Source organism: Octodon degus, unplaced genomic scaffold (genome assembly GCF_000260255.1).
Source record: "Octodon degus isolate 3935 unplaced genomic scaffold, OctDeg1.0 scaffold00053, whole genome shotgun sequence".
In the NCBI taxonomy this organism is placed as follows: domain Eukaryota; kingdom Metazoa; phylum Chordata; class Mammalia; order Rodentia; family Octodontidae; genus Octodon; species Octodon degus.
In genome coordinates, this window is record NW_004524629.1 from 6,755,185 (window position 1) to 6,816,248 (window position 61,064).

The 61,064-nt window shown below is 40.4% G+C and overlaps 1 protein-coding gene and 1 pseudogene across 2 annotated transcripts; both read right to left on the reverse strand.

Annotated features, from left to right (window-relative positions):
* Window positions 1-1,164: 1,164 nt before the first annotated feature.
* On the reverse strand, window positions 1,165-1,693 carry LOC101577305 (annotated as a pseudogene).
* A 9,776-nt stretch (window positions 1,694-11,469) lies between these two features.
* Drd3 (dopamine receptor D3) lies at window positions 11,470-43,320 on the reverse strand. Of its 2 annotated transcripts, XM_012515198.1 has the most exons (7): window positions 43,045-43,314; window positions 32,190-32,302; window positions 23,708-23,850; window positions 17,426-17,622; window positions 12,959-13,089; window positions 12,810-12,859; window positions 11,474-11,670 (listed from the first exon to the last, which is right to left on the reverse strand). In XM_012515198.1, exons 1-7 carry the CDS (start codon window positions 43,312-43,314, stop codon window positions 11,474-11,476), a joined length of 1,101 nt encoding a protein of 366 aa, XP_012370652.1. The 2 variants fall into 2 exon arrangements, with proteins under 2 accessions (XP_004633368.1, XP_012370652.1); XM_004633311.1 differs by having other exon boundaries at window positions 11,470-11,670; window positions 12,810-13,089; window positions 43,045-43,320.
* Between the last annotated feature and the right edge of the window lie 17,744 nt (window positions 43,321-61,064).

The window sequence follows — 61,064 nt, forward strand, 5'->3', positions numbered from 1 at the left end:
CTCTCTCTCTCTCTCTCTCTCCCTCTTCCTCTTCCTCTTCCTCTTCTTCTTTTTGCAGGAGGAGTCTGCTGAAATTCTATCTAGCCCTCAGGAAGACTGTAAATGTAAACTTTTATGCTTCTCAATTAAATGTTATTTATCTTAATATATTGAGTATTCTAATCCAGGAACATGGAAGTTAGATGACCCTATTTTTTATTTGCTAATTTATTTTTATGATTTATGTTTTTCATTGAGATAAAATTCATGCAAGGTAGATTAACAATTTTAAAGTAAAGAATTCAATGAGATTTAGTGGATTCATAATGTTGTGCAACAACTGTGTCTATCTAGTTTCAAAAGATGTTTAATTTTTATTTTTATTTTTTGGCAGACCGGGGATTGAACTCAGACCCTTGTGCTTGCTAGGCAAGCATTTATTCTACTGAGCTATCTCCCTGGACCCTCAAAAGATGTTTATTGCCATAAAAGAAACCTGTGTTCCTTGAAGCAGTTATTCCCTATTCTCCTTTCTTCTCATTCTTGGAAACCACCAATCTTCTCTCTATTATCCATGGGTTTATCTATGCTGGGTTATCCATATAAAAGAAATCATACACTATTTGATCTTTATCACTGGCTTTCTTTATTGGCCTCATGGCTTTTTTTTTTGGTGGAACCGGGGATTGAACTCAGGCCCTTGCGCTTGCCAGGCAAGTGCTTATTCCACTGAGCCATCTCCCCGGCCCGGCCTCATGTCTTTAAGGTTCATCTATGGTGTAGAATGTGTCAGTGTTGTATTCTTTTTTCTGAATGAGTGATATTCCACTGTATGGATATACCACAGTTTGTTTATCCATTCACCCACTGATGAACATTTGTATGCTTTCCATCTTTTGGATATTCTGAATAATATTGCTATAAATGTTTGTATATAAGTATTTGTTTAAATACCTGCCTTAATTCAAAGGGAACCTAAGCAGGAAATGAATTTCTGGGTAATATATTAATGTTATACTTAACTTTTTTTTGTTAAATATACTCATTCTTAAAAAAAGAAATATATCTTCTTGGAGAAAAGAATCCTATTAAGCTATAAGCTATGAATTTTTTTTAAAGGGAAACATCAAGTTTAATTTAAAGAAAAAACCACTAGACACTGTTAGCAGGAATGACAGAGCAAACCAACTCCTGAAAAAGTTCAGCACCTTTGTGAATATGTGTAGTAGAAAGCTAAAAGAAAAACAAAATGCTACTTAACTTAAAATGTTACAAGGTTTTTGCAAATCAACTCATTTCACTGGTGAATACATCCCCTGTTATCAAATATGTGTGCAGCCTTGTCCCCTGAATGTCTGGTGCAGTTAAACAGCCCAGTATTGCCACACAGGAAAAAATTTCCATTTCAGCCAACTCTTAGTGGAGGGGCAACTAGCACAACACCGTCTCCCCGGACAAACAGCATTGGGATATTTCGTTTTGTTGATTTGTATATCTCCTGATATGTCTCTTCATCAATTTCTATAGTGGTCACAGTTTCTTCCACATCTCCCAATATCATGTTTAAATGCTGATCATAAGCGTGGAATCTGCCTCGAAGCTCTCGGTCATTCCTCATTTTCACATAGATCCGCTCATCCAGGCTGAGTCTGATGAGATCCAGAGGCTCCTCTACGGTGTTGGTGGTTTGTTGCTGGTCCACATCATCCGCCATCTTTCAAACCCTCTATAAGCTATGATTTTTACTCATTTATAATTTCTCATGCCAGGAGACCAATGGGCAACTGATGAAGCAGCTTGCTAAAGTAATTGGAGAAGTAGAGAGATTGTTATACAATGAAGACATGGATACATGTAGTACTTGGTGGTCTGCTGAGGTGTTTCTTTATATTCCTTTGTCTAAACTTGATGATAAAAATGCAGTGAGTTTGTGAAAGTCACTATGCCCTTCAAGGCTATTCCATTAGGTTAGTCACTGTGATGGTTACTTTTAGGTGTTAACTTGACTGGATTGAGATATATCCAGACAGCTGGTAAAGCATTATTTCTGGTTGTATCTGTGAAGGTGTTTCTGGAAGTGAGTGACATTTGAATTAGTGGACTAAGGTATATCTGATCTCACCCAGTATAGGTGAATACTATCCAACTGGCTGATGGCCTAGATGGGACAAAAAGGCAGAAGAAACAGAAATTGGACATCAGCATTCCAGGATCACTAGTCTTCAGACTCTACAACTTGCTTCAGTGGCCTCCAATTTCTCAGACCTTTGGCCTAGAACTAAAAGTTCTAGCTTCAGTTTCTTTGATTCTCATACCTGCATATTTGAAGTGACATATGCCTCTGGCTTCCTTGTTTCTCCAATTTACAAATGGAAGATAGAATATTCAATCTTTGTTATTAGGTAAGTCAAGTCCCACAGTACTTTTCCTCTCATATATATATGTGTGTTTCTGAACAACCTTGGCTAATAGCTAATACAACCACTTAGAGCAGTAGAGTGCTAATTGTTTATGAGGGTAATCTACAATAGATAATAGAAGTGAACAATGATGAGAATTATTTTGAGACTACTACTATGGCACAGGTTATAGGTCATCCCACTAACATTCCACAGAAAGAGAGAATAGATAGATTCCTGATGAAACTATTTCTAGAATTCAGCAGACCCAAATGGCATAAAGGGTATAGTGTGGTAGATACTGTACTATGCCACTCAGATCCCATTAAGTTGCTTGCAGTATTGACAATGAAAGCTTTCAACTGAAGGTGATCTCTAAGTCTTGCCTCCTCTCTCAAAATAGCTATTATCCAATGATTGGCTGGAACCCTAACTACCTGCTCTACCTCCTCCAGATCTCTCAGTGGAATCTTCTGAGTTTTTTGTGTGACCATGTTACAATTCAAATTCTGCTGGTTCCTATTTCCTTCATTGTCCTGTAACTGTTGAGCCCTAAGTCAGAGCCCATTGAACCTCTGCATTCTGTATGCAAATCTTCTTTTCAGAGTTTTGATATGAGCCCTAAAAAGTCAATGCAATTCAATTTGGGTCATTAAAAGTTGAATATTCTAATCATGGGGAATAATGAATCTATGGCCCTCTGAACTAGTTAAACAACATTTAGAAAATTATATTCTATTTGAGAGAAACTAATAAAATGGCTACATTCATAGGAAAGCAGTCATGAGGGATAGTGTCAGAAAATTGTACTTGAAAAGGACAAGGAAAAAATTAAGCTTTATTAAAAGAAAGAGTTAAAATTTAATTGTTTGATCAATCTTGCATACCTACATCTTATAATCTAAGCAACAAATTTGATGATAACAATACATAGTATGACAAACATTGTTAATTTTCTATTCTTGTTTTGAAATTCTGTGCCATTTTTACTGTTTTATGTTGCTTTATTATTGTTATTTGTTTTTTATTTTTTCCTCTTTAAAATTTTAAAAAGAAAGTTTTACTTGAAATAAAGATAAAGAAATTAAAGCTCTGAGAACTATTTAAACCTTACAAACTCTGTCACAGGGAAGATGGAATAGAGGTCTCTGTACTGGTGGGGAGAATGCAAAACAAAAGGTGAATTTTATAAGAAGGCAGATTTTGGATAATGAGCTGCTGGTGGTGGTGGATTCCTAAGGACAACCTACCACACATCTTGAGAAGAAGTGAGCCAGATCCTAATATGGTTACATGACCACACATCATAGGTGTTTTGGAGGAAAATATCTGGAATGACTAGAGAACTAAGCTAACGTCCTATGAATTCCCACATCCCATGACCATAGGTTATGATAAATTACAAGCCTTTAATAGAGGTTTTAATATGGAAAGCTATGATATATGCTCAAGCATAGTGAGACTCAGTTACATCAACTTTTCTCAAAGATATAAACACCTTCTACCACCATTAGTCAGTTTGAAGCACAGTTACATGGAATAAGATGAATGTGTGCTATTCACACTTAGTTTTATCTAACCTCAATGAGTCTGCTGTTGAGTTCCTAGTTTGATACACAGAGAAACAAATGATTGTTTTTGAACAGCTTGGGCTTTTATTAATAAGTATATTTATAGGTTTTTAGAGCTTAGATGATTATTAACATTCTTCTCGAATTATTTTAACCTGTTTTATCAAAGCTTTACAAATCCAGACTTGACATTATTGCTAATAATAAAGTTGAACTTCAGGAAACTTACAGAGTTAACTTATACTACTAAAGGAACTACACATGATGGCTGGACTCTAATTCTGTATTCTGTTTTTTATGTATTTAGTACAGGGTCTACAGGGTCTCACTACATAGACTGGACTCATAGTGATTCTCCAGCTTTCAGCCTCCCACATGCTGGGATTACAGGCATGTGTCACCACACCCAGTCTCAATCTCCATCTCAGCATGCCCCAGGGGCGGAGCTGGCACAGCACGCTGGTGATGGAACCCGGGCCTCTGGGCTCTGCCTAAGCAGGCGCTTTAGTCTGCTGAGCTATCTGGCTGGCCCTTAAATCTGTATTCTGACTCATAATACTTCATAAATTTTCTCATTTTAGCCATGTCCTGTATTCTCTTGATTTCCAGACCACTCTCACCAGATTTTATAGTTGAATTGTGCCTCCTGCATGGTCTGCAACTCCAGAAGCTATAAATGTGGTCCTATGTTGAAACAGAGACTTTGCTTAGGTGATCAAGTTAAGATAAAGTCATACTGGAAGGTTTATATCAGGGTAGAATGTCATAGAAAATGGAAGCAGAGATTGAAGTTATGCTGTCACAAACTAAGAAACAAGAAGGATTGGCAGCAACCCCTGGCAGCTAGCACGCAGCAAAGAAAGATCCTTCCCCCAAATCTACAAGAAGCCATGCTCCTGCACTCACTTTGCTTTCAGACTTCTTGCCTCCAAAACTGCGTCAGAATAAGTTTTTGTTGTGTCAAGCCCTCTCTCCCCACCCCATTTGTGGTATGTTGTTACGGCAGCCCTGAGAAACCAACACAGAATACCTGCAGCACTTCTCCCACACAGGAAGAGATGGAGTGTGAGGAAGGAAAGTCAGGATCAGAGACAGAAGTTCTTGGAAAATAGATATGTTCTACTCCTCATTTGCTGACTAGGAGAGGAACAGAGAAATCAAGGGTAAAGGCTTACCAAGAGGGTGAAAACATAAGCTTGAATTAATGCAATGGTGAATTCAAGAATTATAATGGTAGAGTAATAAATGTTGTTAGGGCTGCTGGTGGGCTAATAGAGATTACTACTGAAGTTGCTCCACAAATTAGCTGTATAAGTAAGTGGTCTGCAGTAATATTAGTGGTGAGTTGGGCTGCTAAGGCTATGGGTTGATTAAACTGTTTCAATAATTACAGGTAGAGGACTAAGGAGAATTGGTGTGCTTTGTGGGAGGAAAGGGTCTAAAGATATTTTTATCTTATGGCAGAAACTTAGAATTACTGCTCCAGCTCAGAGAGGGATTGTGTTGTAGGGGTGAAGGACTGTAATAATAATCCTAATATGTTAGTTGTCCCAATAAATAAAATCAGTGAGATTAATATTAGAGATCAAGTCTGTCCTTTGGTACTATGCATTAGTATTATTTGTTTTAGGATTAGTTGGACTAATCATTATTGGAACGTCGTAATTCAATTACTGATTAATCTTTTAGGGTTGAGTTTGCAGCAAGCAAAATGTGCATCATCACCCTGGGCATTAGACCATAAGGCACTGAGGACATAGTGCACTGACCAGGAAGGGGTGCCCTGTCAGGTGCCACCGTTCATTCTTCTAGCAGTTAGACTACTAAGTCCATAAGGAATGCTGGACATGTTTAGGGAACAGAAGAGGAAAGAAAAATCTGATTTTCACATAAAAAATTGAAAAGACCCAGCCATATAACTATAAGGTTCTGGGTGGGCTGTGAGCCAGATTATGATAGCAACAGTTTCTTAGGGGGCAAGTACTAGCAGCATCAACGGTAACAGTAATCACTTGTATTTGTTCAGGCTTTACAGTTGACTAAACACTTCTGCTATGGTTTAAATGTTTGTGTCCCCTGCAAAATTCATGTGGAAACTTGACTCCTAGTAGAATAATACTAAAAGATGAGAATTTTAGGAGACAATTAGGCCATGAAAGCTCTGCCCTCATGCATGGGATCAGTGCTTTATAAATGGGGGAGGAAGAACTAGCTAGGTCTTTTGCCTTCCTGCCATGTGAGAGCACATCATTTTGTCTCATCTGTGAGATGCAGCCAGTCACGATGTCTTAGAAGAAGAAACCAGGCCATTGCCAGAGTTCAAGTCTGCTGAGCCTTGATTTTGGATTTTCCAGCCTACAAAACTGAGAAAATAAATCTCTGGTATTTCTAAAGTGTCCTTTCAAGGTCAGTGGAGACTCAGGACATAGGAAAACCTATACTGTAACATCATGTAACTCAGTTGTGTCCCAAATTTTCTGATCAAGGAGATTATGGGGCCACAGAGCAACGTGACTGATGTCATTGAGTGTGCCTAAGGAGAGTCACAGGGAGAGAAAACATTCTCTCAGGCTTTCACAGAGAGCAAATTGGTCAAGCAATGGCCGTAACTCATCCACATGGCTGACGCTGATAAAGAATCTGCAAACCGTGGTACAGGGTTACAGGATAAATCCTGAGGGTACTTGACTGACCTTATCAGATACAAAAGTTACATTTCTTGTTATATAGGTGTTGCTTTATCTTGGTCTTAACCATCCAGCAGAAAATTATAAAAATGAGGTATATAAAGTAAAGTCATATTAATATGCTGAGCTGTGAAAGGCTCAAGTCAGCAACTTCTGTGGATAACCCACTACTATTGCGGACTGCTGGACTGTTTTGGATTATTTTGCTGAATTCACGCACCTATAGTATTTAGATGCCAATTTAGAATACCCATCTTTAACAGGACTAAACAAAAAAAGGTGATACAAAGGAAGGACCATTTTGTATCTGTATATACAGAATAGTTAGGATAGATATACAGCTACTTTTGCTTAATTCAATGAGAAGAAAGATTTGTACTAATAGTGTTTGGACAGGATATCCTGTCTGCATCTTGTACTATGGATAACCACTAAGAAGATAACAATATACAATGTATTAATTATTGAAACTGTCCTATTAATCAGTTTTGGAACTGTCTCATTGTTATTTGTTTCTCAATAAAATAAAATAAATAAAAAAATAAATTATCCGGTCTGTGGTCTTTTGTTACAGTAACAAGAATAACTAGAGACAAAAATTTGTGATTGTATATAATCTTCAAATGCTTTAATAAGGTAGACAAGGCCTTCAATTCCCTGTTTTATGCATGAGAAAACAGTGGCTCAAAGAGATTCAACCACTTGCTCACGGTCACTTGTTTGTGTCAGCACAAGAGCTCCAGCCCTTGGCACACCTCTGTCTGTTGTCTTTACCACAAAGTGGTTTAGAGACACATTGAAGTCAGCTCAGTTCCCTCTCTGGGACAGCTATTTACAGAGATTTATACCCTGTCCTGCTAATACCCTTTGATCTCTATGCAGGCATCCCATGCACACTGATGGAGATGGGGTGATTAGTTCAGGTGAGGGTGGGTGGAACAAGAGGTCCCAGGTCTTGCGTGTGGAGTGAACTCTTGGTTTCTGCCTCTGCCAATATGTGCCCTAGATCACAGCAGATGCTGGCTTCACCTGTACTGAGTCTTTGTGTCAGGAGGTAGTCATGGAAACTCACTCCCTTCCTAAGCTGATAAGTAGACAATTAGGTAGAATGGAGGAATCAAGTTAATTGCCTGTCATCCCTCTCTGCTCTTTGTGTATTGATTCAAATTAAGCATTTTCAGTTTTCTAATGTCAGCAGATACCAAATGATCAGAGCATAGATCTGGGAGTTAAGACCTCCAGGAAGAAACCAGTTCTGAGTGAATCCCTTAATCTTTCTTCCTCTCTGTTTAGTTCTGACCCAAGCACTTACTAAAAACATATCCTTTTGCCTGACCTCCCTTGGCTTCTGACCCTGAAGTCTCTCACTTGTTCTGATGCTAGCCATCTCTGATGCTGCATACATCCAACCAGCTGTTCTCTGTCAGAGAAAAGAGATAATTCAAATTGTGTCTTGCATTTGTTGAAATCCCCATGCATCAAGAAAGAAATAGTTAAATAAACCAGCTCTGGGTGGTCTTTGGTGTGCCTTGTGGGGCAGGGGTGGCACAATCTGTATGACTCTGACACTAGCAGTTCAGCTGTCACCTGAGCAGAGCTGCAGAAGTCCTAGAAACAAAGCCCCTTCCTTTCCTATCCTGGCTCTTGGACTCTATTTTTTTTATAGCCAGTTGGAATTGTTTTGGATTCCCTACACAATCCATGCTAGTTCTTATACTTAGCTCTTCAAGCAGTATCTTTCTACCTTTTTGTTTTTATATCTCCATTCTGACAATATTTGTCTGAAAAGTCTTCTTAAACTAAATAGAGAGCTTCCAAACACCATGGTTCTTCTTTATTATAGATAGTCAGGCCATCACTATATACAAAAATTCTATCTCCATACTAGACTAAAAGCTTCTAGGAGGCAATGATCATGTCTTCCAGGATGGTATTTCTCAGCAGCAAGCACCCTGCTTGGCACATAGAAGGTGATCAATCATTATTTAGTAAATAAATCATTGATTTAGTAAATAGTTATTGCAGAGTAATCTCCTAGAAGAAGAAAATGTTAACTTAAGGTCTAGAATTGAATGTTGGTTGTAGTCTCTTTGGATTTTCATAGTTCACATTTTTTTCCAAATGTAGGCAAATATGAACTTCTTTACGTTGTAGGATAGTTGTCTCCAAGAATTCTGCTGTGCTTCATTCAGGCCAACATTTCTTCTGAGATTTTTGACCATGTTGGTTCTGACAGCAGTGAGCACCAAGGTTGAGTATGTTGGTTCATGGTGGGAAAGGTATAGAGAGAGGAGCTGGGATGAAGGGTCTCAGGATAAAGAGACTGCAGTGATGTTTGGGATCCTTCCTGGATCAGAAGAAAGTTCTTTGAAGCAGATGTTGTTTTAGGATAAAGACATGAAGTAAAAGATGTTTCTAAGTTTAAGGGTGAAAATGAAATATAATTTTCACTTTATTTCTCTTTGGAGATTTACAGGGTTCTTGGGAGTATGAGAAGGTAGAAAAAGCAATAAATTAGGATTTAGCACATTTGAGTGATTTTCTGCTATGATTAACCAAGTGGGAGACAATTGTTCTTGGCCTCAGTTCTTAATTATATAAATAGAGAAGTAGAACCAAATATACTCTAAGGACTGTTCCAAGATTCCACAAAAATAGATATGGATTTCCCTGGCTACTGTCTTAGAAATTGAGAGTGAGATTAATGTCTTGGACTGTGTTCTATGAACTGTGGGGTGTAGGTGGGTGGGGCAGGGTGAGACTTCTCCCAAGACCTTTGTTTTATCTTTTCCTTCTCCTCCTTTTCACATTTTCCTTCACCTTGGTGGTGATATGCAGTATTCTATGGTGGCTGACCATGGCTGGGAGAGTGGATGGATGTAGTTGTGAATACTAGTTCTGCCACTTATTCACTGTGGTTGTGATCTGGGGCAAGTGTCTTGATCTCACTTAACATTGGCTTCATCATCTATAAAACAAGCCACAACATATTTGCCACCTTAGCTTCATGAAGATACTAGTATTGATGTTTATAATTTCTGCCTTCACAACTCTGTTATTGATAGAGAATTCTATGGTCTTTGTCTTATTGCTTCAGTGGTTTTCTGTTTGTTTTGCATAGAAAAATCTAGGAGTCATGAATTTTTACTTCTTCAGATTTTAATTGTTCCAGGCTTCACTTTGCTTGTGCCATACATATTGAACTGGATGGTACAGTACACAATTATAGTGTGCAGAACAATTTTTTCCTGCTGATTTACAGTATAAACATTATTACAGATAATAACATTTCTTAAAATTCTGGAATTAAAAGCATTCAGAAGTAATAAAAACTAACTCACTAGTGTTATATATGTATTTCCTTGTTCTAACCATGAATAAAATGGGTCAAGAGAGGCCCAGTAAAGGATTCCGTGTAAAGTTATTGTGCACTTTAAAGTTTTAACAGTATTGCAGTAGACATCTACTGTGCCTATACACTAGCTGATTAATTGACATTCATTGATGAAAATATTTCATGATGAAATTCATGGATGAAAACAATTAATGAATTATCCATGAATTTTATCTTGATTATGCAATCAATAAAAAATAGCTTTTGTCAGTGAGAAGGAGAATGTTTAGTTCATTCTAAGTACAGTTTTGAATGGCATTTGCTAACTCTTTCTGTTATACTTTTAATCCCAGTCCTTGGAGTGGTGATGTTTAGGATTTTCATGGGATTTTACAAAGTGCCATATGATGGGACTTTGGACAGCCACACTACCTGGTGCCCTCAGCTCTGACGTCCTCAAGCAGTTTGAGTGAGTCCCTACCATGGTTAGGCTAAGTAGCGAATGGGCAAACATAGGAATGAGCCAAGGACTCCTTGACAGGAACATCCTACTCATTATCTGTTCAGAACCAAGGAGGTGCTGACACGTTGCAGACACTCTGTAGTAAGTCTCAGTCTCAAAGTACTCTGTTAATCAAAGCATGAAGATGCCCTGGCTAGAAAATATTCCTGTATTATGCAAAGCATACTTAAAGTATGTTCTGAATCACAGAGTTCAACAGTGAACTTTGAGCTGTGAGCATTGTCATTCCTCCTTAATATCTCCACCTTGAATCACTCTGGACATTGAGACTCTGAGATTGCCTTGAGAGAGTAAAGGAAACATTCAAAAGATCTCTTCAGCTAGAGTTAAAAATAGAAGGGTAGCAAAGCTGGAAAATAAAAGCACAGGTCCCAATGTGGGACAGTGTCTGTGCTGGGGTGAGGAGTCCCTTCACCAACTTAGCCAATTAGATGCTGCAGCAAGGTAGGAACACTGCCTTGCCTTTCACACTTCAGGGTGCATTGAAGGAAGAAAGCAAGTAGGAGGGAATGGGCCCACGAGAGTACAAGGTGAGTTGTGCTGATTGTTGAAAGTCAAAAGGATGAGAGACTGTCTGTTCTGCAACATGGCTTACTGGCTGAGGTTTCAAGGACCCCTGGAAAGTCGAGAATGATGAGTTCTGTTTATTTATCCTTCACTATAATGAATCATGCCTCCAGTGGTGTGTGTGTGCGGGGGGGTGAAGAGTCATGTTCAGCTTCTTTCTCAATTATTGCTTATCACTTAAGGGTTTTCAACCCTTTGATTGTCAGAATGAAGTCAGATATTAGCTGGGGAGGTAGAACATTCTGTTTTGTAGAAAGCAGTTGGCCACATCTGCCATGCAGGGACATCTGGTTCCAGCAATCTTTGTATCACATGCCAGAGGACATTGCACAGTCTTTTTGAGCAGGCTGTGGCCATTGGGCACAACAGCTCGGCAGTCAGAGGTTGGCACGGGGCTTCCTTTTCACCTTCCTTTAGCAAGACAAGATCTTGAGGAAGGCTTTGCGGAACTCTATATTGAAGGTGGTGTAGATCACGGGGTTGAGGGCACTGTTCACATAGCCCAGCCATGTAGTGGCTCTGTAAAGCTCTGGTGATACATGGCATGCTTGGCAATGAGTATTAAGAACATGGGTCAAGAAGAAGGGCAGCCAGCAGACAATGAAGGCCCCTGGGTTGCAAAGGAAGAGAGAAAGAAGGTAAGGAGTTCATTTACTCATTTGTAACAACATGGGAATGACCTACGGCTGTGACTTTATGTCGGCCATGATGCTGAAAGTTTAATATATTCATTTGCTTTTTCCAACAATCCTATCAGTAGATGCGATCAAACACATTTCTTTTTTCTGTTTAGATGAGAAAACTGCATGCTAACGTCTTTGATTTACCTTAGGCCTTTGTTACTGTATCCATTTTCTACTTTGGCATTTGGGTAGTTCTTTACAATCATTTCTTCTCAGTTCGGTTCAGGTATTTATTTGGTGCCTGACTATGCAAAACACGATCTGAGGTTCTGATAGGGACAGAGACCTTACAAACATGACTGACACAGGTCCTGCTGTTGGACAGGGACATTTTGGAGGTTCTAATAAAGTTCCTCATATAGAAGAACACTGGGGCTTTTCAATGATGCTGAACCTTCTGCGACTCTGTATGGCACCCATGACATCAAATTTTAATTTATTTATTAAAAATATGTACATTCTTTTTACTATAAATAATATCTTTGATTGTATACATAATGAGAACTTGACAGATATGGGAGATTAAAAAGATCCATAATAGCCAACCACCACTAAAGGAAAATCATTTTTGATATCTTGCTGAATTTCTATCCATGCTTTTTTTCTCTGTATTTAAAGTAATCTAGATGTTATCACATTGTATAACAGTAGTGTCTTATAGTCTCATTTTCATTTAATGTATTTTAAAATACTTAATATTTTAAAATAATTGATTAATAATTAAAAGTCCAACATTCAGACTTTTATTTACTCATTCAATTTATACAATTTAATTCCATAAGATGGTAAAATATAGCTTAATTAGTTGATTTGTTTAGCTTCATATGTTTCACCTAGGTTTTTTGAATTTCCACCAGTGTTAGTATTTATTAATAAAACCTTTCAGTTGTATTATAAACATAAATATTATAGTCATTGAATTTCTAATTTCTGTCAAATGTGGCTATTCTAACATCTACTATCAACTCCAATCGACCTAAGCTAACCTAATTTAGCCTAGCCTCTTGTAGCTTAGCCTAGTCTAACCTAACTCAACTTAACCCAACACATGCCAACTCAAACTTACCAAGTACAATGGCCACCATTTGGGTTGCCTTCTTCTCTCGCAGTGGCATTCCCCGAAGCTGTAAGGACCCCAGTTTGAGGGATGTAGATAATCTGCCATTACTAAGTTTTCGAACCTCTAAACTGAGTTTGGGTGCCATGTTGGGGCTCAGGGAGTTCCGAGTCCTATCCTCCCCTTTTAATTCTCCTTCTTCTTGGAAGCTTGGTCGCCTCAAGGTGGTACTTTGGCAGATGCTGTAGTAGCGTTTCAGCTCTGTGTGTGCTTGACCAGGAGAGAGAGGCTGTGGGTGTGAAAAGAGAGGGTTCTCACATTTCTGGGGGTATTGTTATATTCTGTGTATTTAAAGGGAAAGAAAATGTGAAGTAGGAATAGAAGGCCATGTGTGAAATCTACAGAAGAAAGAAGAGAATGGTGGAATTGTAGAAAGTTACAGGAATGAACTTTTTTAATTCTTTTTTTTTTTTTTTTTTTTGGCAGAACTGGGGATTGAACTCAGGCCCCTACACTTGCCAGGGAAGCACCTATTCCACTGAGCCATTTCCTCGGCCCCTTTAATTCTTAAAAAATATTTATTTATTTATTTATTTATTTATTTGGTACAGGGTCTTGCTACATAGTTTGGACTGTCGTGATCCTCCTGTCTCAGCTTCCTCAGCACTGGGATTACAGGTGTGCGCCACCATACCCGGTTTTGGGGCTAGCACAGTGCACTTAAGGACCCATGGCCAGCCTGGGATGTGGTACCAGGGAATCAAACTTGGGACCTTGTGCTTGCCAAGCAGGTGCATATACTCCTAAGCTATCTTCCCAGGCCCTAAAATATGTTTTTGACTCTACAACTAACTCCAAAGCACCTACCATGTATAGTATATTTGATAGTCACAGCAATCTCTTGAGGAGGGAGAAGAGGATTATAATATGGCCTTTCAGACTTAGTGACCTGATTCTATAGAGGAACATGGTAAGTGATAACACTAGGGTGCAGGAAGTAAACTTCAGAATGCAGGAAATTCCATAAATAATTCAATTATCAACAGTTAAATTCTAACAACAACAATAACCACCCTACCAGCACCTGCCAGGAGAAGCCTTACTTGAGTTTTGATTCAAGCAAACTAATCATAAAAACATATAAGACAATGGGGAAATTTGAATGTTGATTGGATATTTAATGATATTAAAGAACTATTACTAATTTTTTAGTGTGATGTAATATCATCATTATGTGCTTTATAAAAGATTTCATACTCTTTAGAGGATCTTACAGAAACATTTTCAGGAGAAATAATATATTCAAGATCTGCTTCATAATAATCTGGGGGGGGTATGTGAATGTAGGTGGGAGCAGAGATGAAATGATTAGCCCCAAGATGGTAATTGCTGAAAGTAGCTGATGGTGGCTAGACTGTTTTGTTATATTCATTTATCTATTTTTTTAATCTCTGAAATTTTCTGTAATAGAAAGTTTTAAAAAATGGAAACAAAAAAGAAGATTCAGGATTTTCATCTCAGCTTTCCTACTTAGTACATCTAGTCCTTCAGCAAGTTAATATAACATCTCTAAGCCTTATTTGTAAAACAGAAAACAGAAAAAAATGAGTTGGGGGTGGGTGAGTAACTTCTGAGAGTAGAACATGTGAATTTTCCCGCTAATTTGCTAAGGTGAGAAAGTGGTTATGTGTGGGTCCAATAGCTAAACTTCTTTCCATATTTGAAGTTCAGAATTTGTGTCAACATTGAATAGGAGGCCAGTCTCCTCAGCTCCCTATATATAAACAATAATAGCTAGCTATTCAGTCTGCACTTTCCATCTCTGCTGTCTACCCAGCTCCTACAGCTCTGGCACATGAACCCAGTCCAGGAAATTGGAGATGACATCTGAGACTCGATAATGAAAATAGAGAAGCAGACAGACTTTGGCCTGCATCTAAGTGTGGTGAAATTCAGTGTCCAGTGTCCACTGTCTTCTAACCAGATTATTCCTAAGGCATGAACAACATTTCAATAAATTTCTTCAGCCTTCTCACTCAACCTGTGAAAATGCCTGACTAGATTCCAGTAAATTCCTTTTCTGTGTAAGTTAGTTAATGTCACAGAACTCATTTCTCTTTCTTTAGCTCGAAGAATCCAGGTAACAGTGCTGATGCGCTGTGCATACTCAGAAGCATTGCTGAAGGATCAAGTGAATGCAAAAGGATTTTTATTGACTTAGTGTTTTAAAACTGTGCTCCATTGTGGTATTATTAGGGAATCTAAGAGAACATACTTGAAAAAAGCTCTGATCTTAATTTTTACGGAATTTGCTAGCAATTAATAAAGCCATTTTGTTTTGACAACTCAAAACCAAGATTATATTTATGAGTAAGCTGCACATATTGACCTAAAGATGACAATATTTCACTTTTAATGTATTATTTCTAAAAGTAGGAGAGTGAGGACAAATTCTTAGGAGTACTTATGAAATGTAAAGCTGGGGAACATTCTGTTTCTATTTGACAGATGTAGATATTCAGTCTTACGGAGGGAAAGTGACTCATCTAAGGTTGCATATTGGTGAGCATATTTTTCCACTCTCTTTGGAAGGCCTTATCACTACCCCCATAACCAACAGAAGGACATGCTGGACTTCTCTTTGTCTGGCCAAGAGAGATCTCTACTCCCAGAAGGTAGGACAGGAGTTGATTCTTAATCATTCCAGCAATGCAGCCTCTCAATTTTTTAGTCTCTCTTTTGTAGTCAAACACTGTTCCTTTAGCCTTGGAGCCTCCTCAGAACTCAGATACACCATAGGCAGCTTTAAGGTGCCCAAGAGCCTCTCATTGCTATATAAAGCCTGTGTAAACATGGTTAATTAACTATTCAGAGACTGGATAAGACTCAGACTTCATTATGGGCTTTTGCAATTTAATTCATAATGTGAAGTTCAGGGAGAAGAATATTAGTCTTCAATCCCTCCAGGCTCTATTATGCACTCCTCTAGCCAAGGAGACAGGGCTCACTTCAATTGGAAAGACAAGGCTTTGGGTGACCATGAAGTTGTCTCAGTTTTCTCTCTATTCTATGGAAAATAGGGCCTTTGAAAGCCTCCTTTCCCTGAATTTTCTTGGCTTTTCTCATGTGTATTTCATTGGTATTCTGTTTCCTCTAATGCAGGTGGCTCTGGTTGATAACGTCAAGCCAGACCCAAAAGTCCCTGGATCCAGTCACTGGCTCCAGTGATGGGAATATTGTCCAATATTCTCATGCTTTCTAAGTATTATTCAGCAGATCACATTGTGAAGTTTAATCAGGTAGAATGTCAGATATTCTTGTATATTACAAATGTTTCTAGGGTCAGACTTATGATAGATTTCATTTCAGAGAGGTAGGGTAATTAAATAAAACAAGGCAGTATCTTGAGCAAAGTTCTCTTATTCTTTGCTATGATCTACAATACAATCTACTTACCATTTTTCCTGTGGCATCTGATGCAAATCTGGTCCTTATTGAAAATTGTTTGATAGGATGCAGCCGCAGGCAGGCAGACTAAAGAGGATAAAGGAGAAAGTCAATTATGCGCTAAGCTCTACCTAGTTGAGCCATCTTTCATGTAACCACAGAGCATGGCAATGCATTGTATTCACATCCTCAGCCTTGGGACCTGGCTTTCTATTGAATGGGGACCAGTAGTTGTGTCCTACCCAAACCTTGGGACATCAACTTTGAGTTGACAACTCAGGTCATCAGGGATTGATCTTGACACCTAAACTTGTCAGCCTTGAAGATCAAACTCTATCCATGAAGTCCTTTTCTGAGCACACCTGTCTTTCTTGTCTCATAAGTTTTAGGGTGCGTCACATTTGGGTGCCTTACTGTGTTTATCCCACATAGAGCAAGCATTCTGTTAGTTCTGTGCTGCTCATTGACTTTGGGTGGAGGTAAGATTTATTTATTTGTTTAAATTTTAAGCTCCACAAAGGCAGAAGCTATATTATATTCCTATGGTCCCTTCTTAGTAGATTATACGTGATTAGTTTTCATGCTTTGAGTTCATTGCCATGTGCCAGACACTGGGATAACCAAAATCTAAAGCCCAAGAAATGGAAGCTCAGTGATGAGGAACTACTCTCCTTTTCAGAGCCTAGAAAGACTCATCCTGTTTCATCAGTAGGCTAGTGCCTTGACATAAGGGCAGATCAGGCAGTTAAAAAGGCTTCATTGGATCCCAGTGATTCCTGGAATGAATTAATGGTTTGGACAAGATGTTGATTCTTAGAATTCACCAGAAGAGCAGGATACAGCTGTCATACTAACACCCCTCCTCCAGTAAATCAAATAAAACCTCAACTTTGTGGAATTGCTGGCCATTTGGATGAAATGAAGGCTCTGAGGGAAGCAGAATAAGCCAGACGCTCTCCTAACATCTTGTCAATTAAGGTGTGTTCTTAAGGAGACTGTCAATGAACTCTTGCAATTGGATTTCCTACCTTCAAGGCATGGGCACTACCAGTTTAGAAAGTAAGTATAGATATGTTTCTCCTCAGTGTCAGTGTGGGCATGACAGGCAGGGTGGACATGGGCTAGAAGGCTGGGGGTGGGTGCTGCCATCTTCCTAATGTTCCCTCCTTGGTGCTTACTTGCTGAGGGAAGTCAGGCCTGACACTGATACACTGACTGTTCTGTCGAGTGAGGATCCGTTTCCTTCTCCTTTGTCTCAGCACCATGTAGATTCTGGCATAGACGAGGACAGTCACTCCAAAGGGCACATAGAAAGACACTACTGAGGAGTAGATGACAAAATCAGGGTTGGAGATGGAGCAGATGCTGGGATCCCCTGTGGGCGAGAGAAGGGGAGAAGCTGATGCACTTTGCCACATATTAGATCTCATTAGGGAGTGTGGAGCGCAGCCCATATGGCACATGATGCTTCCACCTCCAAATGCATGGAGCAGGGGGGCATACAGTTGCAGACACTTATGCTGTCAGCTTCTGGAGGTTAGAAGCTTAATTCATCTTTGTGTTTCTTACAGTTCACTTCAAAAGAAACTTCACCAATGATTATATGCCAGACAAGGCTCTGACTGGGGCTGCAAAGATGACTAAGACAAAGTGTCTGCCCTTGAAGGTGAGTCTGGATAGGCAGACGGGCCCCTCCGTGTGCTGTGAAAGTACAGCCTGGGGGCCTGAGGGAAGGGCAAAGCCTCCCAGGAGGGCTGGAGCTGCTGGAAAAGGGCCTGATGGGTGGAGGTAGGAAAGGGCTGTTGGAAAGTAATGAAAAGAAGGAGCTTCCTTTGAGTTTGGAGTGTGGGGTGGGTGGTGGCTAAGTAGAAGGCAGACATTTGCTGGGAAGCCCAACACTAGGCAGGGGCAGGATAGAAGAGAGCTGGCAAGAAGACTGTCAGAGTAGTGAATGAATTCGGAGGTGTTCGTGTTCCTGCTTTACATCATTTTGCCACTCCTTTGTAAGAGATTCTTATAGCTTTGTCTTCTTTACTAACAGATATTGAAATTCCCCACTTCCCTGGACAGGGCCTGAAACTTACTCCATCTCGAAATGGAAATGGGAACCAAACTAAGACCTAACAGGCTGTGTACCAATGGCTTTGTACACATCATCTGCAGGCTCTATTACTGCCTTTTTGCTCAGATGAGCAGATGGGAGCTCAGACAGGTTCAGTGAGTGGCCCAAGAGTAATCTGAAAGATACACTCCTTTGGCTAGTCTGACTCTAAAACCAATGTTGTTGGCTATATCTCCCTCTACCACTATGATACAATGCATTTGTTCACTGCCAAGCACTGTCAGCAGCTGTTGGGATTCTGGCCCAATCTTCATAAAGTGTTGGGAATTCTCCAACCCAAGGTCTGGCCTTGGACAGATGTGAGCTGATAAGAGAAGTCAGTGGTTTATCAAACTCTCATTTGCTTCTGAGTCTACTGATCCAGAAAAAGGCCAGATGACCCTAACAGGCTAACCACTAAGCCTCAGTTTCTTTCTTTATCCATAAGAGGAAGGTAAAAAAAATTCTTGCATAGTGATTATATTAGTTACAAGGAATAGTAGCTATTTTCATTATTTATTTGTTATATCACTTACTATTTGCCTCCCTGAACTTTTGGAACTTAAAAGGCAAGGTATCTGTTAGGATGAAATTTGGAAACATACATAGTAGGGAAGGGAAAGGAACAATGTTTAAGACTTACATAGTGCAAAGAATGTTCTCTGTTACTAGTGATGTGTTTTACTGACAACATTACTGCTATGGTTTAGATAAAAAAGTCATGTGCCTCCCTCCCACCGAGTATCATGTATTCAGAGCTGAGGCTTTGGAAAGGTGGTTGGCTAATATTTGCTGAAACTATTACTATTTTTTAAAATGTCAAACAGTTTTCATCAAAACAATAGGAAAAAGATAGCACAAAAACATCTGAAAATCAGTAAGACCCTACCCATCATAGGTCAAAGGTGCAGAAATATAAAGCTTTCATTTGAGAAGAGACCTCTTGGGTCCCCTCCTTGCTTGAGAAGGGCCACCTTAGGAATTGTTTTCCTAGGATTCATTTCAGTGTGCTCAGCCATCCAGGCACTCAGAGGCCACTGCAGCTGTAGTCCAAGGGGGACTGACTACTCCTCAAACTCGCAGCAGATGTTAACATCATCCATAGGAAGGATTGGGAAGCTAGCCAAAGAGTACTGGGAGGGCAGTGTATGAAGCTAGCAAGCAGCAGTTGAAGTTGAAGGTGCAGTATATACCTGAGGAAGTTGAAGGTACCAGGAATGTGGAAAGTCTGCTGAGGAAAGCTGCAGGCAGGAAGTGGAGCCAGCTCAAGAGAGAGGCCACGGAGACTGCAGCATGCAAGGCCATAGAAGCAGGGCTGTCCAAACTCTCTGGTGTTCACATCTTACCATAGATGTTCTCATGCAGCTATAGGATTTCATGTTTTCCCCACTGGCTTTTGGCCTCACTTTGGTCTGATTTATGTCTATTTTCCTATTCCTCCCTTATGAAACAAGAATGTTTACACCATGCCATTGTATGTTGGAGGTGGGAAAACTTCCTTTGGATTTTTACAAGGGCTCACAACTAAAAGTTTTCCTTTCACCTCAGGGAAGACTTTGAATTTGGAGTTTTCAACAATGCTGGAACTGTTGGCTTTGGCAACTCTTAGAGATAGACTAAATGCGTGCATGAGCTTGACATAAAAGTTTGAGGTAAAGGGGTGGAACATCATGGTTTAGATTTAAAATATCTCCCCAAAGTCTCCTATATTTAGAGGTGGGACTTTTGGAAGGTGGATCTTTGGGGTGCTGTACCCACCAATGGATTCATTACTGATGAGTCCGGTAGCTGAGTGTGCTGTTAGGAGGTGAGGCCTGCTTGGAGGTGGGTCACTTAAGAGCATGACCTGAAAGGATACATTTTTCTCCTCCATCTCCTCCCTGCCTGCTCTGCTTCCTGGCTGCCTTGCAGTGAGCAGCTTTCCTCTACCATATCCTTCTATCATGCAGCGTTTGCCTTGAAATAAGCTCCCTTTGGATTGAACCCACTGGAAGCCATGGGCTAAGTAAACGTCTTCTTTAAGTTGTGGGTGGTAACAATGCGACTAATACAAGTACCATCAGAAGCTTTTAGGCTACCTTTAAATTCTCTGAGTCTCTTGGGAAAGAGGTAGAATTCCCATTATCTCACAGAAGCTTATGTAGGCATCATGTAGGAAATTGCTGTGTTGAGTTGAGTAATGGTCACTAAATTTAGAACTTTTGCTAGTCTAGGGGTAATGAGAATGAAGGAGAATTAGTTGGCAGCTAGGCGCCTTTCTGAATTTCTAGGGAGCCATGTTGGCTGTGATCAGCACATCCCAGAAACTCACTGTCCTGCAGTGGTTGACTATGATCTAAATGCTTACTACAATGAGGAGGAATTTTATCAAGCTTTGTCTATGAGAAGGGGCCAGAGGGATGGCAGGGTTACTTCCCCATAGTTCATCTTTCGGCTGTTCCTGGTAACCCAGATATTTCCTGTATATCCCCCCCACATGCACCCACCTCCTAGGACCTTTTTCTGCCTTGGGTCTTAGGAGGACAACCTCTAAATTTTTTGATATATTTATAACAAGCATTAGAAGGAGTTTAATCACTCCTATTTTATGTAACAATGTACATTCACACACACACACACACACACACACACACACACACACACAGATGCATGAGTGTGTTAGTATCAAGTATTACCTTTTAGGAATATCAGTGTCTGGTTCTAGCAAGGGGGAAGAGGGAAGTAGCAGTCTAGGATAAGAGGCACCCCTATGTAGAAATATATGTCATTATACCTTCCAGGTGCTTTATCATGTGCAGGTAATTATTTTTCTATTAAATTTTCAAAGTGAGAAAGAGGAAGACAGAAGGAGAGACATAAGAGAAAAGTTATTTCAGGGTTGCTGATCAATGAGGGCCTTTACATCCAGCCAGTAAACTTGAACTGATACCTTTTCCTTCCTCTCCATTTAAATGAACTACTGCCTACCCTTTGAACAAATTTTGCAGCCTCTCCCAGAACTTTCCCACACCCTGTGCCTCACAGCAGGCAGAGTGACCTGGCAGCAGGGGCTGATGCAATGTGTCCTGCCCCAGTACCTAGCAGATCTGGTCTGTGTATGTTTAGCCTGTCATTAGGGCAGTGAAGAGGCACGGCACCAACAACAGCAATTTTCAGAGTTTTCTATTGAATGTCGAAGACGTGATCTGGGTAGCGAGACCCCCAAGAAGCTGAGACTTTCTAGGGAGATGTGTTTTGCCTTCATGATCTCCAAATAGTATTGTGCAGACAGGCAATGAATGAAGGAATACATGAAAAGTGGATAAAGGAGTCAAATAGACAAGTAAGCATTTTATGTAAGCACCTAAGCACCCTGGAGCGGGAAGATAATGAGAAAGTCTGGGTGGGATGTGGGGGTTATCTCATCTCATTCTCTAACATTAGAGATGTTTTTTGTCATGAGGGCATGATGGTGAAGGTTAGTTTACTTATTTATTCCACAAACCTTTATGGAGTCTGTACTCAGGTGTCTAGGAGGCCTTTGTGGGTTACCAAGGGGACTTGAGCTTCATGGTGATTTTTTTTTTTTTATTTATGTGTGTGTGTGTGTGTGTGTGTGTGTGTGTGTGTGGCCAGCTCAGCCCACCAGGGGGCGGGGCTGGCTGGTATGTGGTGCTGGGGGATTGAACCGCGGTCCCTGTGCTTTGCTAAGCTTGTTTTAAGTAGGTGCTTTAGACCACTGAGCCATCTCACCAGCCCCCGTGATGTTAACAAGGCCAAGAGAAGCTTGACTTGGAAGGTTCATGAACTTCAAACTTATAGGAGATTTGACTTCAACTTGATTCCAAAGACAGGAGATGTTGATGAATTTGATTTTAGGATAAGTCAGTAATCTTTTAACTGTGCTCCTATTCTTTTCACTTTTTGAACAACCAAACTTCCCCCGACCAAATCACACTCCTCCATTTCTTATTTTCAAAGGAAAATCAAGCCAGATAATAGGATTTTCTTAACTTCAACTTTTTCCTCCCTTGAAGGTTTCTTACACTCTTGTTACCAGTTCTTCCTTATTCATTGTACAGTTCTTTTTTATAACACAATAGCTAACTGATTCAGCAGACATTTGAATGCTCTTTGTTTTTCTTGTTTGTGAAATGTAAGAATGGAGCTACTCAGGGATCTTTAGGACGGCCTCTTGCTCATGCACCATGCTCTGCTATTGTTAGGGGCCATTGCTGTGACATTTGAGTGGGCTTCCAGGCCTCTGCTGGCACCTGGGCCAACGCTGGTCCGCCAGGCCCTACAGCTTGGGGTCTCCGTGATCAAGCATCTGCCTCCGGCTGCCTTTTCCTCAGGAATTAAGAGCAACTCTGAGCTCTTTTTCTGTGTTACATGTCTTAGTGAAAGTCCAGCTCTTTCTGAAATCCAGTATTGGCAGCATCCTCCCCTTTCCTTTCTACTTTTTGCCGAGGAAATACAATCTCTGAGAGAGAAGTCACTTATACTGGGATTTCAAATGAACTTGCATCTTTCTTGTAAATGAACGAGTTGATGAAGAAACCCAAATGTATCAAGATAATGAAGCTATGCTGTGAAGGTCATACTGAGACAGAGAACAATGGGTAGGCTTCCCTGCTTTGAGTTCCACTCACTAATTTCCCAAACTGGTCTCCCATTCAAACACCAGCAGAGCTGTGCCTGTTTCGATTTTCCTTGGGGAAAATATGCAGTTAAATTTTGAGGCACAGAAAATTTTTAATAATAATGATATCATCAGCTAATATCTATTGGGCTCTTATGCCAAATCATAATTGGAGGTTCACTATAGTGGAGAAAGAGAGAAAGAATGAGAGGAGAGGTGAGGGCAGCGAGTACATGTGCTAAGTCACAAGCCGTTTTTGCCTTCTCAATGCTAAATTTAAAAATCCTTCTGGAAAGATTTTCCTTAGCCTTGTTTCTGGAACAATAATGATCTCATTGGTGGCAACAACACCGCAATTAGCTCGTCATTCTCCTTCTCTTTAGATGTTGACATTCACTAGGAACTCTGTAGAACATCAAATTCTGAGACAGTTTCAACTGTTCCCAGGGAGCATGTGTGCACCTGTGAGAGTGAATAAACCACCGTCTCCAGCTTGCCTGCATGGGGAACAGGACCACACTTGGCCCAGCAGACACTGAGGAGGATTTGCTAGGGAAAGCAGGTGAGCAGCACTGTGGCCTAGTACTGGCTGTGAGTTGCCCACATGACAAATGACCGCTTAGAAAACATTTGCATAGAAACAAGGTTGCGGAAGGTGACTCAGGGTGGGTACCACTCATAGCCACTCAGGTTTTCTGTGAATCTCACAGGTGATAGATGTGAAGGTGTCACTGTTACCTGTTGTGTTAAAGCCGAAGAGGAGAGGGCAGGACACAGCGAATGCCAGTACCCAGACGGCTGTAATCATGAGGGCCACACGCCGGCAAGAGCCCTGGCCCGTGCCATGTTGATAGTGGACTGGCATGACCACTGCGGTGTACCTGTAAGAGGAAGCGACAAAGGGTAGACACAATGAGACAGGTTGGGGACTATTTAAAAGACAAGCTGGGGGCGGGATTTAGCTCAGTCATGAGGCATCTGCCTCGCAAGTGTCAGGCTCTGAGTTTGATTCCTGATACCCTGCTCTCCCTAAAAAAAAAAAAAACCTCTAAATAGTAAAAGGCAAATTGAAGAAGTTGAAGAAGGTTACTAGAGAAAGAATCAGGTTGGTACTTTGGCAGGAAATAGATGAATAAATTGGAGCAAGAAAAAAGAGTTTGTGTAAAAATGGTAGAAGGGTTGGGAATGAAGAAATGAGGAACTCACTGAAAAGGGCGAGCAAAGGGAGGAAGAATTAAAAATGCAGAACCTCTGGGTGGCTGGGGTGCTTCTGCCTGACTGCCCAGCATACACACCTTAAAGCCCCATAGCCTCACTCGAGGGCCCTGGCTCTGGCCTGAGTACCTCTGCTTTCTCACAGCCTTACAGACAAGAGCAGAACTGTGCCCAAAGAGGCTTACTCCTTGGCTGTAGCCTAATAAAACCCGTAACTCTCAGTGTGACAGCATTCTGAGTAGAAGAGTTTGCAAGCAGAGTTAAGTAATATCCAGTGGAGGCTTATTTTAGAATCATGCCAACAAAAGATTCCTGGGAATTCCTCACACGCATTTCTGCCTGCCGTGAGACTTACCTGGACAACTCTCCCACAACTATCTCCAACTTAAGATGTCTGCAAACAGGCACCATCAACAGCTTCCCCCAGCTCTTCATCTAGTTCCATTTTTGTCTTCTTGAAGTCTTCCAGCCTCAATACTTGGGCCTTGTGACTTTGCTAAAATTTTGCAGTCATCTCTGGCTAGTCATTCTGAGTTGGCTCTAGCAGATCACCGAGAGCGGCATGTTTGCCTAAATGTGTGTTCTTGCAGACTCTGACCCAGCAAATATTTTATAAATGAGGAATCAGAACTATGGAGTCCAGCAAAGGTGTGGGCGGCACAGAGCACGGCCTCTCACCTCCTTAGCCAGTGCCTCCGAGAGTGCCCCAGTTCCCCTCAAGGTCATAGAGACGCACAGGAGGTAATGGAGTCCCCAGGAAAGCTGGAGTGGAAAGGGTGGTTTGTACTTGGAGAACACTGTAGATGCAAGAGAACGGCTTTCTTTCCTTAATTAGCTTGATTCTGTTAATTGCTCTGTGTGTGTCCTATTAAAAGGAAGATTATTGGGCCATGTCCCTTAGATTCTGATTAGGTGCTTTTAAGTGGAACCCAGAGATGTGTATTTTAAACATGCAAGTGCTTTTTATTAGCTAAGTTTGAGAACATCTTCAGTCGGGAACATTTCTGTCAAAGATTTTTGTTAACTCGGGTAAGAAGTGAGAGACGAGACTAGGAAGTACCACTTTCACATGACACTTTTTCTTTTTTAAAAAACATGCTTAAACTGTTAGGAGGAAATGAGCACCCCCCCCCCGCCCCCCGCATCCCCCGCTCGCGCGGGTGCGCGAGGCCTGAGCTGTTCCGGCATCCGCCAGCGGAGGGCACCATAATGCAGCGAGAGCTCCGGCAGCTCCGCCGGGGTGAGAAGTTCACGGCTCACCTGGGGGCTGTGCGGGCGCCTCGAGGAGGCAGAGAGGGAAAACCCTGCCTTCGCTTCCTGGAGCCCTGCAGGGACCCCGAATTCCCACCCAGGCCGACCGTTTAGCCTCTGGTTTCTTTCCTAGTGATTGCAGATGACTGATTGCAGGCGAGCACCGCGGGGGTCGGGCTCGGCTCGCGTGTAGAGTAGCCTTGAACCCGGGCCGCCTCCGCACGCCTGCGCGCCGCAAACCCGGGGTCTTCCTGGGCTGTCGCGGACTCTGCGCACTTCCGGGGCGCCCCGGTGCCGGCCCCTTCCTGGGCTGGACATCCTGGCTCTCTGGCCCTCTCCCGTGTGGTCCTGGCTCCCTGGTCCCCGGCAGTGTGGCGCGGTGAAGGCTTTGGAGACGGTTTTGTTGAATCCCGGCCCTGTCACTTAGCTGTGTGGCTGTGGGCCAGTAGTTTGACTTTTCTGACTCAATTTCCTTGTCTTTACAATGGGATAACGATACCCGCCCTATAGGAATATTAACAAATACTGAACGAGGTTATCGCTGTGAAGTTTTTCAACACAATTTATTATAGACGGTATTGCTATTGTTTTAGTGCTAGCCCGAGGGATCAGAGATTTTCATATTAGGAGTTTATGACTGCCTTTCTCTTCCTCCTGGCTATCAGGGGTTTCATTTATTTATTTATCAAACAAACAAGAATGCAACATTTTCTATGTGCCAGGCACTGTTGGAAGTGCTTACAAATAGTAATTCATTTAAATCTAGCAACTTTGGGGCTGTTCCTATTATGTTTACTAAGCAAATAAGGAAGCTCTGGTTAATTTATCCCCAGGCCCAACAGCCAATAGTTCTTAACACAAGAACTATTTAGGTGGGAGAATCTGAACTTCTGGCCAGTCACTAGCTGAGAGCAAAGCCCATAGCTCAGTGTCTGAGGAGGGCAGTGTGCATGGCAGAAAGGCCCAGAGCAAGCTTACTCCTGCACTACTGGCTGTCCACCTTGGCAGGCTTACTTACATATTCTGAAGATAACACATCCACCTTGCTGGTGGTTTTGATTTAATGGTAATGAATGAACAGCTGTGCGTGCCCGACGTACAGTACACGCTAAATAAGTGGTGGCTATTTTTATTGTTGTGGCTTCTAGACGAATACCAAGCTAGTTTTTGCACACATATAGCTGGGACAGGAAGCCTTGCCCTGCGTGCCCCATCCTTACCTCTGGCAGAGGGAATGTCCCAGCCCTGCTCCTAGACTTTCTTTCTGTCCTCTTCTTCCAAGGCTAACCTTCTCCCATCCTCTCATGTCCTTTCTAGAGATTCTTGTGTTAAGAACTATTGGCTGTTGGGCCTGGGGATAATATAAGGAGCTACTCACTGCAATTCAGAGAGCATTAGAGGGAAAGTCAGAGAACCTGGCTTCGAATCCCAGCCCTGTAATGGAAAGCTGTAGGCCTGGCTGCAATCATGGAGCATCTCTGCACTAGGGAGTTAACTATGGTTGCCCTCCAACACCCAATTCCACCAGCCAGGTCTCTGTGGCTTGTCACTGTACTGAAGGTCCCAGTGCCCTAGCTTTGCACCCAAATCCCTGTCCAGGAAAGGAAGGGGTTGAAGATATGGATGCCTATTGAGGAAACTGACAGAGGGGGAGGAGAGAGCCTGGCCTGGGTGGGAAGGCCTGACTCTATCTCCCCGCCTGGGTTTAATGAGCTCTGCAAGGGCTGCTTTTCACCACCTTTTATTTGGTCAGACAGGGGGCTCAATAAATCTTTAGTTCCGTGGACTCCCCTCGCAGAGTTGTTGAAGGAGAAAGCTTTTTGCAAATGACTGGAAAGCCTTTTGCAAATATAAAGTGCTTATTTAGATGCAAACTAAAAATCCAAGGTGCCTGTGACTCATCTGGTACCTATTGTGCTCCCTGCAAAGACGGGAGGCTTTGCCTGTGTGATGGGTGCCATTTGAGAGCCACTTAAAGAACTCCCCGGTGAATGAATCTGGTTGCATTATTCTGGGCTCCTCTCGGAGGACTCTTAATTTTCACTGCCTGGTCGTATCCCCATCTTCTGACACATTCTCAGCCATCTCTGAGTGAGCTCTGACCCAGGATGCAGTGGGAGGGGGCAGACCTGCTGGGAAGGCTTGGCCACAGTGTGGGGGCCTGAGCTCCCAGATTTCCCACTCTGCTTTTTCAAAAAGAAAAGGCGGCTTTAATCCGAGCAGTCAGAGCTATGCCTCAGAATCTAATGACAATAGTATTACTTGCTTTCAAACTGCTTTTATCATTTCCTTTTCTTTCCTATCTCTTACCACCCTGTTATTACAGATTAGGGCTTCATGACCAAAAAATACTGAATCCATTTGGTCAAGTTTGTCAGAGGATGACTGGCATTGTGTGAAGACCAAAGGTCTGCGTGAATGACTGCATTTCTAATGAACTGACCAGCTATTTGGCATCACATGAACAGATTTTAATACTGCATACTGTAGACTGCTGTGAAGGACAATGGCAACGGCTTTTCTGAGGGCTATTTACATTGCTAGAATAGGCCAAGGCCTCCATTTTGAGATCTGAGGAGGAATGGGCCATACTGAAATACAAGCCCAGAAGGAGGATCCTTCTCCCCTGGGCCCTAAGGTGAGGCTGGGCCCCTGGGATTTCAGGCATGTGGGTGCTATGCTTTCTGGGGGTCTTCCTGGATAGGGCAGAAGCCAATTCAAGTTTTATTATTGGTTGTGTTTGAAGTGCTGAAAGAAAAGTGTGTGATAAGCATGGCTGCCACCACCAAAAAATCAGTCCTCTAGTGCAAACTAGAGAAAGATACCTCTTCCTGGCTGGCGAATTGCAAAATGTCATCTTTTCATGTGATAGGTTCCGGCCTGAGTACAAACTGCTAAATTATCGTGGCCCTGATTCAACACGGCTGAAGCCCCAAAACAACAATCCCCAAACATATCTTGGTAACGACCCCTTCTTCCTTCCCCACTCCAGCCCTGGATATAAACTTTTACCTTTCCCGCCCACACAAGGGAGCCTCCAACCAGCTCCTTACATGTCACTAAACCCACCCCTCAAGCTCCGCCCCTAGCTAAAGTCGTAAAGTCTCAGGCTCCCTGTCTCAGGTCAGAGGATCTGCCCATCTCTCTGCCCTCGGTCCTCTCCATGTCTTCAGAGTTAACAAAGGCTCCCTTCACCCCTTCTGCTTCACTGCTGCTGATAAAACCTAACATCACAGTTAACTCTAGACTTGCTTGGCAAATGGAGGGCTGGCTCAATTCCGTTCTGCAGAGCACAGCCTCAGCTTTATGCACAGCTCCTGTGTGTGTGTGAATGTATGTGAAAGGAAAGAGAATACAAACATTCTTGAGAAGGTGGAGAGAAGGGCTGGCTGGGAGTGTCCCAACCCCACTCCTAGACTCTCTCTGTCCTCTTCTTTCCAAGGCTAACCTTTTCCCATCCTCTCATGTCCTTTCTAGAGATTCTTACTTCTGTTAAGAACTATTATCCTGGGGATAAAGCTCAGTGGCACAGCGTTTGCTTGGCAAGCACGAGGTCATGAGTTTGATTCCTGGTTAAAAAAAAAAAAGAAAGAAAAGAATAAAGAACTATTGGCTGCCTTCAGTCAAGGACCAGTGAATTCAGTTCAGTATTCTTTGTTTAAATATTGTATGGGCACAGCAAGGAGATTCACTGGTGATAAGGATTTAGGTCTGATATAAGCATCTGGGGTGCTAGAGGCTACAATAATTGCAGCCCAGAATTTCCTTAAAACAATATATATTCCCCAAACAGGTACTAAAAATCCAGAAATTACATAATAGGCTTAGATGTTAGAGCTAACAATAAGATCCTTATTCTCTCTCTCTCTCTCTCTCTCTCTCTCTCTCTCTCTCTCTCTCTCTCCCTCTCTCCTCTCTCCTCTCTCTCTCTTCTCTTTCCTTTTCAGTACTGGGTATTGAACTCAGTGTCTCTGCCAAATGAGCTGGACCTTTTCTGAACTTTTATTTGGAGACAGGGTCTCCTTAAGTGACTAAGTTGCTCAGGCTAACTGTTCATTTTGTGAAAAAGATTGTATTGAAATATTCACATGTCACACAATCCACTTAAATGTATAATTTAATGTTTTTTGTTATATTTACAGAATTACACAATCATATCCTCTATTTTTAAACACACTCTTTAATGGCATTATTTCCAGAATTGTGAACACATTCTTTAATTTGCCTTCTCAGTTGGAGAGCTAATCAAGAGATACAGTAAAAACCCTCCAGTTGGCTGCTTGGTTTGCAACATCCTCTGTGGAAAGAGTTTTTATTTTCATTCTTTGGCTATTGTTCAACACTCCTGTTTTGGTGCATAAAGGAAGTTTGAGCCATTGCTGACTGGGGCCAGACACTAGCTGTGCAAGGAGAGGCAGCTGGCTACTCTGTGAGAGTTACAAGAGAGAGTGGTGCGCTGGCTCAAGGCTGACAGAATCAAGCTGTAGGAATTTAGAAGGGTTTTACAGGAAAGAGAGCATTGGGACAGACTCAGAGCATAAGAAGGTAGGTCTTAAGGAAGCCCAGAAAGAGAAGAGGCTGGAAAGGTGAACTGAGGCCATATGGTGGAAAACTTGAATCCTAGACTGTAAAGATAGTTTTAACTTTCATTCCACAGACTAAGGAGACAATAAAGAGCTTTAAGTAGGACAGTCTGGTGGATGAATTCTAGTGATGTGAAGGCCCAGTTAGTAGGCTGTCAGGACTTAGGCAAGAGGTCATGGGAGTCTAAAATAAGAAAGGTCAGAAAGCAAGGAAAGAGAGAGCTAAATCTGAAAAGATCACAAAAGTACAATATGTAGGCCCAGATTGCTCGAGTGTGGGAGATTAGGAACAGAGAGGAAGAGCTGAGTAAAACCCAGTATCTTAGGACAAAGATGCTATCTGTGAAAGGTCATCATAGGGTTTAGTGTTTTGATGCTTTGGCTTTTAAACTTAAAAAAACATTATAGTAGCTATACAATAGGATGTGTAAGCAGTATGTGATATAGATTTCAGGGTAGCAGGTAGGGATAGCTGGAGGTTTGGTAAATTTAACACAAAGTTTAACATTATTAATTTAGAGTCAAATAGACATGAGTTCCCATGATGGCTGGTCCCAGACTAGCTGTATAACTTAAGCAAGTTCTTTCCAGAAATAAAGATTATAATACTACCTAAGGATTGTTAAGGTGCAATGAGTCCGTGCATGTCAAAGCTTAGCGTAATGTGGCAAATTCTCAGTAAGTAGATGGTACTTGGATTCACCTCTTGGAAGTATCACATGCATGGACAATATTATTGGAAAAAGAGAAGAGATGGGGGCCAGCCAGATAGCTCAGCAGATAAAAGTGTATGCTTAGGCAGATGCAGGGGCCAGGGGTTTGATCCCCGGCCCACTGTGCTGGCCCTGCCTCTAGGGCATGCTGAGATGGTGGTTGAGACTGGGTTTGGTGGTCCATGCCTGTAATCCCAGTGCTTGGGAGGCTGAAAAACAGGAGGATTACTACAAGTCTGATCTGTGTAGTGAGACCCTGTAGACCCTGTACTAAATACCTTGAAAGAGAGAGAGAGAGAGAGAGAGAGAGAGAGAGAGAGAGAGAGAGACAGAGAGACAGAGAGACAGAGAGACAGAGAGACAGACAGAGAGAGACAAAGAGACAGAGAGAGAAGAGAGAGGATGTTGAGGATTCAGAGAATAGGTGAGAAGCTCTAGATTGACAGTGGAGGCCACAGGCTCCCCAGGGACCTCTCAGTGATCTTTCCTGCGCCAAATCTCAGGCTCAGGGGAGTGAGAGTGGAAAGAGGAGAGGGAGACAAAAGAGGACCCAGACCAAGGGCAGTGTGAGGTTGGGTACTTTTAGGGATAGTAATTGAGATTTTGGGGTGGAACACAGACAGCAGAGCCAAAATCATAGAAATCCATTTCAGCAGGCCAAAAGCAACTTAAAAATTTTTACTTGTTCTTAACTCTGTATGGGAAACCTATAGATCATAGCCATGCTTTGTAAAATTTCTTTCATCTCTTATCTACTTTTCTTCTGTCACCTACCTGTGCCCCACACCTGTGCGTTTCTTTCTCCTATCTACACTCCTTTCCTCTTTTCACTAAAAAAAGAAGCAAACAAATAAAACAAGTATGGAATTTCCTACCAAACAATTCCACTCATCTACAGAGTTGCCCATTTCCTTCCAGTTAGAAATCACAAAATCCCCAAAGGATGATGGAAAGGCAAACCCAGAATCCTGTTGAGGGGGCTAGAAGAGAGGAAAGCTTAGAAAATCTTACAAAATGACTATTTCTCTCCTGTCACAGAGGGATCATCTCAAACCAGAGTCTTAAAGAAAAAGGGGGAAAAATGTCCTTGTGTCAAGTCCTTCTTTTTAAAAAAAATTTATAAAAAATCATTTATTAGTTATTTGGTACAGGGTCTCGGTATGCAGCTTGGACTCACTGTGATCCTCAGCCTCCCCTGTGCTGGGATTACAGGCATGTACCACCATGTTTTAGTGCCCAGAATGGTGCACCTGGGGTCCCTGGACCAGCATGGCATGTAATACTGGGGATCAAACCCTGGTCTTTACACTTGCCAGGCAGGTGCTTAGACTGCCGAGCTATCTCCCCAGCCCAGCACGTCCTTCTTACAGGTGGCCCCACTGCCTCCCATGCAAAGCCTGTGCCTCCCCCTTCCTTTTGAAGTCATCTCTCTCCTAGGAAGCAGAATCTCAGCCCTACCTGTCTATGCTGATGGCACAGAGGTTCAGGATGCTGGCTGTACACATCATGACATCCAAGGTCACAAAAACATCACAGCAAATGCGGCTGAAATTCCAGATTCCACCTGTCACCTGGTATTGAAGACAAGAAGGGTGTTAGTGTTTCTCCTGACAAAGACATAACCAACTTTCTGGCTTCCCTATGCAGCTCAGCATAGACACTGACACACTCTTTCTGCTCCTGTGGTTACTGTAGGGCAGATGGACAGTGAGGGAAGGCCAAGATGTCCAAGCCAAGTTGCTAAAGAAAGAGCAAAGCCACAGAATGTTAGTGCTGGAAGGGATTTTCCAAATCAATCAGTGCAGTGTTTCTCAGAGGAGACCGCAGTGGGGTACTCACTAAGGATGGAGATTGCTGAATTCTCTGCAGACCAAGTGAGTCAGAATCTCTGGATCTGAGAACCATGGATCTTCATTTAAAAATAAACATCCTTAGGCATACTAAGTTTTGAAATTGCTGAGCTGGTCCAAACTCAGAGATGCTCCTTGTGACTAAGTGATAAGCCCATGGATGCATATTGGCCCACAGATGCACAGCTGGTAGTAAAAGAGTTTGGGTGACTGCCCAAAGTGCGTTTTGTGCCAAAAATGTCTCTCGAAAGCCCTCCATCCAATAGAAAGCTCTCCATGTACTCAGAAAATAATTTAAGAGCACATTTCTCATAAAATATAACTCCAAAGGGGGCAAAAAACCCTTCACATCAGGTTTAAAGCTTGAAAACACCCTGAAACTACATATATATGAACTTATATAGAATAAGTGTGTGACAATATGACTGCCTTTGACCCCTTATCTCCCTTGCTCTGATTGGGAAAACCTGGGTACAAGGGGGTGGGGAGGAGCCCGAGTTCTTTCTGCCACTTTCAGAATGAGGCAGGCTGGCCTTGCCCTCTTGCTTTGACCCTTGTGTTCCAAGCTCTGTCACCTCCTCTGAGTAACATTTATAAAAAGTCAGGAATTCAAGGAACTTCATTTACATTCTAGCACATTTCTGTTTTATTTCTTAGGCTTTTATATAACCTAATTGGACCAGGAAGGTGTGTCAGAGGAATTGTCACTTTCAGAATGTCCACAAACCTCCACTCATGGGCCCTGAGGCTTTGGGCATTTGCCAGCCTCCTGCCTGTGGGGCTGCCATTCTGGAGACCCTGTGCTCAAGGAGAGACCTGTGAAGCTCTGAGCCTCAGGCTGTGGCTGTGTTTTCATGATGTCTCTGCTAAGCAGGCCCAAGGGCTAGTTCAGAGGAAAGAGAATGGAAAATAGGCAAGGTAGCCTCTGCAGTGTCTTCTCTCCTACAACAGAGATGTGCAAAAGTGCTGTTCCATTGCCTGGTTTTTCTTGTCCAAGACTCCTCTGATTTGGCCAGCTGTTCATTCCTGCTCTATTCCAATAAAGCAGGGACCTGGAAGGCTGTCTCTTCTTTTTCTCTAACAATACCTTTTCCTTGGATTTATTTCTTTTTCAACCTCTCATTTTATGCCTATATTTGGTCATCTCCAGACTCTATTTTGAGATATGCTGACAGAAGATTTTTTTGTTTGTTTAAAAGCAATAATGAGAAGTTAAAACAAGTGAAGAAGCCATCATTTTTGTTCACTTGGTTATGGGTTTACTTTCTTTTAGTTCAAACATTTGGCTCTGTATAAACAAAGGCCTAAACTGAACTTATAGGAACTTAGAGAATGAAAGCTTAAAAAAAGAGATACAAGCATTCTGATCTAGAGTCATATAAGCCCAATGATTTTAAGGGAAACAGAAGAATGAAAGATAATTTTCTTATTATTACATAGGACCCTTGTGTGCTATAAATTCTCCTCAAAGTAGAATTTGCTATACTAAATTTCCTTTCTACACATGTCTACTATGGAACTATTTCTTTCTTTCTTTTTTTTGTATTTAGGGAAGGGTCTACAGGGTGTTCAGGGTCTCACTACTAGATCAGACTTGTAGTGATCTGCCTGTTTATAGCCTCCCAAGAACTGGGGTTACAGGTGTGTGCCACCACGCCTACTCTCAATCCCCATCTCAGCGCGCCCCACAGGCAGGGCCAGAACAGTAGGCCCAGGGATGGAACCCCTAGTCCCTGGGCCTGGTTGCAGGCATTTTTAATCTGCTGGGCTATTTGCCTGGCCCTTGCAACTATTTCTCAAATTGGGGGAAAACTACTTTTCTGTGTGTGTTGTTGGTAGTATAGGTGAGAGAAGAGAGTTCGGAAACAGCCAAATCTGTGCTTGCTGGATGCTAATTTATTCATTCATGCATTCATAAAGCAAGTACTTGTAAAGCTCCTAATATTCGGTCCACAAAAGGAGAGTACATTATGTGTGTTAAGAGATTTTACAATAAGTACTTGTAAGGTCTGCTCTTAAGGATGTCACAAGATAACCAGAGAAGCAAGACATTCCTGAATACAATAAAGATCAGCGTGAGAGCCTAATGTTGTTAATACAAACTAACATTTATTGAAAACCTACTCTACATGGGTCATCTACCCACCTGACCCATTCCAGGGATTTCTATAACTTTGATACTTCATATTTTGAAAGCTGAATTTGTTTTTTTGCTGTATGTGCTCTTAGGGTTATTGAGGAGTGTCTATGTCTCCTTTGATTTCAGATTAAGTGACTGTTACTTAACCACCTAGATAATAGGAAGGACATTCACTTGTTTGCTTTGGGTTGTCCCAGGCATGCAAGTATATCTGAAAGACTTGAATAGTGCCTGATAGACTTTGTATTTTTTTTTTTAATTTATTTATTTTATTTATTTATTTGTGTGTGTGTGTGGCCAGCTCAGCCCACCAGGGGGCGGGGCTGGCTGGCATGTGGTGCTGGGGGATTGAACCGCAGTCCCTTGTGCTTTGCTGAGCTTGTTCTAAGTAGGTGCTTTAGACCACTGAGCCATCTCACCAGCCCTAGACTTTGTATTTATAGTAATAGCTAACATCAGTTGAATGGTTAGTTAATGTCTGGTGTCCTGCTAGGCACTTTACATACATGGCCTCAGATGCTGATCATAATCCCAGGAACAGTCTCTGAAGAAATTGCACCTATCTTAAAGATTCAACAGATTGTCCTTGGCTGAGTTACTGTAAGAGAATAATTGCAGATTGAGACCAAAACTACACTAGGCTCTCCTTGGACCTTTAGTAAAATAGCCATTTACTTTTAACCTTGCATCTGACCTAACATTCCTTGACTATTATGTAAAACTTTAGTCATCGCTAAAGTCAGAGCACTTCTAGCCTCCATCAACCCTAAAGCTAAGAATCTTGTATAATATTCAAAAGTTATAGACTGTGTGTAGAAGAGATTTTTCTTCACTTGGCTCTAGGCTGCCTACCTGCAGCCCTGTCAATGAATTTTTCAGTGTATCGATTTATGGCCTTCCTTGTTTGCTACAAAAATTCATGTAACCTCTTTTGTGGCAGAACATGCCATTCAGAGACACTTGAATCCAAGTTCCTGGACCACGGTTACTAATTTTTGGCTCAGAATAAAATATTTCCTTGTATTCTGTAAAGCAGAATTGCTATGTTACATTGGTAGGATTATCATTACTCTTATCACAGAGACAGAAATTAAAACTTAGGCCAGCACATTGTCATTGTCATATGGCTAAAAGAGACATAAGCATTAGAATGTAGATTGTCTGTGCTGCTATGGGGAGGAATTGAGCAAGGAGGGGTGGCTGCTAGAGAGAGATGGGAGTGCGCAGACACCAAGGAAAAGGAGACAGTCAAATGCTCAGCAGAGATTTTTGTGTGACAGACTGTGTCATTTCCTTCCTGGGGAATGAGAACTCACCTTGTTGCCTTTACTCAGGGTTACAAAAAGCAGTGCAAAAAGCAAGGAGGGCTTCTGCCTCAGAGAAAGCAGCCAGGTGGCTTTCTTTGCTATCCCTCTGTCAATCCCTTAGGAGCTAAATCCTTTGAGTTGTCCTCTAAATTCCAGACACCCACTGGAGGCAGCTGCATTCTCTCCTTCCTCTTTACCTGTCTTCAGAATCTGCCATCAAAATTCCGATTTTCTCCTTGATCTTAGTTGAGTGTCAAGAAGAAAACAACCTGATTAGCTGATTAAAGTAATTCCCACTAAGGTGCCATCACTTAGCCATCCCTGGAGCTTACTCATTAAAATGATTCTCTAATTGGTGAGACTTGTAATGGAAATGTTAAAGTGTTCATTTCTTATATATAAATATATATTTCAAGTACAAATACATAAATATTTTATCATATACTTATATATAAAAGACATACATATAAAATACATAATGGATATTATATATTTGTGGCTCACCCTTCCACATCTTGTAAATAATAGTGAGGAATCAATAAAGAGCAGCAAAGTACCAAGAACATGCCAGATCACCCTCACACATAATCTCACAGCAATGCTGTGAGGCAAATATGATTTCTAACATATAGGAAATGGAGATATAGAGGTTATTTGGTTAAAGACAGATAGCTCATAAAAGGAAATGGATTGAAAACCCCTTAATACCAACCATTATTCTGTCTCTCAAAGGTCAGTATTTTGGCACAGTATTTCTGAGAAGAGTACAATTTAGCTTCATTCCAATATCACAGGATGAAGAAAAGCTGACATTTGTCCATATGTTTACCCATATACTGCTATTTATTGAGTGTCCATCATGCACCTGGTATTTGGCTTGAGTAGGTGTGTGGAAATGAATTATAAACCTGTTTTTGTTCCTAGGGCCTCAGTATACTCTGTGTGTGGTATGGTGTGGTGTGGTGTGGTGTGGTGTGGTGTGGTGTGGTGTGGTGTGGTGTGTGTGTGGTGTGTGTGTGTGTGTGTGTGTGTGTGTGTGTGTGTGTATAAGCATGATGAAACTGAGGACCCAGAAGATAGATGCTAAGAAAACAACTATGATATAATATGGTAAGTGCTGACAGTAAGATAAGTACAAAGTGTGGGAGATCATGAAAGGTAAAGTGATTTTTGAAATTAAAGCAGAAAAAAGTAAAAAAAGAAAGCTGATTGATTTAAGCTCTTTAGAGACATAATTCTTTCTCCAAAATTCTAATGAATAACTCACTTCAGAATTATAGGCAGCCAGGTGGTGTTACTCTCACTTGCTAATGAATGTAACTCCCTTTGGCAATACAGAAGGTGGGAGTAAGCAAGAAAGTGTCTTCAGGTACAGAAGTTGGCTATTGATTTTCCACAGACACAGCCTAAGGCAACATTTCCCAAATTTACTGATTAGAAGGCAGCATTTCCCAAGTCACCAGAGGCTCTTGTTTAACAAATGATTCTGAGGCCTCACTACAAATAGTAAATCCTGTAAATGACTTACTCTTGGTGGTTTGGGAAACATTGGCCTGGGAGGGCATAACATTATCATCAGAAATGTCCTAAACAGGGCTCCTTACTCACTCAGTGTGCCATGGGTCTCAGGCTTTACAGTCAACCTCCCAGAGGAATGCTTTGAAATGCATAAGACAGAGACCTACAATGGGTCACAAAGGATACAAATTATATGGAACTACAGTTACCAAAGTTTTAAAAACAAGTACCTCTTAAATAATTCATTGAGTAAGAAGTACAGGCACGGGCCCACCATTCCTCTAATTTCAAAGAATGATGAATATGAACACTATCTCAAGATGTCTGCAGCAACCATACTGTGATTTGAAAAATCTGAAAATGCACATCACTGAGTTCCACTGGTGACTGTAAGGATTTTTTTCCTGCTAGGGGTTGATGACTACATTCATAATTAAAGAAAGTGTTCAATTCCAGCTTAGTGAAAAGAAAGAAGTAATTTCATTTTTTGATGGAATCCTCAGGTTAAGAACTGCTGGTCTGAGGCAATGGATTTCTAGTTGTTTTAGGGAGCTATTCAAGGGCAAAGATGGAATTTCTTTTCTAATTAGCTTCTTCACTTCATTTTTATCTGTCACACTTGTAGTCTTGAGAAAGGCTTGCTGTGGGAAAAGATAGAGTTAATAAATAAGAATTGTTCACTTCATTGCATCCTACTTTCCTCATCTTGCCATGGCAGTTTTGTAGGTTAGTGGCTCCCAAATGTTGGGGAGCTGACAAGCCAGCTGTGCGTCACTCACTTGGGGTGGGACTGGGGTGGAGGCCTATTACAGCAACTGCAACTTTCCAGCCTACTGTGGAAATTCTTGTTTGGGAGGTCTGAGGTAGACCCAACAGTTGGTGTTTTAAAGACGCAACAGACCCCTTCCCCCATGAATGTTTCCCTCAGAGCAGCTCAAAACCTAGGTTCATAAGATCATGGAGCAGCTCATTTAATACGCAGTCTCCACAGCACATCCCCAGAGAAACCTGTCTCCAGGAAATGACCAGGAATTTCTTCTGTTTCAGTCACATTTCAGAAAGGATGCAGAATAATTGTTAAGGCCTTCCAGTTTTTGCAGCCTGTGATTTATCAAAACCCAGAGATTAGTGAAAACTTTGTGAGAATCTCTTGCTTTTGTTTTCCAATGAGGACTTCTCAATTGCTATCATCTAGGGGCTTTTTGAACTATCATAAAAGCCTCCCTTAAAAAATTCTTTTAAATAATCAATATAAAAAGTAAATACATAATCTATATTCTTGCAAGCTACGATTCCTCCTTCCCCAAAATGTTGCTGTTCTTTCCCATCTTTTTAATCTGACCTTAATCTGTTTTTCTTTGGTGTGTTTTACTGAATGAATCAGGGAATAGAATCTTGTTATATTTTGTTTGCCTACATTTCCTACTTATTATGTCTTTTCACATGTTCATAGTGGGGCCCAAGTACTCTGAGTTTAGTACAGTTACTCCTCAGTTTATGATGGATTAAGTCCCCCAAGCCCATAGCATGTTGAAATGTATTTAACACAATCAACCCACCAAATACCATGGCTTAACCACTCCAGGGCACTGTGGACCAGCTGTTGTCTCCACTTAGTATTCACTGGCTGGCTGGGAGCTATAGCTTGTTGATGCTGCCAAACATCACATGGGAGTATTATATTGTGCATGGCTAGCCCAGGAAAAGATCAGAATTCAAAATTTAAAGTACAGACCAGCCAAATAGCTCAATAGCAAGCAGGCACAGGAGCCAGGGGTTTGATCCCTGGGCCTGCCATGCCAGCCCCGACCCCGGGGCATGCCGAGACAGCAATTGAGACTGGGCATGGTGGCATATGCCTGTAATCCCAGCACTTGGGAGGCTGTAAACAGACAAATCAGTATAAGTCCAATCTAATAGTGAGACCTTAAACACCCTGTAGACCCTTCCCTAAAATGCAAAAAATAAATAAATAAATAAATAAAATTGAAGTACAGTGACTAGTGAATACATAATGCTTTTACACCATCATAAATTGAAAGTCATGAAAAGGTTAAGCCAATTGGAAGTAGGTTTTCTTTTATTTAAAATTTAAAGAATCTAAACACATATTTATAGACTTGTAGATATTTTAGTTACCAAAGTACTCTCAGTTGATAATAGCTGAGGCTAACATCAGCCCACCATAGAAAGTGCTACTGTCTTCTCCATCATGTTCACTGAATTATTTGTCTTTTGACTCCCAGGACTAAGTCCATGAAGTGACCCTGTGTTGGAATGACCTTTATCCAAGTAAATTCCAAAAGCAGCAATGTTGTGTGACAATTTATTGTCTATTTTATAGTTAAAGTTGTTCTGCTGATTCAGGCTTGGCCAGTTAAACTTATGTGAAAACCTTACTTAGAGAATGCTTTGAACCAAGACACTATTCAGTTTCTGTCTGTGTCTTTGTCTCCATGTCTGTCTATCTCTCTCTGTATCACTTTTTTTCTCTTTCTTATCCCCCTCCATACTATTTTTGGATAGTGTCATGGTGCTGCAGGCTTTGATAGACTAGCTTTCCAAGAGTGGAGAAGGGGAAGGATAGAAAAATGTGTTCTACAACTCTTCCATGGAACAGCTGAATTAACACCAGCATACCAAAAAATCACTTACGTCTAGAATTCTCATATGTGAGAAAAATAACCCCTGTTTGGTTAAATCATAGCTATTGAGGTTTTCCAATATTTATAGTTTAAACATTTCTAAAATTGGCACTTTTCCTTCAGAGAATATGGATGTATTCAAATCGAAGTACATGGGTTTATGAACTAGGTGCACATTTTGGCCCCCAAATGCTGTTTTTCTTACATGTCCTGTCTTCTTTGGGGGCCTCAACTGGATCACAGTCTTTGTGTTCAATTTGTGTTCTTTCCCCTCAGGTATAAAGAAGGAGTTACTAGAACAACTACCCTAAGGATAAATATCTGGACTTTCTCTGAGACATGTAGACTTGTATATTCATAATCCTTGTAAAGACTAAGTGCTCTTTTGTTTTCATTAAGGCACCTCATATGTCCTGAAGAAAGACAGTAAAACACTCAAGACTAAGAAAAATAGACTGGTTTGGATAGAAGATCTACTCCTCTGAACTAGAAACAATATCTTAACTAATTATGTATTATGCTGACTGTTTTAAGTTGTACCCTATCTTTTATCAAGACAGATTCTTTGACTGTTAGAGAAAATGATTCAGAGATATTGAATTGCATCGACTAAGGCCTTGAGACAAATTGATAAGACCAGAGACTCCCCCCAGAGTTTATTTTTCAGTGGACAGATGTCAATGCTCTCTAAGTCTTCTTTATTTGAACGTAGAAGGGTTTCTTTGGTGGGGGAGGGGAGAACTATGCTCTTCATTACTGAATACCACTGTCAAATAATCTGGTAGTGATTTTTTTTGAAGGGAACTAAGATCTCCATCCGAACTTTTCTCATAGGGGAAAACACATAGACATTACTACATAGATTTCACTAATGCCTTTAACCACATTCAGTGTGGCTTTCCACAAATGAAGTTGTTCTTCTATGCTCACAAGTATAATGGGGATATCATCTATATTGGCAGGTATGGTTAGAAAAAGATGCATGAGTTTTTAGTGTCCATCTTCTGAACAAGTCACTTTGAAGGCTTTCTTATATGGTCCAACCAAAGTCTAAAAACAATCACAAATGGATAGCCAAAGCGTGCCTCTGAGAGACTTTAATGCAGACACTAAAGTCTGGGTTTTATTCAGATGGAGTATCTTGGGAAATACTCACTAGATGAATGTCCTCTGCCTGAATTTATTTCTGACATCCTTCTGGAGGACTAAAGAACTTTCGTGGTGCATAGGGGTGGAAGGAAAGACTACATGGTGGTGGCAGTGGAGCTATGAATTACTGACTAACCCACCATGGACTGTCCGACCTAAAATGTTTCATGCTTGAAAAGAAACCACATGTTTCTCTTTCCTATTATCATTGGATATAAAATTATAAATAGTTCATCTTTCTTTACCCTGAAAGTCTGCCTATAACAATGACAGTAGATGAAGATGATGCCAGCAGGAATTGCCCATACAATGCAGGCGTTACAGAGCAGGTATATTTAGTCATTCATATATCAAGTATTTAGCACATGTTATACATCAGGGAGTGCGTTTGGACTAGAGGAAAAGGAGAAGAAAAATATAGCTGCTGACCTCAAGGATGACTCAACCTAATTGGGTTTATGGAAAGTCAAGACAATTACAAAATCTTTCAATATCAGAATTATCCTTACTGGGAAGAATACATATTTTTCTTAAGTATTCTCTTAGCCTTTAGATCTACACTAATTAACCTAATTACTTTTTTCTTCTCTTTTCTTTTTTGTATTTATTTCTTTCCTTTGTACACCCTCCATGAGATCATAAGTCTAATTTTAGTTCTCAATCATTGTTTAATACCAGTACTGGCATAGGCAGCCTATGTTCAAGGCTTGTGCTCTCCCATGATATGTCATACTTAATTAACTGTCACCTTCACTATTAATATTAACTGAAATATTAATTTGATGAATCTTAATTTCTCTTAATCATAGAATCATTTTAATTCTTCATTGGATATCTCTTTAGGATGACACACAGTGTAGAGGAGAAATCTTAATAGCATATTAAGGTGTTTCAAAAGTCTTTTTAGTAATTGTGTATTTTCTTGGTAGGAGTATGTTTCTTGGAGTGATGAGGCACCCTGATTTTCTTGTTAGTGAATGGATGTTTTGTCTTGATCACCTACTGACTCTATTTTGCACTTTCAAATGAAAATACTTTCAAATTTAAGAAATATTTCACCCCAGAACAACTCTCCAGAGTCTGTTATATTATGTGAGTGGTGAAGGCTTTGTACTATTAATAGAGGCATTAGAAATATAAATTTGAAAGTTTTGTTTATGCCCTCAGTAGCAGAGACTGTGAAGAACCAATACCTGGAGGAAAACACTAAGATGGAGAACAACCTAACCATCAAGAGAAGCTATTAGCAGACTACTCTTTCTAACTTTTCTCTCATTCATTAAAATTTAGCTTTACTTTTCAGTAATTTGTTTTTTCTTCTCCCTGTGACCCTCCTGCACATCCTCACCCTGCATATATTGAACTGAAATAGTAATAAGATACACACAGGATTGCTTCCTGAACTCCCTCCATAATTGAGATGGCACTGGCCCAGAGTCTTTTCAGAAAAGTTCTGAGTCAATGCCAGTCATTTTGATTCTAGACATATTGCAACAGGAATGATTAACACTCCTGGTTCTGATGGAGATGGACGGGGACTACCTTCAACAGTATCATCTATCATTAAAGGGAGAATACGAGGAATGTTCCTTTCTTCCCCAGTTCCTAGACCACTACAAAGTATGTTGAGCTGTAAAGCCCAGGGTCTCAGGGAAGACAGACAAATACAATTACAAGGGCAACGTGCACGTGGAGCCCACTTACCTCAAGGTAGACCACCCAGGGCATCACCAAGGTGGCGACCAGCAAGTCTGCCACAGCCAGGCTCACCACTAGGTAGTTGGTAGTAGTCTGCAGGGCCCGCTCCCTCAGTACAGCCACACACACAAGGCCATTCCCGAAGATGATGGCTACGATGAGCACACAGTAGGACAAGGCGTAGTAGGCATACGGGCGGGCCCGGTTGGCACCTGTGGAGTTCTCTGCCCCACAGGTGGAATTGATGTGGCTAATCAGTTGACTCAGAGACGCCATAGTCCAGAGGGAACAATCTGACCCAAAAGTGCTCCTGGGAGGAGACAAAACTATGTCAGAACATTAAAATCTCTGATGTTTGGATGCTTAAATACATTTCAAAATTTATTGTGTGAGCAAATATTTGTTGAGCATTTCCTATATATCAGGCACTGTTGTAAGAATTTGGGGTACAGTAATACACGATAGATAAGAATTCTTCCCCTCATATATTCAGAGGAGAAGGCAGGTAATAGGCAAGAAAAGTTATAGTATGCTCAGTGATAGATATGTATTCTGGAGAAAAATAGATCATGGAGGAGAATGAGGATTGGTGTATATGTAAATGGTTGACTGAGTGTAATTCTACCACTGGCGAATGAGTCACGACCTGAGGGTAGTAAGGAAGCAGGCCATGCAGACATCCGGTGGGAGAGTGGTAGGAGCAGCAGGTGCCAACAGGAAAGACTGCATGTGAACAGGATCATACGGAGGCCACTGTGCTGCAACTGAGGGAGGCAGCCATAGCAGGAGGAGGTAAGTCTGAGAGGTTGTGTAGGGCTGCTGAAAGAGCCATGCTTAGTTACATTTTGTTTCTTAGTTATTTTTCTCTTGTGGCTGTGACAAAATAACCAATATCCAAAGTTAAGGAGGAAATACTTATTTATCTCACAGCTTGTAGAGGTGTCAGTCCATAATCAGCTGGTGCTGCATGGTAGCATGGCAGAGGGGCAATCGTTCATGGTGGTCGAAGATCGCAAAAGCAGTAAGAGCAAAAGGAGAGGAGCATTGTATCCTTCCCTTACATTGTATGGGTTACCTTCCATAGGGTGAGTGTAGTACTCACACATCCAATCCCAACACTAGGCAATGAACCAATCACAAACTCTAGATTCAGCTGCCTCCGAAGAGCCTGCCCTTCTAAAACTGCCTGCGGCTTTGTGGTGACATTTAGTCACAAACCATAACAGTCTTGTTAAGTCACCTAAATTGCCCAGTCTGGGCTCGGACTTCAGATTCTCCTACCCCAGTCCCTAGAGTCCTGAAATTAGAGTTGTGTGTTACCACATGTAGCAAACCTTTCTAATTTTCAAAAATTTTGTTGCCAACTAAAACATTTAAGCCTTATAAAGTTCTCTCCCCTGAGACAGGAAATTAGGGTGTGGCAAAGCTGACTAGAGAAGGAAGGGTGACAAAAATCTCAGGACACATGTGCAGAGAGATTCTGAAAACCTGCACATGAACTTCTCATGAGAAAATTGAGCAGGTTTTCTATAGGATGGTGTAGACCTGACATTCACTTGAGGAGTAGATGACACAAAAAGAATAGTCAGGGCCTGGGAGATGGCTCAGTAGAATAAGCGCTTCTCTGGCAAGTGCAAGGGCCTGAGTTCAATCCCCAGTTCCTAAGGAGGGGGGGGGGAGTCACCATTGAGCTTTTGCCACTGTGTTTACTCTTGCATGATAGACTGTCCTCATTATGCACAAAGAAGTAGGGTGTACTTCTTTTTCTGCTTTTACTTAGCCAAAACTCACTCTGCAGAGCCTTTTTCTTTTCATACCTTTAATGAAACTTTGTGGGAAGTTTGCTCAGTAGAATAAAGGGCTGGGAAGATAGCTCAGTAGAATAAGCACTTGCCTGGCAAGTACAAGGGCCTGAGTTCAATCCCTGGTTCCACCAAAAAAATAAGTAAGTAAGTAAATAAATAAATAAAACTTTGTTATCATTTCTGCTTGTCTTGACCAATTCTTTGCTCAGGATAGAACTTTGAAACCACCTCCAGAAGGAGACCTCAACACCCCCAAACCTGGTAGCACTTCCACTTTGTTCAAAATTGCTTTCTATAGACCAGTGATTGACCAGTTTTTGACCTCTAACCTCTAAATGTCTTTGCTTTTCAAACAGGGAAATTAAGACCCAAAGTAATAAGTAACATGTCTTAGTTCTATGTCTTGTTAGTGGTAGAACCAGCGTACAGTTGTTTAGTATTTCTTTTGGCATCTGAAAGCCATAACCATGTCATCATCCCATTGGAAAGAACCAACTCTCAAACTGGAGATTTTGGGTTTAGAGTAAGAGAAGTACCAGAGTTAATCAATTGTACCCATAACACGTTCATTGGGTTTTAGCCCTAAGTAAAGAGCCACATTTGCATATTCTGTGGGGGCACAAAAATGTTGAAGAAATTGCCTTTGGGCCAAGGGTAGCACTGTGTTGAAGTCATGTGCTGGGGAAGATATGAGGCCTGTGACTTACAGTGTGGCCCTGAAACCCAAGCAAGACTTACTGCTGTGTCAGGCTCTGGACTTTTGTAGGCTCTGCTTTGGTCCCCTGCCATGGGCTGAAGATTCATGTCCCCCCAAAATGGATCTTTTGAAATCATAACACTCAGGATGATGATATTAGGAGGTGGAGCTTTTGTGAAGGTCGTTGGAACTAGTGCCCTTATAAACAAGACCAGAGAGGAAGCTAACCTCCTCTGCCATATGAGTACATAGTGAGAAGATAGCCATCTATGAACTAGACACTGATTATGCTGGAAGCCTAACTTTGGACTTTTAAAAAATATATATTTGGTTGTTACAGGTTCTCACTATGTAGCTCAGACTCATGGTAATCCTCCTATTTTCAGCCTCTGCAGCACTGGCATAGCAGGCATGCGCCACTATGCATAGACTCTGTGGCCAGCTCAGCCCACCCTGGAGGTGCGGCTGGCAAGGCATGTGGTACTGAGGATCAAACTGTGGTCCCAACATTTGCCTAAGCTTGCCTAAGCAGGCACTTTAGCCATTGAACTATCACACTGACCCCCTAACTTTGAACTTTTCAGCATCCAGAAATATAAAAAATATACTTCTGTTGTTTATAATCTGCTTTGTCCGTGGTATTTGTCATAGCCTCTCAAATGGATGAAGATACCTTGTTCTGGTGATACCCTACTGACAGTTCCTAGGAACAAGTTCACTAAAAGCCCTCACACTTCCATGTAGGCCACACTGATGGTGCAAAGATCTGAGAATTCTCTACTTGCTTGGTGTTTGTTTCCAAATGATCATAGGCCTCATTATGGATCTCTCACTCTGACAGTAGAATGTATCATCTGTGTGTGGGACCCCTGAACCCATGTGGCACTCTTATTAAGCTCCGATAAATAACTTCAGTGCAATTGAGGTGGAGAAAGTAAACAGAATCCCTGAGCAGGATAGGGTTACACTCTCACATTTTGTATGGAATTCCAAGGACCTTAGAATCATACATTCTTTTTTTTTTTTTTTGGCAGAACCGGGGATTGAACTCAGGCCCTTGCACTTGCCAGGGAAGTGCTTATTCTACTGAGCCATCTCCCCAGCCCTGGGAATCATAAATTCTAAACTAGCCTTCCACATTGTAACATTTATATTTGGTAATTATTTTAAATGTTTATACATGGTATATACATACCACTGGGAACTCTTGCTTCATGACCTAACAGAAGTAGAGGCTGGCGTGGAGGCCAGGATTTGTGCTCAATTTTGGATTCTGCAGCTTTCCTTGAGCTAAGGAATTGGCCTTATCATGGCTATTATTTTGTACCTCACTTGGAAATGTTTCAACCTGCAATGTGGAAGCATTAAAATGAACAAATGATTGGAAAGGGGTGACTGACTTGGAATGAATTCAGAGAATTGTTTAAAAAATATTCTTTCTCTTGGCACATTATTTGCAGTCAATATATTTTAAAACATAATAATAATTCTTGATAATGATTATAATTTTCTCATTATTCAGAGAAGGGTAGCCGCTATTCGGTAGATAATATTGCTGCTGCCAAAAGCTTTTGGAAAAATACAATGCCTTCTGATTGTTCACCACAGTTCTACCTCCAAAGGAAGGCTCAAACCCAGAACACTTTCCCATCTGCAACAGGGCCTTGGGGAGCAGTGACCAGAATCATTCTTCCTGGGCGTTGAAGTTGGTTAATGATGTCTTGGCCCCATCTCAGATTGTCAAGTAAGAAGGATGGAGAAGGCCTTGGGACATTTTTTACTACCTTGCTGGACTTTTAAACTCTGCCAAGAGGTTTGACAGCTGCTTAAGCATAGCACAACTGAATGTCGATGGTTAATTATAAGGTGGGAGATCTTCAACTTGGAACATTGATTCTCAGCCTGATGTTGAAATTACAATTTCATGAAATTCTGATTTATTTTTTGTGTTGAGACACTGTGTTCTCTCAGGCCTTGGAATTTTTCGATTCTTTACATTGGCAGGTGGGTAAGACATGATTGTCCAGGCAGTTCCTGATGAGTTGTGGAGGTGAGAGACGAAAGCAGAAATGAATGAGATGCTTGCCCACTTCCTATCTCTCAGCTAATTATTTAAACCTTTTTCCTTCTTAGATATTTTTAAAAATCAGAATTGCTTACATAACACAGAGCTGGGCTGAGATTTTTTTTCTTTCTCCCTTTGATACATACACTAACAGATAGTAAACTGATCGCAGTTAGGAAGAAGCTGGGAAACTGAAGAATTCATTACTCAATAATCACTCTCTAAGTAATTCATTATGATAGACTGGTTTCTTCATCAACAAAACATGGATAAATCATCTCTACTTCATAGGGTTATTGTGAAGAATAAATAAAATTATGTATGTAAAGGCTTGGCACTCCTGGCTGGATTATTCTTTGCTGTGGAGAGCTGTGTTGTGCATGTGGGACATTTAGCAATACCCCTGGCATCTACCCATTAGATGTCTCTTGGAGGAAGGGGAAAATTGCTCTTCCCACTGAGAATCAGTGCTCTAGTACAAAGTCTGAAACACATTGCTTGAAATATGGTCATTTTTATTGTTAACAGGATGTTAACAATAGTACAAATAAGTGAAGTGGTCGGCGAATGAAGTTATAGTTGAAGACTGAACAGGACTTGGAAATTAGGAGGTTACTGGTGATTTCAGCAAAGAATGCTAGGAAATAAGAAAGCAAAGGTAAAGGCTAGATTACCAAGTGGCCATTTAAGATATATTACACATAGAATTACTAGCAATTGTTAAGAAATTGTTAATTGCTTACACATTACTGATTTATCTTGGTCTTTATAATGTGTTCTACCATCTTTTGGGAGCATAACTTAGCGTAAGAAGCAGAAAGATGGTCAGTGGTCAGGTCTCCCCCACACTTCCTCCTGTGCTGGTGATCAATCCCTTGGTGCAGAGTAAAGGTTTCCCAGAAACATTTGCTGGGCACATTTTTGGCACCTGAATACTCATAAAGATTCACAGTGTTTTAATTACTTGTTCTTTTTCATTAAGAATTTTGAATTAAGCAAGAATCAAGAAACACCTTGGGTCCTCAGCCTCCTTCTAAACACAACCACTTCCAGGCTACTTCTGTGCAGCGGCAGCAGTGCTTCACACACGTAGCATCTCTACAGTACAGTACAGGTAATGCCCGTACTCTCATTATCTGAGCAACTACTTTGAAGATGCAATACCCATTATAACAACCTTTACTAATTTCTTATCTTGTTTTGAAATTTTGTAGCAGTTTTACTTTTTACCCATTATCTTTAAAATGAAGAAAGAGAGGACTTTAAGTAACTTTCTCAAGATTACACAGGGCATAAGGGTCTGACATGAGTCAACTTTTGATCTCAGATTTCCCTAAATCCAAAACTAATAACTTGCTAAAGTGTTTGTGCTGGTGGAAATTCATCTCGGGAATGATTCATGAGTTGAGATAGGTTTTCCTCAAACCAGAATGAAGCAGCTTGGTCACAGGTTCCGTCACTTATCTTCTCCCTTATCACAGGCCCCTGAGTGTTGCCATCTATGATGTTTTGCTTGGCTACATCCTGAACACAACTATCTCCAGAGCTTTTCTGGTTTGGGCTTCAATTCAGACATGTTAAGTGGTCTGATAAAATTAATAATTATAATAGCTGAAATTTATGAGCATTATCATATTTAAACCTCACAACAACCTGATGAAGGAAGCAGGTGCTATTATTATCCTCATTATGCAGATGAAGAAAGCAAGTCATGGAGAAATTAAGTATCATGCTGTCATGAACCAGTAAATGATGGAGTGGATGCAACCCAAGATCTGTCTGAGTCTTGAGCTTGTGTTCTTAACTAGTCCAGCATTGTCATGAGGCAGGAAAACTTGAAATAGGGACTAATTTTAAGATCTTGCTTTTTTAGAATATCTATGCACATTGCCTTGGTAAGCTCCTTGAAGTGAATGCAGGTGCACACTGCTCATGGAACCAGTGGGAGTTACATTGTCATTATTATTGGAGGTAGTCTTTAGCATTTCTATGGCACTATATTCTTGCAAATTGCTCCCTAGTTTATTTTCCTGATAAAGATTCACAAGTGCATTGAAATAATAGCATATTTATATATTTGGGTGCGCTTACATTGTTGGTAGCAAATGTACAGAGGAAATCTATAGCTAGTTACTGAAATGTAAGGTAATATCAATTTTTTCATCAAATCTGCCTAGGGAAGCTGAGCACCTTTACATTCCTTGCCACTCTCTCAGGATGGAGCTTTCTGTCCTTTTAATCAGAGATGAAATGGAGGAACTCATTAGTTCAAGCACTAAGCAAATATTAATTGATGAAAAATTTCAATGCATTAGAAATTAAATGATATTGGGTAAAATCAATTTGGTGTTTCCTTTAGTGCATATTCCAGTACAATAACCTTTCCATTTAGATACTATCTGTATTTTTCTTCTTCAACATCCCTGTTCACTGCTAGTCATACAGACCTTTGAAAGCATTTAACTACAGATGAGCAATTGCTAAGATAAGAATCTTTTTATATTGTTGCTCCTTAGTTTTGGCCATGAGCGATTCCAAGGCCATGTCAAGCAGCTGTCCTTCACTTTCACTCTAAGAGAGACCTTTCACTGACCTTTTAGTATCAGTAAGCAAAGGGCATCACCTATAAAGTGTAAACAAGCATGCAGAATAAGTTTAGAATCCAAGTTCCATTCTGCTATTGCTGCATTACTATTTTTTCATGCATATTGATGGTATTTGATTAAGTTGTATGTATGAATTGGAATAAGTGACTAATTGCAATAACTTTTGTTGTCCTAGTAAGCTACATTAAGTAATGGATGTTCCACAATTAAACAACAACAATGCCCTCAAAATCATATACTGTGATTGAAGAAAATATACACAATTATCATCTCAAGTACTACATATCTCTGTTGGGAATAATTGGATTCTGACTTGGAAACAGCCTGACTTTAAATAGACCATTGAAAATAGTGCCTCTCCAAACCCTCAGCCCTGGATTACCAGGGTAGTGAATTGGGGAGTTTCAAATAACAGACCCTTACAATTAAGCAAAACACTTAAGAGAAATACAATCAACTTTCATACAAATCCCAGGAATAATTATAGCTTTTTATTTTCTATCTTTTATTTCTGCCTTGCTATAGCTTCTAGAGTCCACAGAGGAATTTTTTTTTGGGAGGAAAGAGAAAAGAATAGGTTTCTACTGTCCAACCACTGAAGGAAAAATGAAAGCAGTTTCCTTGGGTTTTTAAAATCAGAGTGGTATGGGATTTTTAACACATAGTTGTTTCAAACCAAGGAACTTCAACATAATCAAATAATCTTCCAGTAAAACAATATGTATTAAATTAGAAATAAAAAGAAAAACTACTTACCTTGAAAATTTCTGGAAATTGTGGAGTTTTGTACCTCAGCTCTCGCAGCCATTTATTGACAACAGATATACCCAGGCAAAGCAAACTTAGCTTTTGCCAAGACCCAGAAGCTATGGAAATGAACAGAAATAAAATCACCCATTTTTGCCTCTAAGCTGAAATTACTTGTATGCTGCTCTTCCAGCTTCCCTGTTAGACCTTACTGCATGCTCCATAGCTGCTTTCCATTGTATCCGTTTTCCCTAGAGGATTCAGGAGGGACCCTAAATTAAAGGTTTGGGTCAGCTGTTCAGAGGCTCTGTCCTTGGTGCTGAAAAAGAGATGGAGTAGGCATAAGCAGGATCCGTTTTCTACCTTGCTCTCCTCTTTCCCCTGTGTCTCTGCTTCGTTACTGTGCTTTTTAGTACATGTGTGTTCTCCCTTAGTGCTCTTTTTAATCTCAATTTTCCACTTTCTTTATCTTTATGCTTTAATTTCTCTTGAATAACTCTCCCCATTCTCTACTTAATTGCCTTTCCAGCTTTTGGTGGGTGTAAAGATGATTGGCTCAGAAGAAAGAACAGATCAAGAAATTGATACCACAAGTGGTTAATGGAAATCAGTGCGATTTAAAACACAATTGACAGAATAATTGAACTTGGAGGTGTATTCTGTCTGAGAAAAGAAGGTTAAGGGAAATATATTACAGTGGAAGCAAAACTGAGGCATGGAATATAACTAGTGATACAAATGAAGCTAATACTATGTGAAATATTAAAGGTTTATCTAGCAACATTTTTTTTGCTTTCAGAGAACTTGACAAAATTGTCTATTTGTTCTTACTTCTTCTATGAGACACGTTTTGTTAAAATTTAGTTTTAAAACAGTCTAAATAAGACGTAACTCAGGACATTGTTAACAAAAGTTAGAATTAGAATTTAGACAGTGTTAATTTTCACTTGATTATGCAACTTTACCATGTTAACTACTTCATGTTCTCTTGTTTTTAACTTCCTCTATTTCAGAGGGAGGGCAGTAATTCTTTCATTATTTTCTCTGCCAAGAGTGGATAAGATTGGCAATGGAAATGCTTACTGCTACACAAAAACTAGCCCTTATGAGATTATGGTGGGGGCTTCTATTGATTGAGGAAGAGGCAGCAGCAGCAACAACATCTACATACTATATTAATAACAACTGTCACTTATTGAGGATATACTTTTAGCCAGTCATCTTAATGTGTTATCGCTTAATTCTTTTGACCGCCCTTAATGCTATTATAAGATACGTACTATTATTAGTTTCCTTAGTTGATGATAGGGAAAATGAAACTTAGAGAAGTGAACACAATTTCTGAAGGTGACACAGCTAACAAGTAGACCAAGATTTGGATCTAGACATTTAATTTGCTTAGCTGCTACAGCAGATTTCTTCTATTTATTTATTTTTATTCACTTGATATAGGGTCTTGATATGCAGTTCAGACTTGTAGTGATCCTCCTGTCTCAGACTTCTGAGCTCTGGGATTACAGACATGCACCACCATGCTCAGTTTCAGGCCAGCACAATGAGCTTGAGATTCTGGGGCCAGGGTGGCATGTGGACTAGGGATTGAGTCTGGTCCTTGTGCTTGCCAGACAGGTGGTTAGACCACTGAGCTATATCTCCAGCCCAGTGTACTCCTTCTAAAAGTGGAAAATTTAGATTTTTTTGGACATTGATGATATTTTAGAAAGATTGGTAGTGATAATGCCAATAATAATATTTATAATACAACATTTGTATGTGCCTTATTTAGAAAGCATTTTCTAAATCATGTTCTTGGCAGCATCTTACTTCAATTTTTATGATGATGATTTTTATAAAGGCTGTTATGGACTGAAATGTGTGCCCCTCAAATTAATATTTTGAAGCCTTAGCATGTGAATGTGACTCTACTTGAAGATTAGATCTTTATAGTGTTGATTAAGTTAAAAGGAGGCCCTAAGGTACACCCTTGTCTGATAGGACTGGTGGTTTAGTAGGGCGAAGTAGAATGAATAGAGGAAGGGCCATAAAGACACAGAAAAACAGTATTTAAGCAAGGAAGGGAGTCTTAGGGAGACCCAAATCTCCCACCATGTTGTTCTTGGACTTCAACTGCCAGAACCGTGAGAAAATAAATTTCCTTAAGTCATTTGGTCCGTGGAAGTTTATTACAGCAGCCTTACTGAACTAAGACAGAGGGTTAGAGAGTTAGGAACTATATATAAGGTTTCTCACTAGTTATTGGTGCCACCTCAGTGGGTTCCTGCAGCAAGAAACTTGAGGACATCCTCCTCCTTCATTTGCAGGACATCAAGGGCTCTGGACATTGTCAAGTTTCCCTTTAAGTTATGATGGGAATAAAGAACAACACCATATAGAACCTTACCTAGGCAGTACGGAAAACTCTCACCATTTATTGGGCACAAATATATTGCAAATGTGCCATAGCTACATAGAAGATACGAAGGCTAGAACTCCCAGATCGAATGTGAACTCCAGGCTCTTCTTCCTTTATATTAGAAGGCCACAGGAGTGTGCACTGATAGACTAAGCTTGTCTAATATATAAAAGCAAGGAGTAACTAGAGACTAGCATGCAGGAAAAAGGAAGTGGAGGCATTTTAGGGAGTTTAGGGGCTCGTATTGCTCACTTTCAGTATCATAGTTTCGGTAGTCCTGTTTTAAAAAATATATCTGAAGATATTTTATAAAATGATAATGTTGTCTTTGTAATGTATGAATGTTGCAGGAAGGACCTAATCTCTAGACTTTCTGTGTGGAGAATGTACAATATATCCTCACAGGGCAGCTATAAATGCTGGCAGAATTTCCTTGTGTGTTTTTGTAGAGCTTTTTTTTTTTTTTTCAAAGTTTAAAGGAAGATAAAGAGAAATAAAGATTCTTATTCTAATTCTGTGTGGAAGCACTGGACAGGGAAATTAACTAATATGCCCAAAGCTATACATCTAAGAAATCAACTAAATCTCTTCTTGTTTATCTCTCCAATAGATCTGAACTCCTTAGGGGACGAAAAGGTATTGATATAGAGAATAGGAAGAGAATAAATGAGGTAGTTTACTTTCAGGACTTTAGTGCTGGTTTAAGGTTTTTTTTTTTTTTGCTCTGAATGCCTTCAGGGCAGGTTTGGCTGGCTTGAGTTGTGGGATTCGAACCACAGCAACCTGAGCCTGACTTCTTTGTTGAAGCAGCCACTTAAAGAACTGAGCTAAGGGGCAGGCCCCCTAAGTGTTGGTTTAGATCAGAAATTGCTTGTTTTAACCGATACTTTTCACTCATACTAATCCCACTGACCAGGTTTCATTCTTTTAAGTAAATGTAGCACTTATTTTTGATGGGCATTGAAGATTTTGAGATTTGCCTTCTAGGTGCCTGCATCTTGTACTACAAATAACCATTATGAAGACGACAATATGCAATAGATTAATTATTGAAACTGTCCTACTAATTGGTTTTGAAACTGTCTCATTGCTATTTGTTTCTCAATAAAATTAATAAAGATAAAAAGAGAAATTTACCTTCCAGAAAGAACTCTAGGATGTCTACAGAACAGATATGGCTGGGCAAAAATAAAAAATGTACAGATCTGCTTTTCCTGTTTGTGGCTGCACAGAGGCAGCTCATGTGTCTGAGACACCCCAAAGTTAGGACTTTTCTTCGCACACCGAAGGCCATCTGCAGCAGCTCTGCAGCAGTCATCATGCCACAGAATGAATATATTGAATTACACTGTAAACACTATGGGTACCACTTGGATTATGATGAGAAAAAGAGAAAGGAGGAAAGTTGAGAGGCCCATGAGTGTTCAAAGACAAAAAAATGATTGGGCTGAAGGATAAGCTCTACCACAAACAGTGCCATGTGGAGATAATACAAATGAAGAAGACAATCAAGATTCATGAAAAGAGAAATACCAAACAAAAGAACGATGAAAAGACTGCACAAGGAGCAGTACATGCCTACCTGCTGGACAGAGAAAGGCGGTCTCGTGCAAAAGTACTTGCCAACATGATTAAACAAACAAAAACAAAAAGAAAAGGCAGGAAATGGGAAGGTCCTCTGCCCAAAGTTCGTGCCAAGGAGAAACAGGAGTATTAAAAGTTATCTGAACTGGAAAGAGAAAAAAGAAGGCATGGAAGAGGATGGTTACTAGAGTTTGCTTTGTTGGAGATGGCTTTACAGGAAAACCACCTAAATATGAAAGGTTCATTAGGCCAATGGGCTTATGTTTTAAGAAGCCCACGTAACACATCCTGAACTGAAAACCACCTTTTGCCTCCCAATACTTGGTGTGAAAAAGAATCCTTCATTGCCACTGTATACAACTTTGGGTGTTATTGCCAAAGGAACAGCGATTGAGGTGAATGTGAGTGAGTTGGGCCTTGTGACACAAGGAGGCAAGGTTATCTGGGGTAAATATGCCCAGGTAACCAACAATCCTGAAAATGATGGATGCATCAATGCAGTCTTACTAGTTTGACAGATGTTTCATACAATAACTTACACTTATTGAAGACTATAGACCAGTCAGGAAAGCTGTAACTTGAATACTGCAGAATAACTCTCATTCATCAAGAAAACTATTTATTAAATTGTAAAAACATTTAAAAATGTAGACCTTTTACCCCTTTTACCTTATTTTTCTTCCAAGAACACACCTCCATAGCATGACTAGAGCATCTTATTGACCACCCAATGGGTGTTGCATCTGAGAAGTCTTTAACTTTGGAACCTGAAGTGGGTGGTTAAAGAAAGAGTGGAGGGGGCTGGAGAGATGGCTCAGTGGTCTAAGGCACCTACTTGGAACAAGCTTGGCAAAGCATCAGGGACCACGGTTCAATCCCCCAGCACCACATGCCAGCCAGCCCCGCCCCCTGGTGGGCTGAGCTGGCCACACACACACACCACACACACTCTCTCTCTCTCTCTCTCTCTCTCTCTCTCTCTCTCTCTCTCTCAAATAAATAAAAAAAAAAAAAAAAAAAGAAAGAGTGGAGAAATGGTGAGCTTCTGATACATCACCATGTTCAGTGACTTTGTTCAAAAGGACATTTGTGATAGAATTACTCTCTTTTGATCTTTGAGATGCTGCTCCAGGATAACAACACAGAAAACAATGTTTTGAACAACAGCCATTGATTACAATGTGACTTCCTTATGTCACTTTTGTCCTCTCCTAGACATTAATAGACTAAAGGAATCAGTGTCAAGAGCTAGTTTGTAGGACCCTATATGAACATGGAAATCTTGTTTCCTTGCATCATTGTAACTAGGGTTTCTCATTGTGACTTGGAAGAATTGCTTATCATGGTGATCTTAAATTGCAGGGATCTGATCTAGTCTGAAGAATATCTCTTAGTATGTGCTTCACTGAAATCACCTTAAGTATTTAATTAATTAATTAATTAATCAATTTGATACATGGTCTCACTACTCAGTTTAGACTCATAGTGATCCTCCTGTTTCAGCCTCCCAGAGCTGGGATTACAGGCATGCACCTCCATGCCTGGTTTCAGGGCTGGCATGGCATGCAGTACTAGGGATCAAACTTAGATCTTTGTGCTTGCCAGGCAGGTGTTTAGACCACTGAAATCTCTCCCCTGCCTGAAATCATCTTAAGCTTTAAGAGAGCAAATGTAAAGTAGTGAAGCAGATGGTATGGCTTTTTTTTTTTTCCAAACTAGACCCCCATTCCTCACCAATGGAATTTTTTTGATGGATAAGAACTGCCTGAGAAAGCCTATGTTTTATATTTTAATTTATTCTGCTCTGGAATGCAGTTCTTGAAAGAACTGCTCAACTCACTGTCTAGTGACAGACTACAATATCACTTCCTTTGTACCAAATATTGGCAGCAAATAACAAATAAGGTTTCTCAACTAACCAGATTTGTACCCAGTTCATTCTTACACGTTTCAGAATAACAGTAGGGAAGGAAATGAGTAAACAATATTCACTTTTACATTTGTATCTACTTTTCTATGTGCTTGCATTTTACCTTATTTTTCTACTATCATTTTCAATCTACTTTCTTCTGTTTTTTCTACCCCCTTTGGATAATCTTTCAGTCTTCTAACTTTTCCTCAATTTATTCTGATCTCTTTTCTGTTTCTCTTCTTTCCCAAAATACCTGTAAATGGGAATAAGAGTAGGCTAGAATAAGACAATTTTGTATCTTAATTTGTTCTTCATTTGTTCAAAAAGGATTTGGGACCGGTAGGTATAATATTGTATTTCCCAGTGATAGCCTCAATTATATGTCATATCCTTCATTCTCTTCCCCACCCTTAAGGCCTTTCTTCTTGAGTCTGGTTGGCCACTGTAATTGTATCTACAAATGACAGAAATGACCTTATGTGATTTCAAAGGCCAACTGATGAAGAAGTTATGTGTTTCCAGTGTTCTTTTGAGACATTTGTTCTTGGAACTTACTCGCTATGAGAAAGCTTAAGAAGCTCATGGAGAGGTAATATGGAGAGGAACAAAAGCTGTTTTCCTGTGGTCTGGCTGACCTCACAGGTAAAACCCGACCATTCATCAGCTATAAGAATGAAACATTTTCCTACAGATGACCCAATTTTATTTTTCTTTACATCAAAATAGTACTCCATTGCTTATACATATTGCACTTTATCTGTTCATCTGTGGATGGATGTATAGGTTGCTTCCAAGATTTAGCTATTATGAATGGCAATCACTTATTCGACTGAGACATCTTTCTGGCCCCGAATGGTGCTGTCATAAATATCACAACTCATATCTGTAACTTCATCCTATAAAATTGGAACTCTATACTTATTAAACAATTACTTTCTACTTCCTAGGAAGTTGATCTTTTCAAGAAAAAATATATTTTCTTGACTTTTTAAATTCTTTGTTTTATTTATCTCTGACTTAATCTTTATTATTTCTTTTCAACTGCTAGCATTATTTTATTTATTTATTTATTTATTTATTTATTTATTTTTTGGTGGAACTGGGGTTTTGAACTCAGGTCCTTGTGTTTGCCAAGCAAGTGTTTATTCTACCGAGGCATTTCCCCAGCCCCTGAACTGCTAGCTTTAGGTCTTGTGTCTTAAATCTAAAATTTCACCCAAAATCTCATGTTCACGGCTAGAGTCTTGTCAGAAGGTGGAGAAGGTATGATTTGGAAGGGTGTATTCTCTTTTCTTCCTTAGCAGTTCTTTTCTCTTTCTCTTTCCTCCATGCCATGTGATGAAGAACATTCTTCTATGATATTTTACTATGCATTTCTGCCTTGGAGCCACTGACTGTGGACTTGATCCATTGAAATGATAAGCCAAAATAAACATTTTCCCCCTTGAAGTTGTGCTGTTAGGTTATTTTGTTCCAGAAATAGAAAAATGACTGAGAAATATGATTTTTTTTTCAGTTTTGTAAGTTATAAAGTTATGTTGTTTTATGATCTCTCTCCTCTCTCTCTCTCTCTCTCTCTCTCTCTCTCTCTCTCTCTCTCTCTCCTTCTCTCTCTCTCTCTCTCTCCCCTCTGTCTCTTCTCCCCTCTTTCCCAGTTCCTTAGATTGGGTCTTACTAATATTTTGTTGTTTTATTGAAATTTTTATAGATATGTAATGTCCTTGTCTCTAATGAACAATTTTGATTTAAAGTTTATCTTGTCTGATGTCAGTATGGCCATCCCTACTTTTTTTAAGTTAGGATTTACTTGAAGTATCTTTTTTCACGCTTTCACATTTAGCCTGTTTGTGTCTTTGGATTCTTGTTGGGGACTACAAATTCACAATGGCTAATTTTGCATATGTCAAACCAATATGAGACCACCTGTCCCTCCAAACCTTACATGATATATATTTTATATGTGTCACTATGTTTTATTTTAAGCTGGACACTTAAGTATATTTCAAAGATAACATCATGATTGCCATGCTGAAATATCATGTGTAGCTTTTAATCTCAAATTGCCCTATGAAATCATATAATTTCTCTCTGTTAACATTATGCAGGAATGTACCTACTAAAATGACCATAGTTCGTAAGGAATAACAGTCCTCTAGCTATATGTTATACTTCAAAGTACATGCTATTCAGATAAGATTTTAATAGTGAAGCTCACTGTTCTGTCTGCAAAAGTAATGTCATCAATCTTCTCTGCTGGGTGTTTAACAATTGAGGTCTGCAGACTAAAGTTAGAAAGGTAACTGGGCTAAGAGGACATCCAATACATTGGCTCCAACTGTACAAAATCAATGAGGATCTAGGACATGAAGGAACTTTTTATGTGACTTCCTACAACTCTGGTGAGTCACACAACATCCTGACCAAGAAGATTATGGGCATGATGAAGGACATTAGAGGGAAAAGTCTCCCCTGCTTTCATAGAAAACAATTGGTAAAGAAAAGGCTGTGACTTATCCTAATGGCTGACACTGACAGAGGAGATAAGAGGCTCTGTACATGGTTTCAAGGTAAATACCAAGGAGACTGACCTGGACAGATAGTGAGAGATTAATTTTAACACAGGTCTCACTTTAACTTGGTCTTAAATGCACAGTAGAAATGTATAACCAAAAGATATATAAAAACAGTGCTATAGTAATAAGCTAGATATAAAAAAGGGGCACCAATGGTTGATCCTTCTGGCAGTTTCCAGCTATGCTAGTAGCTGAGCACTGTTATTATTTATTAGAAGAATTACAGTAAAATGTATAAAAGCTCAAAAAGAATCTTCAGATTCTTTATCTAAAGTTTTCTTTAAAGCCACCAAACTCTGCTTTTGCAGCTAACACAGGAGAGAAACTTATGATATAATAACAGATTTATAGATAATCTTTATCAGTAGAGGGATTTAAGAACCAGCAAGTTACATTTGCTATTCCAGTCCCTACAGTATAGAACAGTGTCTAGAGGTGGCACTTTCCCCAACCTGTATTTTTGTTCTAGTGCTCATGCTTTGATTATGTATGCTCTAATTTCTCAGAAAACTTGTTCATTCCTGCCAAACTCCAAGTGATCATGCAGATGAAACCAAAGACAAATGTGCTAGTCTCCTTTTACTGGGCCCCACTAGATATACCTTGTAAAGAGAATTCATAACTGCTAAACCACTATATTACATATATCTTTCCTGTTTGGATGTCCATCTATAGCACTTGAGCCCTAGGCATGCTTATCAAAATTTTCTGTTTTCCCATGAAGTTCTGATGGAGGGTATTCACTTTCTGCAACAAGAGTTTAAAAACTGAAGGTAAGGAAAACAAGATCCAATTGTGCACATGGAGATAATCATATCCCCCCTTTTTGTTTTTGTAAGTGCAGAACCAGGCATAGTTGTCTTCTGCACTGAACTTTCTAGGGCCCAGCTCTGTATGACTACCTACAATATTTCTAAGTAACTTAGCTATCTATAATATCTCCCCCTCTGAAGAAGTATTACTGACTCCCGTTAGGGGAGAATGGGTATGTAGTTGCTTTGAGCTGAGAAGGATCAATGTAGTGGTAACAGTGGTCAGGGTCTTTCTCAAAAGAGCTAATCTAAGAAGAGCTATCTGGTTGGCTCTTATAGTAAAATTTAAAATGTCCAAAGCACACAGAAAATCCTGGAGACAATAGAAATACACCATCAAATTACATTTAAGGAGAAACACCAGGAGAAGATTCACTATTAAGTCATCATTATGTCCTCCATTAGACTAACAACTGGTTTCTTTGCAGGGAATTTACAGGCTAAGAGAATGAGATGACATTAAAGCTTTGAAATAAAAATTTTCTAGCCAAGAATACTATCTTACATTTCAGACATGAAGTGGATGAAGGACAATTTAGAGAGTCCATCACAATCGGAATAGTCTTACAAAGATGATTATGGAATTCCCATATCTAGTAAAGAGAGGAAGATAACTACTAACATGAAAACACAAGAGAAAGAACCAAGATGCCCATCACCTGAGGAATGGATGAAAAAGATGTGGTATTTTTATACAATGGAGTATTACTCAGCTATAAAGAATGATAAACTCGAAGCCTTTATATTGAAGTGGATGCCACTTGAACATATATTCATAAGTGAAATAAACCAGACACACATGTGCAAATATC

What these genes read in the sequence shown, in the direction of transcription:
- Drd3 (XM_004633311.1), bottom strand. Translation starts at nt 43,314, where the DNA reads ATGGCGTCTCTGAGTCAACTGATTAGCCACATCAATTCCACCTGTGGG. An exon ending in GGCCTGACTTCCCTCAGCAA is followed by an intron (nt 13,090 to 17,425) that starts GTAAGCACCAAG and finishes TCACACCCACAG; the next exon opens with CCTCTCTCTCCTGGTCAAGC. An exon ending in AATGGTGGCCATTGTACTTG is followed by an intron (nt 11,671 to 12,809) that starts GTAAGTTTGAGT and finishes TTTGCAACCCAG; the next exon opens with GGGCCTTCATTGTCTGCTGG.